The following is a 60,948-nucleotide window of genomic DNA, read 5'->3' on the forward strand; positions in this document are numbered from 1 at the left end:
AGGCCAATTTCAATGGGCTGTAAGATCTCGATCCACAAGGGGACTGGGGCGTTCTAGACACCTTGAAAATCACTGGAACAACAATGGGATCCAGAAATGCTGTTAGGCTCCTAGATCATCTAGACAACAAATGTGGAGAGAGAGAGAGGTGCGTAAGAGCGGGATCCACAAAAGCTAGGTGGCTCCTCACATAAGCTAGCCAATGCAAGATGATGACAAGAGGGGTGTGTCTTAAGCCCCACCCCTCTGACAGAGTTAGGCACCTAAATCTGTGCTACTGGAAGGAGCCTGCCTTTGCTTGCAACCCATAGCCAGATTCTCCAGAGTCAGGTGGCTTAGGTGCCTAAGCTGTTTCTGGAGAGAATGAGTTAGGCACCTGTCTTACTCCATGCGAAACCTCTAGAAGGGGCGGTGATGGAGGCCTCCCTTCTAATCTTTAGCCCAGTGGTTAGGGTTCTCACCTGGGATGTGGGAGACCCCGATCTAGTTCCCTTCTCTGCCTGATGAGAAGGGGTTTGAACAGTCCTCCTTCCCCCGCCCCCACCTGCCCACAACACCATTTGTGGGGAGTGAGGTGGTCTCTGAGCATGCCCACCAAATCAAGTGTGTCTCTCCCTGGAGGCGAGAGAGAGAGAGAGGTGTGCTGTCTTCCCCCAGTTCATGGGTCTCATGGGGGCTTAGGTAGCAGGAAATAGTCTAGATGCCTGCTTGAGACAGCAGTGCATGTTTAAAGGCAGAACCATAGGTGTCTAGGGAACTTTTACTGCAAATATTCAGGCACTGAGTGAATTTCGGATTAGGTGGCAGCCGATGCTTAATTTGCGCCAGGGCTGAGCCCCTGCGTGGTGGTGGGTTTTTTTTTTTTTTTTTTTTTATCATTTTTTTGGCTTTGTTTTTCAGTTTGGAGGAATTAATTTCTGTTGCCAATTTTGGTTGGGTTAGCTTAGTCACACTTTGAAAAATGAAGAATTGTCTGCTTAGAAAACTACTGAAACAGAATAGTTTTAAGTCTTCGTGAACTTTTTTTTTTTTTTTGACATTTTGAGATCAGTGACACTGCCTGTCTGACTAATGCTTTGTGGGTGTATGCTTTAGAAATATAATAAAAGAATATTAGAGTTGGAAGAGATCTCAGCAGGTCATCTAGTGAAACCCCCTGCTCAAAGCAGGACCAACCCCAACTAACCCTGTATCTTATTGAATGCTCCATGTGAGAGACACTTTGGAGTTACTCTAACATATTAGCTGCTCCAGCATGGAATGTCATGTTGCCACATCACTAAATCCACTGCTTGCATCTAGAAAGTCTGAAGGAAACTTGTTTTGTAGGTTCTGTTGAAGTATTCTGAGAGTGATATTGCCATGACAACACTGAATAGCCATCATACACCAATATTTGCGTCCTTCTTGGCATTTGCGCAAATAGAGCTTGCACGGGCGCGGGTTGTTTTTTTTTAAAAGTGATAGATAAAATATCATTAGTTTGTTTTTAATCATCATGATAAGAGCCGATGAGCAGATCTTGTGCCTGGGCTAGGGACGGTCCATGCTTCTTTTGTAACCTTTGGAGGAAAAACTAGTTCCCATGTTTTAAGACGTTAGCACAAAGAGAGAGAGAGAGTGGAATTCAAATAAACTTGTTCCTTTCCAGTCTGATGTATAGAAGCTGCTAATTAGAAAAAGATCTATTGGGCTATCCAGTCTGTCTTGTTGCCAAGCAAGATTGTTCCCTATTGTCAATTTCCTAATGCACTGTCTGGTCTCATTTTTAGAAAGTTCTAAGCGATGGGCCTGCTACCAGTTCTGATTGAATTTGTCCTGGAAGGGGGATCAATGTTACTGACCAGCTCCAACCTGCCTTTTTGTTTTGGCAACAAATATCTCCCTGTTCTGATCAATTTAGTTTCTTTAAATATGTAGAGTGTCTAATTTAAAAAAGAAGTCCTGGTTTTATCTGCATATGTAATTAATTTCCTCCCAAAATGGTTCTGGTATTTAGACTTAAAAAACAAACAAAAACCCAGAAAAATTCTGCTTACACACAAACATTTTCCATTAAATTAAACAGTGATCTCTCTGAAAATACAGAACCCGAGTCTGCTAGCATTTGCTTTACAGTAGTGTACATGGAGTTAATCCTGATTTACTCGAGTTCCTGAGGCTGATCAGGAACACTATCATGTATGAGGATGGGAGACCGCCTGTAGACAATACTTCCAAACATCCCTTATCCATGGATGAAATGGGAGCAAATATGTTCTTCCCAAGGCTTTCCCGTCTTCTTCCATGAGCGTCTTTTAGAATTCCCTTCCCTTCCTCTTCAGATGAAGTCCAGCTTGTCTAAGGAACAGTCCATGTTCACAAACATGAATACTGCTAGCCGTGTGTTATTGGTCCAAGAAAGCCCAGCTCATCAATCAGTGCTGCTTGGCTTGTTGAAAGCCACATTGATAATTCTTGTATGAAAGGCACTTGGGCTGCATCACATCAAGAAGCATCTGAGCTGCACAGAATGGGGAGGAAGGGCTTGTTAGAGGCAGCCAGAGGGCAATGTCTTATTAAACTAATAATGATACTATTTGTGTCTCCCCTTCATAGATCATTGCAATACTGAAAGGCCTGCTGAGAAACCATGTGCACAAGAACCCACGCCCAGATTCACCACTGGAATTCTGCAGGAGCTAGGTACCTCAGTACATACTCTTCTCCCGTGGCCAGCAATGGGGTGTCTCTTTCTGAACTCTGTTCTCTGCATAGCTGGCTAAAAACAAACGATCCTCCCAGGGGTGAAAGTAACTTAAAGGACTTACCGGTACTCCGGAGTCCTGAGCAGGGGGGCGTGGCCTCAACCGGAAGAGGCATGACCTCAACTGGAAGAGGCGGGGCCGGGCCCTTTAAATCAAGATTTTAAAGGTTCCAGGGCTCTGGCTGCAGATGGGAGCCCTGGGGCCTTTAAATTTCCCCCAGAGCTACCAGCTGCAGAGGCGGCTGGGAGCCCCGGGGCTCAGGGCCGATTTAAAGGGCCCCAGGCTCTGGCCGCCGCTACCCCAGCGGAGCTCCTGGCCCTTTAAATCACCGCCGGAGCCCTGCCGCCACTACCCCGGGGCTTTGGCAGCGGGACTCGGGGCGCACTTTAAAGGGACCGGAGCCCTGCCACCACTACCCCAGGAGCTCTGGCAGTGGGGCTCCGGCGGCACTTTAAAGGGCCAGGGGTTCCAGCCACTGCGGGGAGCCCTGGGCCCTTTAAAGTGCCCCCTGAGCCGCCCCCTGCTGGAGCCCCTGGGGTAGTGGTGGCAGGGCTCTGGCGGTACTTTAAAGAGCCCAGGGCTTCGGCTGCTGTGGGGAGCCCCGGGCCCTTTAAAGCACCAGCCTGGGGAAGCCGGTCCAGCACGGCATACTGGCTCTTGCCAGTACGCTGTACCGGACCAGCTTACTTCATCTCTGGATCCTCCCCAACCTGCAGTCAGATTAATTTGTACCTCACTAAGCAGAGTAGGGTCCCACTCATGACTGTGGGCTCAGGATGTAACCATAATACAAAGAATCGTTTGTGAAAAGTTTTACAAGTCAGAGTACTCAGATGAGTTTGCCTTGTCCTGGGGCATCCTATGTCGTCTTCACAAGGATTGGGACAAAAAGCAGGGATCTGAGAAAATGTTCTCAAATCCTCACAGTTCCATGAATGCCAACACTTTGTGGTGCATTATCTCACAGCCTGTGTTCATTACTGGTTAGCCTCTGGGGCTTAGAGTTTCCCTCTCGGTGGGGATCAGAAACAATTGTGTGTGACCTAAGTGACCAGTCACATGCTACAGCTAATGCGTCACTAAAGTGAACAGTTCGTGAACACCCCATAGGCTGAATTTCATTCATCCAATTATTAGGTGAAAATTATAATTCATGATATTTGCAGGAGTTGGGATCAGTTGATGAATGATTCATGAATAGAAAAGAGTAAAATTGGTGCATTGTTTGTAATGGATAACTCAACCAACTTTACTCCCCCAGGGCAAGGTCCTCATATTGTCCTGGTGTGATATTTACATGATGATATGTTGTGATGTATTAAAGCTGTAATGCAAACACCATCCTCTTGCTATATGAGCATCACCACAAGGCAGCTTCATTGCACCAAGACCCCACACTCCAGCAAAGGGCTCCCACCCAGGAAACTTTGACAGGCCAGATTTTCTAACATGCAGTTGCGTGCAATTGCACACTCTACACATACAAATCTGAGTTGATTTTGTATAGAAGTGCCCACTTGAATGTGCAGACACAGGGTTGGTGCATGCAAAACTAACAGTACAGGTAATAACTTGGAGCAAATGCAACCCCCTCTTCTGTGATTGTGGGGAAGGGGTGTGGTTCTGCTACTCAGCAAGGAGCACAGAGTCCTGCTCCATGCACGTTCCCTATACAGGAGAAAGGAGAGGGTATGGCATGGGCTGGCAGAGGCAGTTAGCTGAGTATCCATGGATGCACAGATCTTCCATCCACGCTAATAGGGGAGCTGGTGAGGGGTGGGGCTGGCTGGGCTCAGGAAGGTGAGAATGCTGGGCAGAAGACTTGGCCCACCATGCAACCCTTAATTCTTTGTTTAAAAGCATGGCCTTTAATATAGTGCAAGCCAAGGCTCTATTCCTGCAAGGCACTGAGTACCCTCACTTCCCATTGACTGCAATGTGAGCTGATGTTCAGTACTGTGCGGAATCTGGTCACAAGCCTGTAGGACATAGCACAACTCCACAGGGAAAAGTCAGGATGAATCCTGCACCCTGAACACAATAGGACAAGCTAAGACCCGTGTCAGCCATAGTTCCGAGTCCTCTGTGCTCAGTTGCTTTATGTACTTTCTGTGTTCGCTTCTAAGTACGCTATGTCAATAATAACAGAGAGAGGCAGGAGGAATTCCATCACAGCTTCTTTTTACACATCAGATTTTTTTTGGTTATAATTCCGTTCCCCAAGGGAAGCTCACATCAGATGCAGCTTCTGCATTTCAGCAAAGCTCCTGCTTTTTTTTTAGCTCAACTTTCCAGCTGGGTTGATAAGGAAATCACTGTACTTTGCCCAAAGTCATACAACAAGTCAGCGGCAACAAGAACTCAGGAGCCTTCTGCTTCTTCCTAGTCCCTTTTCTGTCAGCATTAGCCCAGACTGCCTCCTGTTTTATCTCTGTTACCTATGATCACAGCACACTGTCTCCCAGTGCAGGTGGGTGCGGTTGTTTGACAGTGTATTAGAGCACAGGTGTGTCACGGCAAGCTAGGAACTTTTCTCCTCTGTGTTTGTACAGGATTGAGGTGACTCCTTACCAGCAATGTAGAGCCATATCGCCGCCTTAGCAGTACATGGTAAAAATCATCCACTGGAAGAACAAACAAAATGCATTTAGATAGTTACAGTAAATCTAAGAAGCAGATGCATAATAACTTAGCACTTAAATACTGGAACATAGAAATTCTCATACTGTGGTCCATGGGGAGGACGGTGGTGACATAATGCTGGTGGATTTTCCTTGTTTCTGGCTGCTAAATTGCACTAAATATTTTCCTAATGTTACTCTTCTACATCAGTAACTGCCAAGGATGGTGGGTGACGGCAAGTGGAAGAGGAGGTGGTCTGCATGGTGATTAATCAGAGCATAGATAGCTCTAACCTGATCATCCTGTGGACCACGCAACGATGGAAGCCGTGAACCCCTGCTGAAGCACTCTTATTAGTCATTTGTACTGTGCAGGGAAGATGTAATTAACTAAGAGCCATACTACTGAGCTACCCAAATTGGGGCCAGGTGGTTTTTAGGGGACAGTCCAAATAAGATTTGGGCAACTTCATAAAAGAAAAATATTACAGCATTCTACAGTAATAGTTCCAAAGGCTCTGGAAAGATGCAGTGTTCTGGATTATTATGGTAGCATATGGCAGTATTTTTAAGATGAGATAAGTTTGGTACAGCCCACTTTAAAGCACAGCCAGAGGGGTAGCTCGCTAAAGACAGAAAGCAAAGGTGCCCATTTGTCTTCCATTTCTTTCTTTAAACCCAGTTACAGTCACACTCCTACGATGACAGATAAACACCTGAGGGTGTGCCTTGACTGCATTGGAAACTCCACTGGAGTTACGTCCATGAAAGACTGGTGTCAGTGAGAGGAGAAAACACTATATACATATATCTGCTGAGGATCTGGCCCTAAGTCTGCCTAGTTCAATGTAAATTAATGGAGCTATGTTCTTTGTACTACAGGAAGATCAGGGGTGTCAGAAAGGTGGGAGTAGCCACTTACCCTAGATTAAAGCACACAGGAGACTGTCAGCATCGCGGTCACACTTCTGACTGTAGCATATAGACCTAGCTAGCTCAGGTACCAATTGCAGCAAAGCTATGGCCACACAGACTTCAGCAGGGGCTGTACTAGCCTGCCCAGTGCCCCAAGAACGGACTTCTAGCCCATGCTGCTGTGGCTTCACTATTACTGGTACCCAAGCTAGCTGGATCAAAGCTAGCTCATGTATGTCTGCATGCTGCAGCCACACCTATGACTTCAGCGTAAGTGTAAGAGACCTCCTTAGAGTGAAATCCTGGCCCCATTGAAGTCAATGGGAGTTTTGCCATTGACTTTCAGTGGGGCGAGGATTTCACCCTTAATGCACAGTTACATAAGAAGATCTTACCACACCCCTCGTGCCAGCTTTTTCGAAAGTGATTCCGAGAAGGCGGCACTAGTAATGATTCCACTTTGGATCTGAGGAGGAGAACAAGAATCTATGAAGGCAGCAAAGGGCACAAATGCAATGAGGGCTCCTCACCTCTGCTGCAGTAAAGCAAATCTTTCCATCCTTTGATAAATTACGAAATACACCTAGGGAGAACAAAGACAGCTTGACTTCAATAGGAGGAGGTGGGAGGAACTTGTAACATATAAGATCAAAGTTGTTTCCATTCTGGAACAGCCCAGTGTCATCTAGTCCAGTATTCTGTTTCCCTCCCTGGCTGATGCCTGAAGATTCTCAGGGAGACCAGTTGTCCCAGGTTTATAGGGACGGTCCCAATATTCAGGGCTTTGTCTTATATAGGTGCCTATCACCCCCCATTCCCTGTGCTGATTTTTCACACTTGCTGTTTGGTCATGACACATACATAATACAGCTCACAATGGGGTGGGAGGGAATTCACCCCCCCCCCCCCATCCACTGGCACCTGGTGATCACGGTATTCTCTGAAGCAACTCACAGGTGATCATTAAGTCTTGCAGGCTTATCAACTAGTAACGGCAGGTGCTGTCTCAATTCACGTAGTTGTCAAAACTAAAGGTAGTCAAAAGCTTTCCAACCAAAGGTTCGGCTGTAGGAAAATGTTGATTCATCAAAATCTAATGGTTCCCATGGGAACATGGTGGTTTTGGGTGAAATTTTGTTTAGAAAAAGATCAAAGAGCAGCATTTCCATAAGGCTGAAATGTAACATTGCTTTTTTTTTTTCATTTCAAAACTTTATTTTGTATTAAAATAAAGTTGAAGTGGAACATTTCAATTGACATGACCCTTTTTTTTTTTTTAATTTTTTAAAATTTGCCACTTTGTTCAGATTCAAAATGAAAACAAACCTAAAAATCTTGGTATTTCCTATGACATGCCTAATTCCTGCCCAACTCTAATCAAAACATCTTTTGACACCCCCCCCCCCCAAAAAAAAAAAAAAGCTCAAGGCTGGTTGGAAGATCCAAAATCATAGAAATGTAGGGCTAGAAAGGACTACAAAAGGCCATCTAGTCCAGTGGCTCTCAACCTCTTTGGGCCCAGGATCCATCTGTAAACTTTGATGGCCTATTGTGACTCAGTAAATAGATTTAGTATCAAAAGAATATGGCTCACTAAATATTTCTTGCCCACAATATATAATATACATGAATGTAAAAAGTACTAAATAAGTATACTGCGTATACCAGCATGTGGGCTCCTGCCGGGGGGTGGGGGGCTGGCTGGGGTTCCTCCAAGGTTGTAGCATTGGTCACTCGAATTTTGGCCAGCCAGCCCCCTGTCATCATGACAGAGAGGCAGCTGGGCCAAACCTGAGCAGTGCTGTGACTCGGTGCATCAGGTCCCAGGTTAAGGGTACAACCATACTGTAACCTGGTTTCCTGACATGATGTATCAATGTAGATCAGGCTTAGGTGTCTTCCTAGGAACAATGTGCAGCACTAATGTTTCCTACTTTAGGAAATGAGTCACTGGTGCCTTCTCTATCTCCATTTAAGTGTGGCTTGAAAGTAGAAGTTGCTTTTGGTTTAGGTCGCATCACTCTGGTTATCTTAAGAATATGAGTAACAATTTAATGGGGACAAATTTTATCTTCCCTTCTGTATTCACATCATGAAGGTGGACTGCCTCTTATTCCCATTTGGCTCAGTTATCCTCACCTGAAAAAACCCTCTTCACAGATTTGCAATGTTTGAAAAAAATGTATTATATTAAACTTTGAGGAAAACGATAATTCAAAGACCCTAGGGCATTTTTAGGTGCTTGTTATAGACACCAGTGGAACTTCCAGCAATTCCTTTCAAAATGGATTTAAGGGTCTTTCTACCAGCACTTACTGTGCAAAGGGGCTTTTATAAAACCATTTATTTGTTAAAAAAGATGCAAAAATGGACACATTTCTAGCCGGAAGAAATTCCACCCACAGTGAAGGACGTTAATCATCTTGGAAATGTTGAGCTTCTAATGTTGTTGTTCTATTGTATACCTTTTTTTCATTGAGTTAAAATTGGAGATTCTCAAACTCTGAGCTGACTCTGCTTCCCAACCTTGAAATGATGCCTGAAAGCACCATAAGGTGTCACTGGGTTTCCAATCACTGGTCCATGTCACCAGGACCCCGATCCTCAAAGGTATATAGATGGCTAAGGCCCATTGAACTCAATAGGTATGAGGTGCCTAAATACCTTTTGAGGATTTGGACCCAGGATACCAGCTGTCCTGGGAGTCAATGAGGACTGCTCATATTCTCCAGTAGAACAGGTCTCTAGTAGCTGCAGTTGAGGCTTGTGACTGGTACTCAAGGCTCCTCCTAACCTTAATGACAAGCCTCTTTTGCTGGTCATGAGTTCCCCATCCCTTCCCATCTCTGATACTGTTGTATGTGCTCCTCTACTCAACAGAGCTTGCATGTCTCCAAATCCCTCCAACCCAAGTTCTGTTGCAGGCTAGAATGCACAACGCTGATTAAAGGTGGCAGATGCTGCCTAGGACAGTCGACGTTTTATGGCCCAATTTATTTCATGGCTTCCCCCAGTACAAGGCCCACAGCCCAGGCCATGTGCCTCCAGCAATGGAAAGTCCAGTGGGGTGGGAGAAGGGGACAACACTGTGTGTGTTGCACACCACCTCCACTCCACTAAGGGCCCAGAGTCCACTAGGGCAGCACGCACAGGGGTTGGGGCCAGATCAGCCAAGAAATACACTAAATCAGCACATCTCTTGGGCTGATGGGGCTCTGATGTAGCCATGCTTGGAAACACTGTTCTCCTCTAGCAGTGTCTCCATAGGACATCATCCACAGTGATCCTGCCAGTTGTTCTCTCCCAGCATTGAATCTCCCATGAAAGAATAGCTGCCCCCATGAGTGAATCTGGCCCTGTGTCTGGTAAATTAGTGTCAAGCCCCAAAGGCAGAGGGACACTGACCTAGCCCAGTTCCTGCATTGTAGCAGGTTCATTCTTTCTAAACTATTCCCTATAGATAGGCATCTTTCCCTGGTTCTCAGCAAGGACAATGAATTCCCTATGCTGGCAGGCAGCCAGTGCCATTAGGCTGTACTGCCTTACCCTGTAGTGCTAAGGATATTGTGATATGTGGTTGATGCAGTGTAAGCCCATATTTTCCATGTTCCAAGACCCTCACAGGACTCTAGCTAGCCAGGAGCATGACTTACTTGCCATGGTTTTGAGACGGATCATGCAGCACACAAAATCGGGGAAACAGATTCTCATGGAGGAATCGCTGTACCTCAGAGCCATCAGATGGAGGAGCTGGTCATCGACAGCCAGGCCTATGAGCAAGAGGCAGAAAGGGCAGTGAACATGATAGCAACAGGAAGAAGCAAGGTCCAGCCATCCTCTGAAATGGCAGGGAACGGAGGCTGCTACGTATGTCCAGTTTGTACACCTACCAGGTGACCCATCCCTGCTTAATGCCTCCTTGAGGGACCTCACAAATAAAATCCCGTCAAAATTCCTTCCCAGCCTCAAGTCTGGAGATCACTTTCACTTCATACGTGTGAGCAAGAATCACAGTAGTAAAGCAACTAATCCCATTCCCCTTTGTTAATCCATCGCGGGCCGTGGACATGTAAAGAGAGCGCTGACTATAGCCTTAAACGCGTAGAACCTGGCTACACTCAGGATCTCCTTGAGTCCAGACTTGTTGAAATCTGCCCTCAAGACTTCCAGGCACTGTCTAAGGATCCCACCATCCCATCTTAAACTTGTAATTAGTCAGGAGTTTGGTGTGGGCAGTTCTGGGGTATGGCATGTACTTGCCCCTGAAATCCATCTCTGTCAACATCTCCCCATTCTTCAAAAATACCCCTACCATTTTAATTGCAAAGGCATGCATGAGTGTATTCACTTGTTGGCCCTAGAAGGGTTGCCCTACCCCCTGCCCTTTCTTTGCCCTTGTGCTCAGATCCCTTTGGCTGGGTTTGTTAAAGCTTTAAGAGGGTGGCTTTTCATTTTAAGTGGTTGGAAATTATTCCGTTATATCACTGAGCATCCCAAGCACATCATCAGGTTGATGCTTATGAACAGATGGGGCCAGTTCCTCATCTGGTGTAGAACAGCACTGAAGCCAATGGAGCTGTGCGGATTTACACCAGCTGAGGATCTGGCTTATTATCCTTCTTAACTGAGGCCTTAATGTTTAGGATAAGCTCCTGCTTTGCCGACTACTGATGGACTCCAGCAAAATGTTTCAACACATGCTTAATTGGGGCCTATATTTAGCAGCATTCTTAGGGTTAATTAGGCATTGATATGCTAATACTGGGTCTGATTATTCTCCTCCTCCTCCTCCCCATCCCCTGCTAAGAAAAACCCATGCATGGGGCAAGGGAGGCAGGCTCTTGGGGGGAAGAATCTGGCCTGTGCAGTATGGTGTGGGAGGAAGCAAGGTGCTGGGGAACCAGAGTGTGTCTCCCCTTCAAAAACTGCTTAGAGGGCACAATATGCTGAATTTGCCATTTTTTTAATATTCCTTGTTTATCCCTTCAGTATCTGCATGTGTGCAATCTTACTCCGTATTTTATACTGTAGTGCCTTTATTACAACAGTGATACATTTCAGATCCCTGAACTCAGAGCTTCTTGCTACACCCTGATGACACATCAGGAATTTCAGTCTCTAGAGGCCATGTTATATCTTCCGCTTGAAAAAAAATCCACCAATTTTGTGGCTTCCGTTGATTACGTTTTGACTAGAGTTCCCCATAGGGGAAAAAATTATATTCTATTGGCTAATGCAACTTAAATGGCCATTTAGCTAAATGGAAGAATCTCTAATGCAGATTTGTTGGACAGGAGCTTCCTCTGGGATATCCTATCGCATATACAAAATGTAACCAGATAGAACTAGACAAATTCAATCATGCAACAGAAACCGGCTTGCTTGCTTAAAATTGCAGCACTAGTCTAGCCAACAGAGGTCAGTGCAAACTAAATAAAAGGTCTTTCAATGCAGCTTTCTCCTATATAATCAGTCAGAGCCCTGAAGAGAGACTGAATGAACTAGCAGGACAGTGGCTGTTCAAACTGCCTTGCTCCTTTCCCCTACCAGGTGCTTCATCCCTGATCAAGAGAGAGCACCTCCAGGGGTGAGATGGAAATTCATGCTTTCTTTGGCCTCTTTGCTGAGCCTTATTGGCCTTTCTGCCACTTGGCAAATATTCATCATCAGCACCATCTCAACAATGCTCCAATCTATTCCTGTGCTGCAGGACCACTCAGCAGGGGAAATGGCTTCTTCCTGAAACATTCTCTTTGGATTGGTTACACGGGGAATGGACAGTGATAGTTTTGTCTTTGTGAGATGCATTACTCGCAGATTATGCCAGGAGCAGGATCTCACTAGATCTTCCATACAATCCCTCCACCCTCATCTTTCCACCCCTCTCTTCACAGCACAGCTGACCATACCTGCTCTCTGTACTGCATTCCTCATATCTGAGACGTCCAGGAATCCAGAACCGGTTCCCTCTTCCCTCCTGAAAATATCCTGGAAACCGTTTTGACAGAATTCAGCTTCTTTCTTTTAAGCCAATGTCAGTGGCCCAAACTTGTGCTATGACCTAGCACATTGGCCACTTGCCAATGCATTTCACTTTCTCCTTAATGAATTAGCTTAGTGGAAACTCAGTGCAACATCTGATAGGGGCACTAGAATAAAAAAGACAACTTTCCAGAAATTTGGAAAGCGGGGTGATCCTTGCTCCTGGACGAGGGGGCTTACTGATGGGGGCAGCGAGGGATTGATGTTAATGCTCCTTCAGAGCATTGGCCTGGCCTAGTGCACTGAGACAAGGGGAGAAAGAAGACAGAGGGGAGGAGTGATCACCTTGGGCTATCTCCCTGCCAACAAAAGCATTGATGTGGAACTGCAGGGTAAACATGTCTGAATGTTTATATAGGTGTGGCCTTTCGTGTATATCCCCTGCACTGTTTTACTTGTTCAAACCAAAGCTTGCATCTCCATGACTCTGTCAACAACACAAAGAGCCCATCAATAATGACTCATCTAAAAGAATAGTTGCAGACCTCATTTCTATGGCACTAGGTGGGGTGACATCCTTCTGTACACTCCATATTCTAAATACAATAGGCTATGTACTCAGCTCCATCGACTTGAATAGGGCTACGCCCACTTATACAACAGATGAGGATCTGGCCTAGTATGTTTAACTTGGCCAAAAACCATCTTGTGAGATACTAACCATCACCAAACGTTGGTAGGATGTAAAAACCAAGCACGGAGAACAGTTGTTCAGGATAGCCCAAACAAATTTAATGGGGCGTAATAGGGGAAATTTAAACCAAGGAACATTGACTGTACCAGAATGTCTTTCCTAATTCTGGGGTCCCTTACTCTGTCCTAGAGTCTCTTAAAGAAGGTGAGGCCGGGGGGGCGGGTGAGAAAGGAGCCCTGTTACAGTATTGGCATTGTTTAGAGATGATAGTGGAAAACCAAAGTCTGTATTGGCCAGGGAGCATGGACTTTCCATTGATTGCATTATCCTGTGCAATGTGACTGGCTGCCATGAAATATGGCAATAGCCTTTTACAGAAACATATGGTGGATAATAGGTAATCCAGTCTAAGTGCTTGTACTCTTCAGGGATACTCACCATCTTGCCACTGCATATGAACCACCACAGTCCCACTGACCTGTAGAATTACTCCTGTGTATGTCAGTGCAGGACTGGGAACCCAACACCTTCTCTAACCTATTCCTCAGGATCTGCCATACAGGCAGAGCACTTAGTCCTTGGCAGACCTGTTCTTACCCTTCAGAATGTTTGACGGGGGCCTCTCAATCCAATATCTGAGCTCCCTACTTTTGAATTATAAGGCAGATGCTTTATCTATTAAGCTTCAAAGCCTTTGTTGCGGTCTTTCCCCCACACTATTTTAATTTCATAGTGTCTGCATCCCCTTGATTAGAAATGCAGCACTAGGTGAGCAAACGGGTTACTGACAGCTCACATGTACCTTGTACTTAGCAAGGTATTTCCAGAGGTGCTTAAATTCTTGCAGGGAGAGTCTTCCATTAGACTTGAGCTGCATCTGTGGTTAAGGCTTAAACGTTTAGTGGCAGCTAATCTTGGGTTTCCTAGGATCAGGATACAGGAAGCCCCCCCCCCCCCCCCCGGCCCCATGTGAAAAGAGCCCTGCTAAAGGAATCCTGCTGCCACGAAGGTTGGAATGTCAGACTTTAAGCTGGGGAAGGCTAAGGTATTCCTTGCTCCGAGCAGCAGTGTGAGAAGCTATAGAAGGCACAAAATAAACGTGACAAATTGTAAATGTAGCTGAGGGCCATTAAGCAGCAAAGTTATATAGTGCCTTTCACAGCAATGGATCATGAGGCTATAAATCCAATGTATGCATGGCCCCATGGAAATGCAGCCACCTTTGGGGAGGAGTAAAAGGTGCTGTGGTCTAACCCCCCCCACCTCCTCACTGCTGGTTGGGGCCCACTGGGCATTACCTGTAGCTAGATTCTGGGTATGTCTACACTGCTACTGAACTTGATTGTTGCACAGATAACTGCAAATGTAGGTACTTAGGTTGCTAGCCCATGCTGCCACAGCTGCACTGTTAGCATAGGTAACAATAGCTAGATTAAAGCTAACCCAGGTACGCCTCCCTTTGTCTTCTCTGAACATATTGGGGTGGGGAGCAGCCTTGTAGTCATTCGCAGGCTTGAGGTGGGAGGGGAGGATAGAGCCTCCTCAGCATAAGGTGTAGACTAGTCATAGCCCCATTCATGGTATTAGCCCCCAAGAGCCACACGGATCTACCCTATGTTGCACCTGCTCCTACATGGCACAAGGCATTTACATGCAACGCTGACAGTGCCCCCCTCCACCCCTGGTCGGCGGCAGGCAGGCACGCTCAAACCTGGGGCTGCTGGAGCTTAGTGCATAAGCCTCTACCACATGCCAACTGGCTCTTAGCAAAGGCTGTAGAGCAGACTCATCAATCAATCTCCCTCTCTCTGTGCCACTAGATGGGACAGAACACCACACCCACAAGGTGTGTGGGTTCCACACACTCTGTCGTTCCATGAAGGAGGTGCACTATCTGACCCTGCGTGTCCTCCTACACTGCTCTGTTCCCTGCAGCGAGACTGCCTCTGGCCCCTGCCTCTTTCAGGGCTGCCGAAGCCGTGAGAAAGCAAAGCCCCCTTAAAGAGTAAGTGGGCGGTGCTGCCCTCAAACTTGGCTGAAAGAGGCTGCTCCAGTCTTTAAGGGCCCGTATAGGTCACACTGTATAGGGAGTGGGTAGCAATGTAGTGAATGAAAAAAATCCATCTTGAATAAACATGGAATGGGGGGTGGGGGAGTAAGTGGGTGGGAAAAGTGGCTGTGTCAGCACCCTCCATGGGTCCTGCATTCCGTGCCTGTTGAGATGGCAAGAGGGTGCAGTAACAGGAATGCTGGAAAGAAAGCAACTGGCTGCAGGTCATTTTTATTCATTTGCTGCAATCTGTAATGGTCTGGCACTGTCTCAGAGTTATTTGAGGGCCCGGAACAAAAAGACAGCATGAGAGCATACAGCGGGGAGAATTTATGTTTTCATCAAGGAGCTCTCTTGTTTTACAATGGCCAGCAATGCATTTCCAGTGTTGTCTTGTTAACAGTTGGAAGACTATGCCATCCATCTAACTAGAAGAGGTATACCAAAGGATGAATAGTTTGCCAGGCGTTCGCCTGTGATTCAGCAGTGACACATTGCTGCTGGCCACTCCAGCCCTGGCTGATGTCAGGGGAAAGGCAATCATAGCTTCATTGGTCTTGACATAAACTTAGAGCAACAGGCTTGGCGTTCCAGTTCACAGGCAAGCCAAGCTTGGCAGCCTTAGAGGAAGGGTGGGAAGAAGTAGTGTTAGGTTGAGCTATACAGTGGATCTTAGTGAATCCCAACCTAGTCCTTTAGAAGCTGTGACGTGTCCAGGACTGGGGCCAAGGCTTGTTAACCACAGTGCCTGGAGAGTTCGGAAGATGAGGACTATGTAATTAATAGAATAGGTTTTAAAGTAACTAGGGAAGGGCCTACAGCACCCAGCGAGCTCCTGACAGCAGATCCCAAGCCCCAGAGAGAGGGTGCATAGTAAAGCCCTGCATACATTGCGGGAAAATTATTTGGTGCTTGTGGCCAATATTTATTTGCAGGTTGTTCCAGGGGGAAGTACAGCTGAGCCATAACTGAAGGAAAGGATGGGCTGCACTGCGGGGAAGTTTTTTGCCTTTGCTGAAAGGATACATCCATCAGAGCTAAAATGCCTCTGCATGACTCAAAGCAGAATCCTCCGCCCAGGCTGGCCCTTTGATCTATAAGAATTGACAAAACAAAAGTGATCAGACAAAGAACAAAAGACACCCTGGGTTAAGTCTCTACCTCCAGAGAGTGGGGCTCCAACCTGGTCACTGTTAGGACGGGTAGGTCGATCTTAGTCTTGCCCCGAGTGGTTCATATCACTAAAGGACCCCCAGGACTGGGCACGGGATGCTGCCAGTTGGGCCTGAGGGGGGGGGTGGGTGGGTGTGTGTGTGTGTGTGTGTGTGTGTGTGTGAGAGAGAGAGAGAGAGAGAGAGAGAGAGAGACATGTCTCAAATGAACCCCTTCTGAGGGATGTCATTCAGCAGCGACTGAAAGGTAACTAGGTCCCATAGAAATTTGGTGATCTCTCTCCTCTACTGTTGTTTTACCCCTCCTTTTCGGTCTCTGTCACATGCTGTATCCCATATCTGAGAGGTAGGGGGAGTGGTGCAGGCCAGGACTAGACTTCCACCAGGGACTGTGGCAGGTGGGCATGGAGCTGACATGGCAGAGCTGTGTGAGAGGTAAGGAGTGGGAGCAGTGTGAGGACCTGTGACTGGATCCCATAAAAAAGCAGGTATGCTGCAGATCATGGAGGGGGCCTAAGCAGAGCTGTGTGGTGATCTAGGCCTGGATCGGCAGGGCACTCCGCAGGTCAGGAGGAAGGGCTGTGTGGGGACCCAGGACTGGAAAAAGAGAGGTGCTGCTGGTCCCACTAGAGAGCACTCAGAGGCGCAGGGGCATGCCAAAGCTCAGCAGCTTGAGCTGCAGCAGCCGCTCTGAGCATGCGGACAGCAATGTGCTAGGAAAGACTAAGTGCCGAGCTGGATTGGAGCTGTGCAAACATTTTTTTAATAAAAATTGAGCATAAAGGGAACCCCAGAGAGGTTTTTCAGTTCATCAGAGGCCTACCAATCCTACTGAGCATTTTCCTGGGACCATCAGGGTTACATCTATGGCTCCATCTAGATCACACTAGATCCAGGGTAGGAAAACACCATTAACTGGATCATAAAGAGCTTTACCTTCCAGGAACACTTCATTGAGGAGCCTTTGCAGCTGCGAGGCATTGATGTCTGAACCCTAATGCAGAACAAAGCACACGAGTTTATAAGCACCAGGCTTCCTTACCCTCCCCCACCCTTTCCTTATTCTTCACTTGCTTACACCATTGTGAATCAGGAGTAACTTCACTCATGGCAGTCGAGTCACACAGCTGCAAATCTGGTGTGAGCTCAGAATCAGACCACCTGATTCTCTGAACCACCCTTTCTTTTTAGGGTAATAATTTGTGCTGTCCATGAAAGGGTCTTGAAGTGCTTTACAAGCATTACCATCAGTGCTATGAGGCAGAGCAGTAATATTATCCCCAGTATTGTACAGATGGACAACTCTCTTAGGGAAACCAAGACTGAGATAAGGTCACACAGGAAGTCAGTGCTTGAGCTAGGAATGGAACTCAGGTCACCTGACTCCCTATCCTATGGTTTAGCTACATGACCATCCTTCCTGCTTTAGTATTTTAATTGGTAGTGGATTATTTGCTGTGGAGAAGCTGGGCCATCTAAAGGAGTAGCTGATTCCTAGAGCCAAAGGGTCAGTGTCTCTGTATTGCCTGACCTGAGCTCAGCGTAAGTCTGAAGGCCTGGAGGAGAGTGGGAGGAAACGCATTGTTTAGCCACCTGTGTGTCCTCCAATCCTGGGGCACCTGGGCACCAGAAAGGTTCCTGGACTAAGTTGTGCCTGCTGTCAGCAATCATCTCCAGGGGTTGTTGCCAGGAATAAGCTGATGCAGGAGAACACTACTGCCCCCCGCCCGCCCTTTCTGGCCAAAGAGCGGATACGTTGCTTTACACTACATTTTTGCACTGGTGCAAGCTATTGAGAACCAGGATCCTTGTCTCCTGCTCTACATTGATGCTGTAGCTCTCAGCTGCCTGAGTCATGTAAAATCTTACTGCCCTTCCCCTAGCGCTCCCTAAGGCCCATCTAGGGCATTCTGTGTGACAGACTGTGTCATTTTTCACCTTTATGCATTGATATAACTATTAACTGTGAGAGGTCTATTGTGTAAAGGCTTTTGGCAGTGATTTTTCTCTTGACTAAGTCAAGGAGTTCTTTTACAACAGTTTATTAAACCATTAAGAGCATCTCCTGTGAACACACACAGCTTGGCTCAGAGAGAGCTGGAATCAATTACTCAAACACTGACTGATATCTGCTTTCCAAATGCAGCAAGTGCAAGCTGGAAACCGTTCTGATCAGAGGGAAAAAATATCCAAGGATTATTTCTAATTGCTTGTTTAAATAAACCCCAAACAATCATCCCCTAATATGGTGAGCCGTCCATTCTATTCCAGCTCTCTCTCCTACTTTTCTGTGGATTCTGGCAGCCAGATCAATGCTGTTTTGAAGGTATCCACTTAAGGAATGCTAAGCCCACATTTCCAAAGGCATTTTTCTACCTGGATTGATAGCAAGATGAGAGGTTTTTCTTTTTCAACTCCAACTGTCTTTTTATTTTTTCAGTAATCGGCTGTATTCAGGGTACCTGTTTAGCATATCTGAGGAAGATGTTTTCAGAGGAGTTGTCTTGACTCTGGTTGGGTATGTCCTGGATCACAGCAAAACATGTACATACGCAAATTAGTGACAAAAGCCATGGGAGCCAGAACCAGAACCCTATTATCCACATAGCTCTGTAGCTGCTTGCAGCACTTTAGAATGGACAAGGTATGTACAACAAAGCACACAGGGCTGCCTCAGAGACCCTGCAGTCTAAAGACAAGAAGAGAGACAATAGTGATCAGGCAGGAAGTGGTGTGTGGATGTTTTATAACTTTGTAGAATGAGGGATTTTTTATTTTTTTGGGGGGGGGGAATTCAGAAAGGATTTGAAGAAGAGGGGGTGAGCTTGGCCTCTCTTAAGCAGGAGGATGTTCTCAGCATAGGGAACCGCGTGAAGCTAAAAAGTAAGTAAATGGAGGAGTCAGGAGGAGAGAATTTTAGGTGGCGTACAGGAAATGGGAGGTAATCAGGGCCAGTTTGTCACCTGGTGCAAACTGATGTCACTATACTGAAGTCAATGGCTTGCCGCCATTTTAGACCATGTTAACAGCTGGCCCATAGGCAGGGATAGAGTTGTGGAGAGCTTTGGAAGTGGAAGAAAGGGGGAAGCCAGTGCAGAAATTCAAGAAGAGGAGCGGAGAAGTGATGGGAGCTGCTTGAGAGGAAGATTGCCTAGACAGCAGTGAATTAATACTTTAGGGCCTAATCCTAACACACATGTAGCCTCTGACTCCAACGGAATTACTAAGGACCACCCACCTGTGTGAAGTTTGCAGGATTGGGTACTGTACTTGCATATGGCAAAATACAGGTTGTTGGTTAGTGACATTATTTAAGGAAAGTGAAAGGTTGTTAGTGTAACTGGATAATAGCATAAACAATAGGTTTCTCTCTCCATAACTGGGCTTAATAGCTGACTGGAAAATTAATGACTAGAAAGGGCTTGAGTCTCTCGCTTACACCATTAACTTCAAAGGAGTCACTCCTGGTTTACGCTACTGTGAGAGAGCAGAATCAGGTGGAGCCCAAGCTCCAAAGTAGAAGAGGACTGTACTGTAGAATGCACCATAGTGCAGAGAGTCATAGTGCAGAGAGAGAGAATTCTGCAGCTGGAATGACAATTGTACTGTACTTGGCTGTAATTATCTGGGCCTGATTCTGAGCTCCTGCTAGTTTAAGAAGTGTAATTCCATTGACTTCTATGGGGTTACACTGGTACAAACCAGATAATTCAGAATCAGGTCTAGACTCTTGCAAAGACCAATTGGATCACCCAGTCTGACAATCAGCTTTCTGCAGATCCCTGCCTTATATTAGATGGACAAATCCCTGTGTGGAAAGGGGAGAGAATGCCATGCTGGGGGATTTGATAGTGCTACTGTCTAGAGTGGAGCGAGTGAGTGATTATTGAGTTTGGTGGCCCAACTAAAATGAATCAGACGAAAAATTGTTGTGGAAATATTTTATTTTTTCTCACTGAAATGAAAACACAGAAATTTTGTTTCTTGTCGAATGACGGGTTACATTTACTTTTCATGTGATTTTTACAAAAATTAAATCTAGCTACATTTCAAAATGAATCCAATTCAAAATGGAAAGCTGCACCGTTTCAACTTTTTCAATCTTCCCTCCCCTTTGTTGTCCAAAACTAGTTATTGAATTTGATTGGAATTCACAAATAGTTTCAGGAGACCCTAAAATTTAACTCAGCTCTACTGCTGACAGCGATTTACTTGATGAAAATGCATCTGAAAAACGCAAATTAAAGATTAAGGACCTGATTCTGAAACTGCCCCTCACATGGATAGATTACTTATTCTGTGAGTACTCCCTCTCATAGCTCAGTACAAAGGTGGCAGAGCTGTGCCCAGAGACATAAGAACGGCCATACTGGGTCAGACCAACGGTCCATCTAGCCCAATATCCTGTCTTCCGACAGTGGCCAATGCCAGGTGTCCCAGAGGGAATGAACAGAACAGGTAATAATCAGGTCGCCCATTCCCAGCTTCTGGCAAACAGAGGTTGGGAAATCATCCCTGTCCATCCTGGCTAATAGCCATTGATGGACCTATCCTCCATGAACTTATCTAGTTCCTTTTTGAACCGTGTTATAGTCTTGGCCTTCATAACATCCTATGGCAAGGAGTTCCACAGGTTGACTGTGCATTGTGTGAAAAAAAATACTTCCTTTTGTTTGTTTTAAGTCTGCTGCCTATTAATTTCATTTGGTGACCCCTAGTTCTTGTGTTATGAGAAGGAGTAAATAACACTTCCTTATTTACCTTCTCCACATCAGTCAATGATTTTATAGACCTCTATCATATCCCCCCATAGTTGTCTCTTTTCCAAGCTGAAAAGACCTAGTCTTATTAATCTCTCCTCATATGAAAGTCGTTCCATACCCCTAATCATTTTTGTTGCCCTTTACTGAACCTTTTCCAATTCCAATATATCTTTTTTGAGATGGGGTCACCACATCTGCATGCAGTATTCAAGATGTGGGTGTACCATGGATTTATATAGAGGCCATATGATATTTTCTGAGGTGAGGCAGTCGGCAGAAGAGAAGGTAACAGGCAGGGTGGGGTGGGCAGAGGAGAGTAGGGTTGCAGCAAAGAGACTGGTTAGTGGCTGGTGCCAGGACATCCATAATGTTGATTCACACACCTCCAGCATCTAAGTCATTTTGCACATGTTCCTACCTTTGGTATCACTGGGCTGAGCCTGCTTTTCAGGTCCCTAAAAAACACCACAAGAGTCACATCAGAAAAAGACAGCCTTCTAGCATTTATTTGCAGAGAGAGAGAGAGAGCTCTAAGAATGCTTGTGAATCCCAAACACACTGTGATTGTGCTGACACTTTTCAGGTGTTTTGGTTCAGAATCAAGCCTTTGAACTTTTCTAATCGTCCCTGCTGCATTAGTAAGCACAGTGGGCCTGATTCTCTGCTCACACTGGTTTCAAACTGTTTCAAAGTCCACTGACTTCTCTGCAATCACTCTTGATTTATACCACTGTAGGGGAGAGGAGAATCCAGGGCTGTGTGTGCAACAGCAGGACTAGTTTGGCAGCACTTTCACCACCGGGAGGCATGAGGGGGTCCATCTCCACAGTCAGCTCTTACATGAGCAAAAGCTCCTGGTTACCTTAACTTGAGCTGTAACATTATGAAATGTCTCTAATTTTCCTATAGCACATGAACACAAGATGAACATTAATAAAAAGGCAAGAGGATACCTAAGGACATTTAAAGGCAAATTTAAACCAGAGCACACATTTATAGCCAACATAAAATTAACCTGTGGACCTCACTGCTACAGGATGTTACTGAGGCAAATACAGTTGCAACTCCTAACATTCCAGTTTTGCCTTAGATGAAGAAACAAGCTCACCTCAGGCTTTGCAGCATTCCCTATGAAACTGTATGCTTGTTATAGGGCAGCAGTTCCCAGACTGGGGTTCCAGTGGCCCCTAGGGTGAGCTACCTGGTCAAATGATGATAGCTGCTCCTCCACTTTTCCAGCTGCTACCCTTACTGTCCATGAGTACTAACTTACTACTCAGACAGAGGAAGAATGGCCCAGGGGTTAGGGCACTAGCCAAGGACACAGAAGACCAGGGTGCAACCCCCTGCTCTGCCACAAAGTTCCTGTGAGCAAGTGACTCAGCCTCCCTGTGCCTTAGTTTCCCATGTAACATGGGGATAATAGCACGGGGATAATAGCCCTACCTTGCAGGGGCGTTGCGAGGATAAAGATTGTGAAGCACTTTGAGAACTCCTGCTGGAAAGTGCTATATAAGAGCTAGGTATTATTACTACTGTACTCCCAGGATTTGAATGAGACTGTGTGTGGAAGACGTTACTACGGAATGTGAGTAAGAGTGGCAGAATCCTGCTCACTGGAAGAAGTTCAAAACACATTGGTCCAGACTGTGATTCCCTTACTCACAGGGATGGGCAGTTACTCACATGAACAGTCCCAGTGAAGTCCAGGTAGCCCAGTGATAGCTTCCCTCATGTTTCTGTTCCAGAAAGAAGCAATTGCTGTAGCTGGCTTGGGGATGTTTTGCAAATCACAAATGAGAGAGGATGTGTCCACAAGACAATCTCATTAATTAAGCCATGGGCCATGCTGTGTAAAAGCTGTGGAACCCCACTATAGGGTAGATTGCAAATACCAAGGCAATGCCACTGTCCAATATTACCTAAGGCAACTTTGTCAAGGGTGAATGCTGTGGCTTAGATTTTTTTTTTTATGAAAACTAGCCATTTCTATGAAAACATCTGCATTTATGCTGACTAGGATAAAACTTCCACCCGGTGTCCCCAAACCTACAATATTATCCTTGTGGGTGGATCCGTACATCTGTGTGGAGTCCCATTGAAATTAATGGATCTATGCAGTGAGTCCGCCCACATGGATCAGACATCAGGCACTTGGCTTGTAAACTCCTTGGGCGAGGCACTGTGTCTTTGCATACACTTCATGCAATGGGGACCTGACCCTGACTGGGGCCCGTTGGTGTGACAGCAGTATAAATATTAAAGAACTACTAATACAAGTCATCAGCCCTCCTTTCTTAGAGCAGGTGTCCATCCCAAGCTGGAGGGAAGTCTCCCACCAGCGTACAGTATGGTCCTCTATAGGGGATACTCTGTTCTGGAGTCATTACTGAGATGCTCCTAAATAAACCCTTCCTCTGTTCAGCTATGGCAATTCCTGTGTACCCATCTGTGTGCCCAGCCTAAACTCCTAGCATTCCTGCCAATACACTCCTGTCACTAACCTCTCTCTTTGCAACAAGCTTCTACAAAACATTCAAATAAAACACCACATTAATGACCTATGTCTTAGATATTCAGAGACAACCCTGGAAGCTGGAAATAAGGTATAATAAGTATAATGATCTTACTCATGGTTGTCTTGGATCCTCAGGAAGATTCGTAGGAGGAATTCAGCCTCTTGGCCTTCTTCTGACGTGGCTGGAACAACAACATAGGTCCCGGGGCTCAAGAAAAAGTAATTGGTGACATCACGGGTCGACACATTGAAACCGTACTTCAGAACTTTGGATTTATACTGAGAGAAAAATGCAACTGGCAATCTGTCCTTCAGGCCCTGGAACTGAAGGAAATTATTAATTGTACCATGGCAGTCCTCTATTCCCACAGCCCCTTTCATCCACAAACGTCTGAAATAGCTTTTCATATTCAATCCTGCATATATGGGAATCACTTCACTCACCACTGCAATGCAATCATCTCTGGGGTGGAACACGGCAGTTAATAGTGCACAGCAGCACTACACAACAGTTAGGGAAGTGAAAAAGAACTGGGGGGATTTTAGGTGGGTGGAGTGTAGTTAGTTGATCTGGAATGTGCCAAGAGAGTGGGGTGAATACCCTAATTCCGGTGAAAATTTCCTTGGGGTATGTCATGTACATGAGTGCTCAGAGCCCCAGTTAAACATTTCATCCAGAAGACAGTGTCTTTAGCAGCAGTGCCATCCTGGCATCAATTCTCATAAGGAAATAATGTATCCTGATCTTTCTTTGGTTATTCCAATACTTTTGCGGAGATGAAACAATAAATATAATGTAACAGCTGTTACTGTGATGACATGTAAAGATAGCGTAATAAAAATCCTTACTAAACAAATTCCCTCAAATACATTGGAGTGTATAAATTCCATTTAGAATGGCTATGCAGTGTGACACAGTTATTTATGAGCCATGCCTTTGGGAGAAAATAGTATAAATCTGCTATCTTGGGGGAGGGGGAAAGACTGTGGGCTTGTCTAGACAAGCCGTTAGAGCACAACAAGCTGGTGTGTAAATCTGCACAGCACTGGCTTGCTGTGCACTAACAATCTGCCTGGACTCTGCTACCATACACTAAAAGTTCCCTGGTGCACTTTGATCTACCCCGCTTTGAAATGGGAGTAGGTGAATGTGCACTAGGAAATGTCCAGTGTGTGATTCCATGGTCCGCATGGACAGTTAGTTACGGTGCAGGCTAGTGAGAGGTAGATTTACACCCCAGCTTGCTGCGAAATGAGTGCTTGTCCAAGCCATGTTATAGAGGACATGGAAGCTGTCTGGACTGCAAGGCAGATCCACTATTGGCGTAAGCTGAAATCAATGGAGGTGTCATTTGGCATCTGGGTCTTATTCTGAACTCCTGCTAGTGGAAAGTGGAAGTAACTCCCATTGACGTCACTGAAGGTAAAACTGGTGTGACATCAGAATCCGACCCTAAATATTTACCCAACTCTATCACATAACATGAACCCTCCGTGTCTGTCTATATGTACCCTGCACAGCACTTCCGTTATCCTGCCAACACATAACATCCATTCTGCTTCAGAGTGATGGTATGATGCGTCTCGATACACTGTGAGAGATTAATAATGATATTACTGTTCTGGGAGTGAACTTGGTGAACTTTAGTACATGCTATAGTCAGACCTAGTGCCAGCAGCTCCAATGTAAACTTCTTAGGCCCGGTCTATGTGGGAAAGTTTTTTCAGGATAACCTAAGGAGTGAATCTAAACCAATATAGTTACAGCAGTATAAACCCCAATGTAGACACACTTATTCTGGTATAAGAGTGTTCAGATGGGAGATTATATTCCAGTGTAACTAGTAAAATCTTCCTGTGTAGACAAACAGACTTACACAGTTCTGTTACTTCCCCTTGCTTATGACTTGTAGCAACCTCACGTCAGTTCTTGAGCTTCCCATTATAAGGGCCTACATTGTATCAGAATTCCGAGGTGTACCAGTATTCATGCTTGAGCTAGATTTCTGGTAAGATCTGAGCCATAGGCAAATGTCCACTGGAGACTATACTGAGACCACCAAACTCATTTCACTTGTGATTTAAGTCAAATCTGAACACAGGAGTTCCAGAAATGAATTGTGAGTGATGTAATGGAATAATGCACTGACTGGCCTCCTGATTTAAGGTTAATTTGAGGGATAGCTCAAACACCTAATATCCAGATCCTCCATGGGTATAAATTGGCACAGCTCTACTGAAAACAATGCAGCTTTGGCAATATGCACAACTGAGGGTCTCGTCCCCTGATAGGAACATTAGAAGACTTTTCAGCATTTGTGCATATGTTTGACATCTTCAGACTTAGGCCACTAAACCATCTCTTTGGACTAGGTTTCATGTTTGAAATGTCTAGATTCCCTTGACACTTGTGTTCAGATCTTGGCAGGATTAATTCCATCTTTCAGTCATCTCAGGCAGATAAATTGTGTCCTGCTCTGCGTACTGGGCCTAGTGCTCTTTTAGCTCATGCTGCTTTATTCAGTAGAACCCCCACTGAAGTCAATAGAAAAATAACAGTTTACAGGAGAATCAGGCCCACTGCAAGTAGGTCATTAAAATAAGACCTCAAAAGCCAAGGCCTTTTCTGCTCCTTCTGGATATTAAAGGTCCTCTGACACTTTTTAAAAGAGCAGAGGTTTACCCAGAAGGTCTTGGCCAAAATTCTCTGTCTCCACACCAGGATACTGTGTGGTTGTTAACTGCTCTCTCTCCCAGAGAAGGCTGCATTCAGTGATGCGTGTATATATATGTTTCTATATTTTATGCTCCTGGAATCAAAAGTGCTATATGAAAGTAAAATAAAGTTTGTTAAAGTCTGGACTTGTGACATAGCAGACAGGGAGATCTACTGTCAGTGCAGCAGGGGGAAGGAAACATTGAAAAATGTTAGTATGAGAAAAGGAAGTGTTTGCTAAAATATCAGAGTAAATGTAAAGAAAACAATACAGCAAAAGCCTGAATGTTAATGCTCATGTTGTCTGTGATAGTCATGGAGAATGCAATACAAATATATGACTATATGTACATGAGAATATATATGTGATATAGCGAAAACAATATATAAACATACACAATTATTAGAACTGATCAAATTTTTCTGATTTTTTTTTATGAAAACTTCAATTGAAAATCCAATTTCTGATGATTCCCCTCCTCTCTACCCCTATCCAGCTCTGGTAATTATTGATCAATCAAAGAAAAAGAAAAGAAAATGAACATACCTTGGGTTCAACCTGGGAGGAAGAAAGGGGAAATGCAGGTTTTAAATATAAAATAAGCATGTAGCTGATCTAAAGCTCTGTTCTCTATTCGAACACCCCTGATTAGACAAACATTTCCTTGGTACTGTTATCTAATGTCAAAGCTGACAGTTCATGCAAATCCCCCCATTTTTCATCACTCCCTCTTCCCTTATCCACACTCACACCAGCTCTGCTTTATGGCAGCTGATCATGTGTCTCTGAGGCTAGAGTTCAGCCCTTAATCTCTGTGCAGACGCAAAATACCCTCCCTCCCCCTTACAGTGTTAGTCTTTCCGCAGTGGATGCTGCTTACCCTGAAGATCAAAAATCCAGTGAACAATTTTTGTGCATCTGGCATATTATTGGCAGGTTTTCGCATCAGTGACACCACCACATTATACTTTTTCAGGTCAGGCTCCTCCACTTGGATAAAGTACTGGGGGTTCCTTGAAAATGCACCTGCTGTGAAATGATTATTAGTAGTAGTAGTAGCTGTACATAGCATTTAAAGGCCCCTGCCAAGATCAGGACCTGATTGTGCTAGCTGCTATACATACACATAGTAAGAGATGGCCTCTGCTCCAAAGAGCTTACAACTGAACCAGACAAAGACCAAGTGCAGGAGGAAGGAAGTGTTACTATCCCCAGTTTAGAGATGGTGAGCTGAGGCACAGAGAGATTAAGTAACTGGCCAGTGGTCACCCAACAAAGCCATGGCAGAGTCAGAAATTTAACCTAGATCACCTCAGTCTCAAACCCAGGGCCTTAACTACAATCCCATCCATTCTCAAGCCAGTAAGGGCGGTTTCTATTAAAACCCACGCAGACAAGGATACTCTAATGGAGAAGAGGATTGTGGCTTAGAGGTTATAGCTGCACAACCATGAAAAGGAGGAGTTCCAAATAAATTCTCCCCTTTTCCCAGAGGGCAATTGTTCACCATGAAAAATATAGGGTGTCAGTAACAATGATGCAGCTCTAAAGATAAAGGCCTTGTGGGAGACCAGTCAGACAATGGAGCCAAGGTTTTGGTTAGTGGTAAGTAGTGGCCTCAAGGAAAGAGAGCTGGGCTGATGTGCATTTTCAAGATGGACACACAAGACTGAGAAGAGAGCTCCCTCTTAATATAGAATAGACTTTAAGTATTAATAAATCACAGGGGCAAACACTTGATTGTGTTGGTTTGGGCTTCAGAGATGACAGTTTGCTGACGAGTGGCTGTATTTTGCATTATGGCATGTTCAGTCATGAACTATACTAGAAGGTTGATGGCAAAATATACGCCCATGGAAACTGGCCTCCTTCTACCCACTGCCAATAGAGTACATCCAGCCATCCGACAGCCACGCGCACTGACGTGTTCATGGACTCTTAACATAGCCCTGCCTATCAGTCCCTCATTCTGTTTTTACAGTACATTGACAAATTGTAATCAGTGTTACTAGGAGACTGAAGCCTGTCTATTGCTGAATAATGAAACAACGTTGAAGATAAAAGCAACCCTTTATTGATCACAAGCTTCTCTCATAGATTAAAATAACAACAACGAATAAGATGTGCAACAGCAAAAAAACCCCTGAAGCTCAGCACAACTGAACGATCAGGGAACAGGCAGCAAAGCTGATGGCCTCATCTACCCAACAGAGTGTCCTACTACAAGAGAGCTTTGGGATTCTAGTCAATTCATTCCACAGGTATATGTGTTCTGTAATATTATTACTTTGCAAAGCAGGCTGGCTATCTCACCACCTCAGACTCTTCAGCCCCATCCTCGCCCTGGGTCAGGCAGGCCTGATATAAGGGACAGTGAGTTTCGATCTAAGAGAGTACAGGGTTTTTAAATCTTCAGTTTTGACTCAGAGGCCAGTGATGCCTCCTCAGTTCTGCCTGTTTTGTTTGGAGTTAAGTGCGAGGGTGGAAAACATCAAGCTCAACAATTTTGAATCAATACTTTTGCAATCCAGTCATCAGAGTGGCTTCGTGTGTGTGTGTGTGTGTGTGTGTGTGTGTGTTGGTGAGAGGGAGGGGAGATAATGGGGATGGGGTAGGAGATCAGACTGGGACATTCAGTACCATTATGATAGTTGCTTCCACCTGCGGTGAGTCCTCGAGCCCATTGGTTTACATACATGGCCAGGGACCACCTTGTACCACGCTGATCTCCAAAGTCCAGAAACGATGGGGTGTTATTGCAAATACACAGCAAGGAGAATTGCTCTGTGAAAGCTTGACGTGACATCCTGGAAAAAAATGAGAAGTATGATGTTTCCGTTTAATACATCAGTTGGATACTAACGCTTACACTCGCGGAGTGGGAAAGTGGATCTGTAGCCAAGGCAGGAATGCGGTGTTGCAGGTTTCAGCTGATCGTGACAATGCCTTGTGGAAGATGTGGAGTCTCCGAGTGATCACACTTGTACTACCTAAAGCCCTGATCCTACAACTGAATCCTTGGGGGCAGAGCTCTGTGCCTATGTGGAACCCCATTAAAGTCAATAGGATCCACCTGTACACATCCTGCTCCAGGATCAGGGCCTACCATGGTGAGAAAAGCAAGCCGGGGCTATGAAGTGGTCGGTCTCCAGAAAGGAAGATGCTGGACAACCCTCCACTCTCCAGTACCCCAGGCCAGCCGCCACCCATACTGCATTCCAGCCCATGTCCACACTGCACTCTCCAGTGCCCCAGCACAGGCCCCACATTGCACGCTCCAGCACCATCCTGGTCCACATCCAAATTACATCCCAATCTGCACTCTCTCTATATATCCATGCTGCTCCCTCTGCTCTGCTACCCTCTGAGCCTGGCCACACAAGTCTGCAATGAGGGAGACTTCCCAGTGGCTAAAGAGTCTGTAAAAACTGCAGCAAAGCTATATCTGAGCCTGACCAGACACATGAAATGCTACCACCCTAGACCATTCAGGAAAATCCAAACTCTGATGACTGGAGTCCTTGCTACTGTACCCAGCTCCTCTCTGCATCCCTTTGGGTGCTAATCCTTAAGATTTTGTATTTCTTGTTTAACAGGCCACCTACCTTGTGGTGGCCAGCCTGGTCTTGTGGCGAGGGCACTGCCACAGGGAATCAGGAAACCGCAGTTCTGCTCCTGAATCTGCCACTGACCTGGTGTGTGATGTTGGGCACATCCCTTCCCCACTGTGAGCCTGTTTCCCTTCCCAGCCTTGGTCTGTCAGATTGCAAGCAGGGGCAAGGACTGTCTCTAACAATGTGTTTTTAGAGCTTTCAGTACAATGGGGCTCCAAACTGTGACTCAGAGCAGACAACAAGTTGACGCCTAAGCAAAGTGAATGAGCCATAGGCCCCTGGGTTCGAAAAGGAAAACTTGGAATATCCAAACATTAATGTGAACGTACCAGAATTCTCCATCGTCCTTATCTTCATAGAGATCTTTCTTATATTCCGCTGGAACTCGATCCCACTGGGGAGAGCTGTGAAAGGCAACAGAACAGCAATCAGCAATGAGGGGTCTGCCTTGGCCTTCATTCAGGGATTCTCAACCTTTTCCATCCCACCGTCGCGCTCCCATCTAGCTCCAGGATCTGGCCCAAGAGTGCACATGAAAAGTGATGGATTGAGAGCCTGACTGGTACCCTACATTCAGCCCCAACACAATGGTAGCATTGGCAGCACAGTGTATGTTTCCACCCGCAGCCATTGGGAAGTGGTGAAGTTCCCTCCCCCTCCTATTGACAAATTCTGTGAATTTTTTCTGTGAATTTTTCCCAGGTTTTTGTTGAAAAAAACTGAAAAATGTTCAGTTGCCAAAATACTGAAAGAAGTGGGGTGGGTTGTTTTGGTTTTTTGACAAAAATCTGAAAGATTGCTACCAAAAATAGAAAATTTTTGGTGAAAGTTTCCATTTTCCTGAAAAACCTTTTTCCATCAAAAAAACCTTCTTTTGACCAGCTCTACTTCCACCTGTAGGTTTGCCACCTGCTTCACCCCTGCCAGGGGTGGGGGACAGCTGCAGTGAGTGGAATGGTACTTCTGTCTCCATGGACTTAGCCAGTCCTTGGGCTGACTTTTAAACCAGAGAAGTAGCGGCGATGGTTCTGACTATGTGGACAGCGGTCTGCTGGGAACCAGATTGGGACTGCTACCCATTTCTCACAGGCCCACAACCAGCTATTATGTGGCAATGATTTGCAGCTACTACATTTGAATGGCCATCTAGAAGTGGAAAGTTCTGCATCCCATTTCCAGTTCCCTGCACGTACCCTTTGGTATCCGAATGTTTAGTGAACTACTGAGGCTTTACAGTGATATAACTTCGCAGTGCCCCTGCCACACAGAGACCACGTAAGCCTGTCAGTTGTGTTATTTCCAAACAGCAGTTTTATAATTAAGTGATAATTGTATTTTCTGCAGAGCATAAGATAAATAAACAGAGCATGAATCAATAATTTATTGATTTATGCAGTTTACCTTTAAGCATGCTCCACTGAAATTTCAATTATAGCAAGGATTATAGTTCACCCTTCCAAAAAGTGGGAAATAGTGTCTGAGCAGATAGCTGTTATTCCAGCCTCAAACATGTCTGCATCACCTACTACACTCCCACCGGCCCATCCAGACGTTAAGTGCCAGACTTATTTTCTCAGCGGAGAAGTTATTAGTGTTATCATTCACAGAGGGAAGAAGAATTGTTGTTATTAAACCATAATGTTGTCATGGCACCTGTACAACTCTCTAGCTAGGAGAACACCAGCTTCAGTCAGCCAAACTGGATTCCCCACTTGATACCTATGTGCAACAAAGTCATCACAGTGTTTCCTCTGGATCATTCTCTTGCATTTGGAGGGGAGGGTGAATCCCCAGTGGAGCAACCAGGATGTCTGGCCTGCAAAACCCATTAATCCCTTGAGATCCACACTGGTCCTAGAAGATCCATTCAAGACAAGGGCTATGTGAATGGAAGCTCCATGCCTCTGCACTACCTCCAGGCCCCACCCCCGGTTTGGCTTGCAAGCATCCATCCATCCATCAGATCAGTGCTATCATGGCCACTCCCCCTGCAGGCTACTCTCCCTCCAGATTTGACATCCTGGACGCGGAAAGCAGCCCATTTAAAACTGCAGCAGGAGCATTCTGCACTGACATCCTTAGAAAGTTCAGCAGCACACAAGCTGCACAGTATATTGGATGCCTATGGAGCATTAAACAGCAGAAAATTGCATAAGGGCATGTCCAGAACCTGTATTAGGTGAAAACAGCAGCTATCCAATCTGAGATTTACCTGTAGTTATCCACTGTGCAAACTGTTAGCTGAGAGAAAGAGGGATGTCTGAACTAGACCCAGTCAGGAGTAAGTATAAAAATAACATTGCATGTATGTTTTCAATCCCAAATTGGGCTCTTTTGGGAGGTATTTGCAGATGGAAAAAGGGCTTAAAGCAGATTAATTTAGAGTTGCCTACTCCATTGTAGTCAGCCCTGGATATAGCCTCCTTGCAGTAAACCCACAAAAGCTTCACCCTTCTTATGAGATCAAATATTTAAAACCGTACCCATCACTCCAAGGCCCTCTCCATTCCCCATGACCCCAAGGATTCCAAACTCTGATTATATCTTCCCAGCCATTCTTGTATGGTATCTGTAAAGGAAAAGAATAAAAAGCCAACTGTAGTCACAGCCTTCTGTGATCAGGATATACAGTAATACAAATGCATCTTTCTTAATATACCTTTGAGGACTCATTTAACTCCTGCCCTCATTTGGCTGCAGCTAAAAATCAACGTCTCTTTGCTACATGGTATTAGAAACAAAGCATCAGAGAACACTGCACCCATTTTTCCTTTGCATCGTGAGCAGAGGGCTGACCCAGTCAGAAGCACTGACTGCCTTGCCACATCACATGACTGTCATATGCCCAGGAAAGTGCGACTGTCAGCAAAGCCAATGACTTCGTAGTACAAGGCCACGCACGACTAAAATGTATCTATATGGAGTGGAGAAGATGCACTGCAGCATAATCCTAAGAACAAGGGACTGGTTTCCCAGTCGGTCAGGCTATTTATGGTATTTCTAAGATGCCTGTCATCCGGGAATCCAATCCCTGACTCCTGGCTTCTGTTCCCAGCTTGGTGTTTCCCGTTAAGGCGGTGAGCTTCTGTGTTCTGCACAAGTTGGAGCATCTGGACTTGAGTCTCTTCTTGCTTTCTCTAGTGTAACTGAGGAGTAACTCCACCAAAGTTGGCAGGGGGTGGGGTAAACTGGTGTAACTGACAGGAGAACCAGACCTTCTGTGTGGCTTCCAATTCTTGTTCAAATACAGAGAGTCTTGGAAGTAATGAAGGCCTGGCTCACTGTGACTAGAACCCCTTCCAAGGCAAAGAGGCATCATTTTCTGGTAGGCGTCAAAGTGCTTTCCAAACACAAAACCTCCCAAACCCCACCCTCCCCCATGAGGTAAGCAAGTATTATTTTCCACCTTGCATAAAAGGGAAACAGAGGCAACAGGAAGTTAAATGACTTGTCTGTGCTCACACAGGAAGTCAGGGATAGAGCTGAGACTAAAAGCCCAAGTTTCCTGACTCTCAGGCCTGTGCTCTAGTCAGCAGCCATGCCGGGACAGCTCCTCCATCGGTGTAAATCTTCACAGCTCCATTTACTTCAGTGGAGCTAGACCAACTGAGACTCTCACCCTCTCTCTCTCTCTCTCTCTCCATCAAGTGGTCATCAGCAGCACGCTCTCATGCTTCCCCAGCTTCACCTCTACCCGCTCCTCTCCCCCACAGGGCCCGGGGTCATAGCAATCCACCTTTACCCTGGGGCTCACCCTGGAGCCCAGCAACCCCTTGCCTAGATCAGCCCAAGGGATCACTGCGGAGGGAGTCACAAGGGAGGGAGTGACTGGAGCTAGGAATCAAAGCTAGGGCTTTGGCAGTTCAAAGCTGTTAGGACAGCAGGACCAAACGCCCTTCCTGAAGCATGCAGACTCTACTGTGTGTGTTTAAAGGGGTCAAACTTGAAAAAATTTAGACCAAAAGAAAAAAGAAGGCAAATATAGGACACAATCCCTTTTGCCAAGTGCTTTGAGATCCTGGGATAAAAGCTCTTGTATCATGTAACTTGTGTCCCTCTGTGAATGAGACTTTTCAGTCACTGCTGACGGCCACGCCCCAAGAATTAGTCCAGGTCACTGTCTGGCTGTAGTAAGTAATTTGCTTTTCTGGATTATTTTGTTGTGCCAGATTGGTCCATATCCCTTCTAAGTCAATATTAATATTTGGTCAGGGGCGGTTGTGTGTAGGAAGGATAAGCCTAAAAAGATGGAGAAAGTAATTTCTTTATCCAGCATGAAACTCTTGACTTTAGGCCACAGTTTGATGCCAGAAGAAGTTTGCTCTTGGATCTGTGAAGTGCAAGCTACATCCCTTGATTACAGAAGATGAAGATGCTACAGCCTCACCCTTGATGGGATTTTATAACCCTTTGTCCCAATTCTTAAAAAAAAAAAAAAATCAACATTTCAAAAAAAACTTAATGGAACAGAAATTGTGAGAAATGTTGATTCACAAGTGTTGAAATCTTTAATTTTGACATTTCAGATTGAAACAAAACATTTTGACATTCCCCAAATCTATATTTTGTTTCAGTTTGTTGAACTGACCCGAAATGCTTCATTTCAAGCCAGTTCAATATTAAACTACATTTTCCCATTATGGCACATTGCCTCCAAGGAGCTGTACTTTGGGTTACCGTATGTATCAGGCTCCCTGGCTAGACTACATCTCCCATGATGTACTCTGAGACATGTGACTCCCATGATGCACCACACAGAGTTTGGTCAGCGAGAAATCTGTATTGCATTATGGGAGATGTAGTCCTGCAGGGAGTTCAGCCCATAAAGAAGAATGTGGGGCCCAAACTACAACTCCCATAAGACAATGCGCTGACAGGAAAATACAGCTTTGTTTTATTAAACTGATTCTAAACATTTTAGATCAGTTCAACAAAATGAAGTATTCTGATTCAGGTAAAACTCAGAGAGAAAAAAATCAAGATTTCTGTAGCAAAATTGAGATTTTTCCCACAGAAAATTTTGGTGGTGCAGAAACTGCATTTTCCATCTGGAAATTCCTAACCAGCTCTACTACCAGGCCCCCTAACAAACAGAGAGGAACTTTTGCCCCTTCAACAGCTGAATTTCCTCCAAAGTCCCCGACAGTGGCAGCCTTGCCATTCTGTCATATCCTAATCACAGGCATTCCCTTTCCTGAAAGCCATGCATACATCTCACATGTCCCACCCATTATCACATTTTCATTCTCCACCTATCCACTCCCACTCCTCACCCCTACAATTTAGCAGAGTGGAATGGACAAACCATCAGTATAAAGTAGGCTTCTTTTCAAACCTTTCATGTTGTGGCAGCTATCACCAAGATCACATAGGTCTTGACCATAAAAGCCCCTGTCTGCTGCACAGCAAGGAGCTTAAGCTCTTTTGCACCTTAGTGCAAATGCACATGGCGGCAACATGTGACTGCTAAAAGGCTTAATTATGAGGTGCAGTCCACTGACTGGTAGCAGCCCTCTGCACATGTGCTTCCTTACTGAGGCTGGGTGTAGGTGTAGAATGGGCATGGCTGAGGAGACATGGGCTTAAGTTCCATCCTTACCATGCCAATCTGTTTTTGAGCTACATGCTCCCCTCCTAGGCCTGACTCCTGCAACTCATGAGGAGTAACTTGATAGTCTTACAGCGGTGCTCTCTTTAATGAAGATCAGGTCCCCTGTGTTCTAACCTGGTCATCACTTTTTACCTTGTAACAGTCTGCACCTGCTCTGGGTTCCAGCCCTTAGGGCCAGATTTTCAAAGGTATACAGGTGTCTACAGATGCAAGTAGGCACCTAATAGGATTTTCAAAAGTGCCCAGGGACCAAACTCCCAAAGGTATTTTAAATACCTTTAAAAATCTAGCCCTTAGTGCCTCTCCCTCCTGACCTTCCTCTAACCTCTGATTGAGTGGAACCTTACAACATAATGCACCATAATTTCCCTTAATTTGATTACCTCTGCTATCCCATCAATAGTTTATAGCCAGGAATTACATTAACTCATGGACTGAACATACAAGAGTCTCCATGCATTTAATTTGGTTTTGTCTCTTGAAAACCCTGAAGGTTTGCTTAAGGTCTTGCATTTTTGGAACCAGTTACCCTTGGCAGTGTCACTGGCTGTGGGCAACTGAAGCCAGGAATGTTAACACTGGTCTCTACTCTCCATCACTTTGGTACGTTGCTTGAAAACAGAGAGCTAGCCACATTCCCTTTATTCCACACACAATCCTAAAAGGCAGAAATTTGGGGCTCGGTGCAGGAATTACAGGTGAAATTCAATTGCCTCTGTTATGCAGGTGGTCAGACTAGATGATTGTAAGGATCCCTTCTGATCTTAACATCTCTGAAAGCAACTGTGAGTGGAGCAGCAGTCAGTATGCTAATCAGGAGACAGCCATGGAATACTACAGAAAGAATGATAAGTAGGGAAAAGGTCTCAGTTCTTACTTCTGTAGCCCCAGTCACAGTATAGGCATGGCCTTTTATGAGTCCATTCTTCAACTCCACGTTACCAACTGATTGCTGAGGAGAGAAAGCACAGCCATGAGCTCCCTGAAAGACTTGCAAACATACGTTTGTTTGCCCCCCAAACTGCTATTTGGTTAGTTTGAGAAAAGAGAAAAACGGCGCTGACTTCACTTAAAACACTACAGCTGAGCTGCGAAGTGCCTGGTGTTTGTTTCCCCTGGTGGCCTGACGCAAATCCAACCAAGTTAATGGAGCTACAAAGGCATCACACTTCTGAAAAGCCCATAAGGATCCAGTGTTGGAGTAGCTTCCACAGCAGGTGCAGTTGTGACAACACCTGGGGTGGGTCATTGGTAGGAACTGACCTAAGCACCAGTCTCTAGTGTAACGCTGACAGACCCCGGTCGTCAGTGGGCAGGATTGAATCTGGGGCCTCTGGAGCTTAGTGCATGAGTCTCTACCACATAAACCAAAAGCCAACTGGCTGTTAGCTAAGGCTGTAGAGCAAATTCAATAATCTCTCTCTCTTTTTAGGTTTCAGAGTAGCAGCCGTGTTAGTCTGTATCCGCAAAAAGAAAAGGAGTACTTGTGGCACCTTAGAGACTAACAAATTTATTTGAGCATAAGCTTTCGCCACAAGAACTCCTTTTCTCTCTTTTTAAGTGGTCTCGGTGCCCCTAGATGGGACAGAACACCACAGACAGAAGGTGTGTGGGTGACATACTTCCCTTAGCTGAGGAAGTGCGTCCCGAGCTTCGGAGACTTCCCAGTTGAAATCCTGGACGAGCCCCCACTTGTAACGCCAACAGACCCCAGTTGCCTGCGGGCGGGATTGAACCGCGGACCTCTGGAGCTTAGAGCATGAGCCTGTACCACATAAGCTAAAAGCCAGCTGGCTGTTAGCTCAGGCTGTAGAGCAAACTCATCTCTCTTCCTCTCCCTCTCTCCCACTAGATGGGACAGAACACCACACCCAGAAGGTGTGTGGGTTACACTAGCACCTGAACTAAAGGGGTAATTCAGTTAGTGGGTAGCAGCAGTTGGCAGCTATCATTTAGCGAACCAAACACTAGAGGTGGCATGACACACATTTTGCCAGTGCACTGCACAGTCTATATAAATCCATGGAAGTCTCTTTGCAGCACACCAGCGGACAACATGAGTGTTTTTATGATGGCCCCTATCAACCCAGCAGCGTCCCATAAAGCAGTGTTATATCTTTCCCTGTATTCAGAAGTGTGTTTTCAGCCTACAAGGAGCCTGCCTTATTCAAATGCAAACCTGTAATTCTACCAACTGAACTAGCAGCCAATACCCAATAGCTGTCAGCAGCAAACATAGTGGGTGTCTTCTCCAAAGACCTCCTTTTGGTCTTCCTGCCCTAGAAACTGATCATCTCAAATTCTGGTCCTGAAGTCATAAGGCCAGGTTCCATGCTGGTGCCAGGGAGTACAGTTCCATTCCAGCGCACTAGGCCCATTACATCTGAGGCTCCGATCAGGAGCTATCAAAAAACAGTTATGGAACCAAGCACCTTTGAGTCAGAAAACTTCCTTTGGGCTTCGTCATCCGCTTTCTATCCAAGTAGCTCAGCCCTTGATTTCTGGCATCATTGCTGATTAGCCCTGTCAAGAGGTCATCCCTTCCACAATGGTGGAGTCCAGGCCAGGATTTAGTGAGAGACTCTTTGGTGATGCTGGGTAGCATAGTCAGTCTGAGAGCTAGGGAAACTTCTGGCCAGCAACCCCAATAATAAAAAAAAAACCCTCTTTATATTCAATACAGCTAAGCTTTATTTCTTCTCTACCACTAGGGACACTACAAGGCCCCTCAGCGAGTATCTGTTGTACAGCGGTAGATATGGATTCCTGGTTTCTTCAAAAAAAAAAAAGTAATATAAATATGGTAAAAGCAAGAAGACCTGTCCCTCCTGCTTACCCCTCCTGGTGTGGTACATCCCATCAGGCATTGTGATTTGGCAGCTGCTTTTGCTATCTCCTGCAGATCAGAAGGAGGTTTCTGTAAAAGAAACTGCACTTGGACTCCACCTGTCAAGTCTACTAGCGCATCGGAAATGTAACCCCAATGCAAATTCTGATAGGAGCCTCGCAACCTGGGAAAAAAAAGAAAAGAAAAAAGAAAAAGGGAAATGGATTTGTTTCTATGATCCACCCAAGTAAGCAATGCATAGAGGAAATTAACTCAATGGATGCACATTTAATACTCTCTGTCGTGCATAAACATATTATGAATGTACTACGTGTCATGAGCTGGGGTTGAAATGCACATGCAGACACAGTGGTAACCCCTAGACTGAATCTGGTCCCTTCAGCACCGGAAGTAGAAACCTCTATCACTTGAGCTAAAGAGGGGTCCCTCTAGCTTTCAGAATCTATGAGGTTGTCTAGACATTGGGATCAGTCAGTGGAGGGAGGCATGATCAAATGTGTGTGCGCGCATGCACATAGACACACACTTGGCTGGTGTGTAACACACAAACAAAGAAGGAAACACACAGAGTGCCAGCATGCACCATTTCAATCCCACTTACGCTCTAAGAAGTGGACTGAGACCATCACTGGTTATGCATCAGCAAGTGACGAGCCATCTGATAGTAACAATGTTTGAGCACTAGGGTTCTCACAAGGCCATGTTGCAAGCAGGATCTATGTTTTCTTATCTTGTGCTTTCATTGCAACGGCAAAAAATCTCAAGTTAGACTGTACTGTAGTTAGAGCATGAATATACACATCATTATAAACCACAGTGTACAGTCAATTTCATAAACTGGAGAATCAGAAAATGAAATCCAAGGCTAATTGTATTTTGGACCAATGTCCTTGATGAAAGGAATTTGCCATGTGCGCTGGGGAAAACGTCTCAATAGGAATTGCATAAACAGCAACTCTTGCAATTTCAATTGAACAGAGGTTCAGTTTGCTCTGTAATTAAAATCTCACACTGTGAAGTAGTACCTACTTTGGAGTCAACTTTTATCAAATACATCGTGGCAAAATTCTCCACTTCTGTGTCTCCCAGTTATCATTTTACCATTTGCTTATTCCTTGCTGAATTCATTAAACCACCCAGTATGTGCTTAATGCACTCCCTGTATTATATAGGTAATACACTGACTTAATTTATGTCATAACTCCTACTTGCAGGTCGCAGTGAGTATAACAACCTGCTACTTACTCACAGCTGAGGTGTTCTTCTTTAACTTAAGTAATACAGGACTTTGCTTTTGATGCTGAGAGTCCAAGGTTCAATCCCCACTGATGACTGTAGTTTTATTCATTATTAGTATTAAGGTAGCAGCTAGAAGCCTCAATTGAGACGGGGGGGCCCTTTCTGTGCAAACACTGAATGAGAGACAATCCATGTCCTAAGTAGCTTACAGTCTAAATAGACAAAATGTGGGAGGGAAAACAGAGGTGAAGTGACTTCTCCAAGGCTAAACAGCAGATTGGTAGCTGGCCCAGAAATAGAACTCAGGTCTTCTGAGTCCCATACCAATGTCCTATCCACCGGACCACACTGCCTCTCAGAAAGAAAAGTGTGTAAGAGAACCAGGGAACTTTAAATCTTCAGTTTAAAATCTACAGTCTTTAGCCTGTAGTATCTGCAAGTATGTCCAGCCACAGTTCATTACATATCCAGTGCTCAGAATATTGTCCATGGTCCTGAACAACACTACACAGGGTACTTTGTCCAAAGCAGCTGGCACAACGTATAGCCACACAAGCATAAGACTCAGCAATGGCAGGAAAGACAGACTTGGCGGGTATATTTACTTGGCATATGCTTTTTCTAGCAGGGATGGCCAGAATTCATTTCTGCTGCGAGGTTGAACAGACAGGTATCTCTCATTGAGAAAAGGCAGCCGGTCGTCTATCACCACATCCACCCAGTCTCCAAAATGCCAGAACTGGAAAAACAAAAGAAAAAAAAAACTATTGTAAGAATAAATAGTGCTGCCAAATGACAGTCTCCAGAAATAGCCCAAGAGTGAATGTAAACCATGAATATAAGTAACTTCTTTGCTCTCTCTCATAGGCTATTTTGTACTTTTGCTGTGTACTGTTAAATAGGTGCTGACTTTCATTTCAGAGGTGGCTACATTTCTGGACACAAAGTGCTCTGGAATTACATGGGATGAAAAGTACATGTAGATGAGTAAGTATTACCATGACTGGACTAAGGCAGATGTTTCAAAAAGGGCAGAAAACTAAGTGTCCAAACAAAGTGGTATGCCTCGCTACTCAGCTCAACATGGAGCTTCTCTTGGTACATCTCGGGGCCAGAGACGCCCTTCACCAAGAGCTAGTCTTTGGATAGTCCATTCCCTCTCTTTCCTGTGTCTGAAACCTCTCTAGATCTAGATCTTTCTAAACTGTGACATGGGTTGTATTGGACAGGCAGAACACAGTTGGGGCTATTATCCATCAGCTTGACAAATGAAAAGGAGGCAATTGGCCACTTCAACAGCTGGACAGACAGGTGTTCTTCTGACTGATCCAGCTGGCGAGTGATCAATGGGGGATGAACTAACGGAACTGTTGCTAGAGTCATTAGCAAACTAATGTAGTGCAGCAGGGCTTTGATATCATAACTGGACAAATCCATACCTGTTGTAATGCTAAGGACTTCCGTGCTGTTATGCCAGGGATAAATTTGTCCCAGTATGGCTATATTTCCATGGCTCAGTGAGCAAAAATTACAGGGATGCATTGTTCCGTTTAAACAGTATTGCTATTTGCCGTGGGTACCCTCAGTGGCAAACTAGTTTGGGGTTCTAAATGCAAAGCAGGTTTGATCTTTCTCCCTAGTCTTTCTCCACGCAAATCTTTCATTTAGTTTAGGTTGAAGATAGATGAGGAGTAGTGTTTTAGATTTTGCAAAAGTAAAACCAGGCTTGGTATTACTCGGCGCAATGGAACATAAGGAATAGCAAGAACATTCTAGTACGAAGATCTGTTACTCTGTGGGAATAGTCTCGCAAGAGAAACGGTGTACGCTCCTTTGCTAGCACCATCTTTTTTGAAGCTAGACAAAGTAAAAGAGAATGCACTTGAAAACAGTTTTGCATTGGGTATGGGGAAAGGACAAGATGATCTAATGGTTCTTTCCATCTTTAGTTTCTGGGACTTTGTGATACTCCGGTGATACCCTCTTATGCTAACTCCTCTAAGGACAGATCATACGATATTTGCCCTTCACCAGTGGTGAGCTGGAGCCAGTTCGCACCGGTTTGCTAGAACCGGTTGTTAAATTTAGAAGCCCTTTTGGAACCGGTTGTTCCACGAGGGACATCCGGTTCTAAAAGGGCTTCTAAATTTAACCGGCCAAAAGTGATGCCTTAGGCACCGACTCCACGGGTGCTCCGCAAAATTCAGGGGTGCTTGGATCTGGGGTTGTAGTTCAGAACCATCCGAACTCTCCACCCAAACAAGGTGGAGCAAAATCACTACAGCACATAGTACATACCCGGAAATGAAAAATCCCAGCATAATTCTCTTTGAATCCTTGGTCCTTTGGCATAACATTTTCCAGAAATTGCCTCTGTAATGTCAAAGATCCCAGGGCAGCCAGAACCCAGCAATCACCTTCAGGGAGACAAGTAACAAACCAGATGCAATTACACGTATTGCCTCATGATCTCCTTCTGCTTTGCCAGGGTCTGTATCTTTCTTACACTTTTCTTTAGGAAACAGGGTTACTGCAGAAGGACTGGGAGAACCAGTTTGGATAAAATAAAAATGTGGGCAGACTGTCGAGACTCAGACACACTTGGCCTCAGGGCCTCCATCCACCCATTCAGGTCGGTTTCTATACTGCACCCATCTCTATCATATCTGACTGCCATGAAGGAAGAGGGAGCCAAAGGCCCTGTGCGGAGGCACTTAGGCATCATACAGAAGCTCCTTCCCTTTGTGGGTATTCTAGTTCTACAGGATAGGAAGTGGTGCAGGCAACTGCCAGACCCTGAGTTGGATGAGCCATTTGATGACAGTGCAGTTTCTTCAAGAGGAAGACTCTTGTTACTCTCAAAAGGAAACATGATTGGGGGGTGGCCGGGAAGGGATGGAGCTACAGCAGGACAGAGACAGGTACCTGGATCAGAAAAGCTGGTCAGTCGTGACAATAAAAAGAGAAGAGTGTGGAAAAGAAAAGCTGAGAGTCACCAGAAAAGGACTTCAGGGTCACGAGGCCAAATCCAACTCTGATAAAAGATGGCACACAATGGGAGTTGTACCCACTTTACATAAGGGTTGAATTTGACCCATAGAACTTCATTTTCTATCTGGTCTGGGTCTACCCTTCTGCACCCATTCTTCTGCAGGATGATGGGAGCCAGTGAGACATCAAAGTGCCTTGGCCCAAAGGCGCTGTAAAAGACAATGGTATTTAATATCTGGGATGGATTCTCTGTGGATTTGTGAGTGTGTGCACTAAACCAAACCAAGCTCTCAGACAGCAGCAAAGGAAAGGACTACGGTCTACAGCTCAGGCTGGCTACCCCCTGAAACAGAACTTTGATCTTACCTATTTCTCCTTGAACGATATCAAATCTGCTAACATCATCCACAATTAAATGGGGATTTTTCTCGATCATCTGAAAAAGAGGGAAAGCAAAGTCCATTGTGAGTATCCAACACTTACCAGCAGTGCATCCTACACAGCTATAGAGCCTCTCTTACGTCACTTTCAACTGATTCCCTATGAGGTCATTATGTGCTACCTCACCATAGTGGTGTTTTATGTATTTGAAATTCATGACTGTTTAAAAGCAGTGATGGGAGAACTGCAAAACCTGTGCTGCTTCACACAGGCATCCAAAAGTTCAGATGCTTCTCAGAGGTATAGTCCAGATGAACGATGTAGTGCTAGTATAGTACTTTGCAAAGAGAAAGCACTATACAAATGCTAAGTATTGTTATTTTTATTATCATCCTCCAAGCCTCCTGGCCAGAAATCAGCTCGCTGCACCCACAGTGCCCCCTGGAGACTGAGAAAAGGACCTTGAAGCTCTCCACATGCAGACGGAAATGAGAGACTCAGGCTTTTCTTCCCTAAACCATGCTGCCTCTCACAAGGGAGGAAGAATTATGGTCTCCCTGGTCTGACATCCACAGCCATTCTGCCTTCTACTGGAAGTGGGGGAAGACTTTCTATTTAAATCACGACTTGAGGACTCCAGTAACTCAGGCAGTGGTTAGGGGTCTATTACAGAAGTGGGTGGGTGAGGTTCTGTGGCCTGCGATGTGCAGGAGTTCAGACTAGATGATCATGATGGTCCCTTCTGGCCTTAGAGTCTGCGAGGTTCTTTAACGCCTTCATCACCATGACATCTGGACACTGAGCAGCTCCAACAAATCATGCTGTTTCCTTGAGTTGGGGAGTGGATGCCCATCCTTTGGAGAAGGAGAACTTTACATCTTCCAATCTAGTAATCAAAAGGTAGGGGGGACTTGGGATCAGTCCAAGGGAAAAGGGACTTGGGCCTGGGGGTGTCTTTCTGTAGATAGGGCCTCAGAAAGCTCAGATCATTGGCTAGGCATCCAGATTTCTATAGGCTTTTCCAGACTAAACCTCTGAGCCTTTTGTTATTCACACATCTCTAATTTAGATCTGGCTGGGCTGTTTTGCATCATTTCTGTTAATGAAGCTATGGACACAGGGCTTATTTTCTGTGGACCAAATTCCAAAGTCCTTACTGTTGATTTTTCACTCAAGCCTTACTCAGGCAGAAGCTTCCCTGAATTCAATAAGAGTTCTGTCTGGATGATTAAAGAGCAAAAGCCTCTAAATTCAACCCTGCATGCCTAATTTTTTAAAAATGTTGTATAAGTCCAAAATCAAAGCTTGGTGCAAGACAAGGGGGCATGGAATCACCATTGCTTTTCATCATGTTTTTAAACTAGACATTAAGAATGTTAGACAAATAGACACTGGATAAGCTAGAGTTAAGATTCTTAGCTTATGCAGATAACATCGTACAACTGTCAGCCACATTTGAATTAATGAGGATACTCTTTGCTACCTTGGAAGACTGAAATGCAGTCGACTTGCACTGACAGTAAATGCTAAGAAGACAAAGTGGTTACAAGTTGAAAAAGGGACAATCCATAAAGTGTTGAAATGAAGCAATGGTGAAGTCGTAGAACAAGTAAAATCTTATGTGTACCTAGGAAGTTCAATCAGTGGGGACGGTCCATCAAGGATGAGGTTAAGAGGAGATGTCCCTTAACTACAAGGGCTGCACAGAAACTGACAAAATCATGGACTGATAAAAACATTCCATTTGGTACCAAAGTGAAAATTTATCAAACCCAGTGTACTAACAGTATTACTCTATGAATTGGAACCAGCTGCATTAAATGAAAGAGACATCAGACAGCTGGAGGCTGTAGAGATGAGAGGCCGTTTTTGAACTACTGAAGGTATAAAGGGGAATGATTTTAAGACAAAGTTATAAGGCGAGTTGGATGTGAAACGAGGGTACAGAATTGGCTACAATCGAAAAGATTATGATAGTGGGGCCCTGCAGAAGACAAGCAGATGACAGGATGCCTAGGAAAATAATGCAAACACAATTGAAGTCAGTCTGACCATGAGACTGACCATTGATTAGATGACGGGATATCATATGCAGGGACATGACCAGGCTGGGCTTACTGGAGGAACAAACCATGGACAGCAGTGAATGGCAATGCTGTACCACTCCCTGTGTCTGTAAAAATACTTTGGGATTAAAGAGCTAATTGCATGGGATTTAGTATTTATAGTAGGAAAATGCTCATTTAAATATCTCTCTGGGTCTTCAGTACGAGTGACCCTTGTAATATCTGCCGGCTGAGTCAAATATTTTACACCTCTTGTGACCTGTTGTTTGCTTAGGCATGTTCATTTGCCTCTGCATTTAGGACTGAACACCATTTCAGAACAGACTGTCTGTTTTGAAATGGTGTTTAATCCTAAATGCAGAAGCAAATGAACATGCCTAAGCAAACAAGACACAAGAGGTGTAAAATATTTGACAGCTGGGGTAAGAAAAATAGTTTAGCAGCTCTTCTTTAAGCTGGGGCGGGTGCTCCCTCCCACCCACTTGATTTGACAACCCTCTGCACAAACCGGAGACTAGCAGCTGATGTGACTCATGTGGCTGGGTGAGTTGAACTCCAGGAGATGTGTCAGCTTCCTGAAACGTTTTCATGGTGACTGAAACCACCCAGTAGCCCACTAAAAGTTTATCAAACTTGTGGTACAAAGCAGCTCTTCCCAAGCAATGAATGGTGCATGGCACCAGTACTGGTGATTCAAGCTCTTGTGGATAATCCCCCAGGCTCTCCTAATAGCGAGACTCTCTGCAGAGTCACAGAACACTGTGGGGGCCCTCCCCGCATTCAAGAGCATGTGCATTAGTCCGCTGGCTGGGTGTCACAAGACCTGGGCTCTATTCCCAGCTCTGCTATTAGCCTGCTGTGTGACCTTGGGCAAATCTCATTTCTTTCCCCCTCCATCTCCCCTCCCGCTCTTTGTCTATCTGCATTGTAAGCTGTTCACGGAAGGGACTGTCTCTCTGAGTACGTGTTTGCATAGCGCCTAGCACAATGGGGCCCCAGTGCTCTACTGGGAGACCAAGAACCATAATTAAAAATAACCATAAGTTATAACCATTGTATTGTTTCCCCCTTCCCCATTTTTGCCATGAGGGGCCGTGGCGTGGCGGCATAATCCTAATTGTGGAGTCTAGGCAGCTTTGGGATTTGTTACAGATCATTGCTTGTACACCACATACAAGCAAGTGAAATAAACAGGTATAGATATGGGTATGAAACTGCTGGAAAGCCTTTTCTTTGGTTCCAATGAAATGGACTGAGTGTTGTTCGAGAGTACAGTAGCAGAGCTTACACTAACACTGGAGCCAGAAAGCCCACGAGAAGACTAGAGATGATATGGGCACGTTATGGAGATTCACTCTGAAACTGACCCACTGGATTTAGCAGCAGATTTCAGTGCAGCCCACTGAGATGTCAGAATACTTGGTTCTCAAGTGAGAATTCAGCTGACTTATTAGGGATGCTTCTCGCTCAGAGACAACCAGTAATTCTCTATCCAAACAAAGACACTGTACGAAAACAGCCCAACCTACATGCCTTAGTCATGTTTGTAAATGGGTTAGTAAATGTCGCACAAAATAAACAAAAGCAAAAAAAATACTCTAAAAATAAAACCCACCCAACACTGATTCAGCTTTAACTCCAATTTGGTGTGCTCTCTAGGAATCTAACTTAGAATATTGCATAAACAGAAGGGATCACTTCTTCCAGGGTGCTTGAGTTACAGTATATGTCCTCACCTCCCTTCACAGTTATGGTGTTACACCTACCGGTGCATGGTGTAGGAGAGGGAGGATGGTCTAGTGGTTAGGGTACGACCCAGGGACTCAGAAACCTGGATTCAATTCTCTGTTCTGCCACAGACTTCCTTGGACAGGTCTCCTTGTTCAAGTCACTTAGTCTCTTTGTGCATGAGTACCCCATCTGTAAAGTGGGGAATCAGCACTCCCCAGAGGGAGTCAGGAAAATAAATGCATGAACGATTGTGAGGCTCTCAAACAATATGTTAATAAAGGGCTTATAAGTACCATAGATGGGTGGGGTACGGATTTTGTGCTGTTCTCATAGGTGTTTTAGAAAAGCTACATGCAGGAGGAAGGGAAGACTGAATAGAGAAGTAGAGAGGCCTCTGGTGCATTAGCTTTGCAAGCTCAGGTTAGTGAGAATCTATCACAGCAGCAAAGCAGGTGCTCATAATGGACCTCGGAGAGGAAACTGATGCTTCCCTTTGGAATAATAGCAGCCTCTTTCAGCTCGCATCTGTGTCCCCAGAGGTCAAAACCTGAGAGTGAGGTTGTGATGACAGAGTTAGCAATTCCGAGTAAAGCCAGAGTGGAGCTTTCTTGGGGGCTAAAGTGAAACTGACAGTATCAGAAAGATTATTGCAAAATGTGGCAAGGCACACAATCATTTCCAAGCAAACCACACAGACGTCACAATCCACCAGCACAAGAAATGCTGAAGCTACACAGATATTTTTAAAGACAGTGATGATGAGTGTATGTAACTAGGATGAGTGGTTGGTTGACTGTTGAAATAGGGATGTAGGGAGGTTTGGATCCACTCATCAACAGTAACTCCATTCATACTTCTTGTGGTACTTGCACTCATAGTGTTCACCCTCTGCTCCTTATCTTTGCACTCCACCTGAGTTTTATATTGACTCCCAAAGTCCTCAGTCCAGATAAATTCAGGGTCTGCAGAGCAGCTGCTCCTCCTATCTGGATTTTAGAGGCTAAACTGGGTATCTCCTTCCATCTCCTCATGTGCAGCTGTAACTACATTATTATGATGCTAAGCCAGATGGGAACAAGAAAATAACTCCAGAGACAAACACCATGCAAATGATCACTAGTGGTGCAAAGAGAGGAACACAGATCTATCTCCTATGCAAATACATCCAAAGGATGCTGTGGAAGAGTTGTGAAAAGGGTCATTCCTCAACTCTTCCAGAATACTTTAGACTCCCCTAAGACCAGTATGCCCTTTCCTTTGTTTACTGTTACATCTTTCCCTTCTATTTCCAACTCAACTTCCCATCAACCTGCACTTAGGACTGAAGAATCCCATGCACTGCTACAGGCTGGGGACCAACTGGCTATGCGGCAGTTCTGCAGAAAAGGACCTGGGGATTATAGTGGATGAGAAGCTGGATATGAGTCAACACTGTGCCCTTGTTGCCAAGAAGGTGAACGGCATATTGGGCTGCTTTAGTAGGAGCATTGCCAGCAGATTGAGGGAAGTGATTATTCCCCTCTATTCAACACTGGTGAGGCCACATCTGGAGTATTGCATCCAGTTTTGGGCCCCCCACTACAGAAAGGATATGGACAAATTGGAGAGAGTCCAGTGGAGGGCAATGAAAATTATTAGGGGGCTGGGGCACATGATTTATGAGGAGAGGCTCAGGGAACTGGTCTTGTTTAGTCTGCAGCAGAGAAGAGTGAGGGGGGATATGATAGCAGCCTTCAACTACCTGAAAGGGGGTTCCAAAGAGGATGGAGCTAGGCTGTTCTCAATGGTGGCAGATGACAGAACAAGGACCAATGGTCTCAAATTGTAGTGGGGGAGGTCTAGGTTGGACATTAGGAAAAACTATTTCACTAGGAGGGTGGTGAAGCACTGGAATCGGTTACCTAGGGAGGTGGTGGAATCTCCATCCTTACAGGTTTTTAAGGCCCGGCTTGACAATGCCCTGGCTGGGATGATTTATTTGGGGTTGATCCTGCTTTGAGCAAGGGATTGGACTAGATGACTTCCTGAGGTCTCTTCCATCCCTAATCTTCTATGGTTCTATGAACCTCTGTTGTTGTTCTTCATTGCGCTGCTGGGTCAAGGGCTTGAGCCAAAGTCCTTTGGAGTCATTGTATTGATGGAAGGCCAAATTCTCCTCTTAGCTACAAGGATGTTAATCCAGAGTAAGATCATTGCCTTTAATAGAGTTACTCTGGATTTAGACCATTGTAAATGGCTCTGAGATCGTAAACTCCTTGGGGCAGGGTCCTTGTCTATCACTATGTTTATAAAGTGCCATGCACACCAATGCTGCAATATATAATAAATTACTACTACTAATCGCTCTCTTGGAATAAGCCTAGAGAGCAGCCACTTAGGCGGGGAAGAATTATTTGGTAGTTCGTGTGCTAGCCTGGGACTTGGGAGACCCTGCTCATTGCAGGCTCTGTGTAAACTCAGGCAAGTCACTTAATATTCAGATCGAGAGTGAGTCAGTTTCCCAAAAAAGAATGGCAAGAGGGGAATAATAGTACTTCCCTAGCTCACAGGACAAAGATTGGGAGGTGCTCAGATATTAAAGTAAGTACCAGAGAGCGGGTATGTTGTAGAAAGAATTACTGCCAAATAACCACAGAAACAAAATAAGACTCTGCCCACCCCCCTCCTCCACATAGATATTTACCTGGCTGTTTGGATTGCTCAGTTCAAGGTCCAAAAAGATTGAAAACAGCAAACAGAGTGAGTAAATATAGTGTTGTTATTAATCAAAGTCTAATGACAACACATCAACTACACATGTAAGCTTGTGTCAGAACATAGCTTCAGCGCTTAGAAGAGGTCTTAAATCCTGTACTTGTGTTAGCTGTGGGAGTTCACTACATAGATTACACTCCTATTTAGTAAGCAGAGAGGTCAGTGAGATATGCAACCCACTAATACAGAGGTATTTAAATACATCAACTCTTCACTTTTGTTTTGTTCCAAATCTAGAGGCTCCAATGTGATTTTTTTGGCTGTACCCCATTTTTCTTTATGGACAGGCAGCCGAGGCTAGAGGAATAAGCTATACCCACAAAACACTTATACCAGTATAACCGCATCTATGCTAGGATAGTTTTGCCAGTATAGCTATTCTGGCAAAAATTTTGAGCATAGACAAATCCATCATGTGGCTTCCTCAGTCCAGAGATCAACTGAGTCCGAAATCTCAGTCTGATTCAATCAGCTTGAATAGGCAAAGATGCCTCTTGTGTGAAAAAATCACAGGGTGGACATGCTGTTTCCACATCATCAAGCTGTTATTTCAGGCACATGAAAATACTGAGTAGGATCTTAAGGCTCCATACCCTTGTGACCCTCCAAAAAAATACCCAAGCTTGGAACAGTCCAGCAGCCTCTGCTCATACCAGAAGGCAGCCCTGTAGGGTGACTGAATGACAGGTAGCACCCAGCAGCTGCAGTCCTTGTCACTGTTTATTTCCCAGGAGCTTAGGGCATCTCAAATTAGACTCAGAATTCCTGAATTCTTCTTTTGTGCATGGCGGTGGGGAGGACGTGGTGGGTATTTTATTTCTTCGGGTTATCGTGCAGCAGTATTAGGGCCACATTTTTAAGGTGGCTTCAAACCAGTCTTTGATTTTGTGCCTGGATAAATGCCCCCCAAAAGCTAGAGGCACACTGCTAGATGGTCGTAGGGATTGTGAACATTAATATTGCCGGCTTCATTATTTGTAGCCCCAATCTGACTTTACAGGAACTAGAACTGTGGCCATGGTAGAAGTGGTCTCTGGGTGTGAATATAGCTAGCCGCTGAGGCCTCCACCTGGAAATTCCAGGAAATAAATTATATCTGTGCCCAGTGCAGAATGCTGATAATAGTAATAATAATAATAATAATAATAACAATAATAATAAAAAAATTAACGGGCAGAGTGTTTCTTAACGAAGGTGGCACTTTATTTAGGAAGAGGTTGGGAAAGCTAATGCTGTGGTAAGCCCTGTATACACAACGAGCGAAACAAGTCATCAGTAACTTAAACCAAGAGGCTACATGGTTCAGGCAGCAGGGCTGGGCCCAACCCCCAGAGTGCTCACAATGCAGCACCTCTGCCCCGGTTCTCAGTCAGCAGTCTTTGTCCAGGTCAGCCTCCAGCCTGGGGGTTTGCTCTGTGTTACATGCCAAGGAGTGACTCGTTCCCACTTGGACCTACCTCCCCCCTTGCAAGAGTCCTCTGGCACAGGGAGGCAGGCTACGGGAGAGAAGTCCCACAGGCGTCTTTGTTCCCAGAGGGCCACAGGCACCATCTGGAGGCTGGGCTGGTGTGACCAGAGAAAACCTGAGTCACCCATTTTAAATGATCCTTTTAACCTGAAACCTACTTATCACCACAGAGCTAGTACTGATAACCACATACGTCTCTCGCTACCACCCTGAGCCACCAAGACAACCCTTCCACCCACTTGCTGGGTCTTATCTCACAGTAGGGCCAAACTCCAAAGCCCTAACTAATGCTGCCTGGCGCCTTTCTTCGTGAACGTGGGACTGCATGTGGAGTAAGGTGCTACTCACCCTGAGTTAATCTGACCAGGGCCGGCCCACAACATTTTGGCACCTGAGGCAGGGAGCTCAAACGACGCCCCCATGCCCCCTCGCTTGGGCCAAAACTTTGAAGGCTCACCGTGAATATTTGTGTCTATGTATCTCAGGAGAGTTCCTTCCTGCTTAGATAGAAAAGCTTCCTTTGCTTTCTTTCTTTTTCTGAATGCTGCCCCAGAGGGGTGTTTTCTTCTTTCACTCAGGACTGCTGTTCTGTGCCAGCTATAGTGGCTCTCAACACTCAGTGGAAAGGGACAAATAAGCAGGCTGGTAGCAGGGCCTGAGTGAGGGAAGATATCAGCGTCTTAAGGGCCTAACTGGCTCCTACTACTTCAGTTGACTGCCTGTTCTCCGCAAGTGGGTTCAGGGAAGCAGCAGGAAACAGGAAGCTCCCTGAGAAGCTGGTGTTAATCAGTCCAGGCTCCTGGGGGTGCCAGAGAGGTACATAAGAGGCTCCTCCTCTCTCTCCCTGCAGCTCCTGCTGCTTTCTGTTATTCCCTCTCACCTTTTCTCCTGCCTGCCTGTTATGTCTCTTGTGCCCTGCTTCCTCCAGCACAGCACTCCACCATCTCTGTGCATCTAGAGCAGAGAGAATACATATGCACCAGCAGCAGACACAATTTTCTACACTCTGGGTCCTAGTGGCGCCCCCCCGCCCCCCGTCTGGCACCTGAGGCAGCTGCCTCAGTTCACTTCATGGTAAGGCCAGCCCTGAATCTGACCATTAGATTGCTCTTTCGGGGCAAGGATTGTCTTTAAATGTGTTTGCACAATGCCTAGCACAGGAGGGCCCTGACTCTGAATGCGGCCTCAAGAGTTGGCTACAATACAAGTGATACAAACTAATAGAGAGGCAGCATGCTTCAGTGAATAGAAGATCAGCCTGAGAGTCAGGAGACATGGGTTCTTTTCTGGCTCTGCAACTGACTCACTGTGTGTCCTTGGGCAAGTCAGTTCACCTCGCTGTGCTTCAGTTTCTCTACCCACCCTTGTCTGGCTTCTCCATTCAGATTGCATACTCTTCCGGGCAAGGATGGACTTGAGTGAGATGTTTGTGCAGTGCCTAGCACAGTGCGATCTTGATCTCTATTGCAGCATCCTGGCACTACTGCAGTATAATGATTACACACACACACACACACACACTCACTCACTCACTCTCTCTCCATCAGGGATCGGCAACCTTTGGCACGCAGCCCACCAGGGTAAGCCCCCTGGTGGCCAGGCCAGTTTGTTTACCTGCTGCATCCACAGGTTCGGCCGATCGCGGCTCCCACTGGTTGCAGTTCGCCGCTCCAGGCAGCGGCGCGGCCCGAGGGATGTGCTGGCTGCCCTTCCCACAGCCCCCATTGGCCTGGGACGGTGAACCGTGGACAGTGGTAGCCGCGATTGTCTGAACCTGTGGACACAGCAGGTAAACAAACCGGCCTGGCCCACCAGAGGGTTTACCCTGGCAGGCCATGTGCCAAAGATTGCCGATCCCTGCTCTACAGTAAAAGAATGTTTTTAAGATTGCAAAGTCAAACACTCAGAAATCAGAAAATGCCAGAATTAAGGTTGCCTGTGCAATCTTGATTTAGCCTCTGTCATAAATATAAAGGGAAGGGTAATCACCTTTAAAATCCCTCCTGGCCAGAGGAAAAATCCTTTCACCTGTAAAGGGTTAAGAAGTTAAAGGTAACCTCACTGGCACCTGACCAAAATGACCAATGAGGAGACAAGGTACTTTCAAAAGCTGGGAGGAGGGAGAAAAACAAAGGGTCTGTGTCTGTCTGTGTGATGCTTTTGCCAGGGACAGAACAGGAATGGAGTCTTAGAATTTAGTAAATAATCTAGCTAGGTATGTGTTAGATTATGATTTCTTTAAATGGCTGAGAAAATAGCTGTGCTGAATAGAATGAATATTCCTGTCTGTGTCTTTTTTGTAACTTAAGGTTTTGCCTAGAGGGATTCTCTATGTTTTGAATCTAATTACCCTGTAAGGTATTTACCATCCTGATTTTACAGAGGTGATTCTTTTTTACTTCTATTAAAAGTCTTCTTGTAAGAAAACTGAATGCTTTTTCATTGTTCTAGGATCTAAGGGTTTGGGTCTGTGGTCACCTATGCAAATCGGTGAGGATTTTTACCAAACCTTCCCCAGGAAGTGGGGTGCAAGGGTTGGGAGGATTTTGGGGGGAAAGATGTTTCCAAACAACGTTTTCTCAGGAACCCAGATAAAGTTTGGTGGTGGCAGTGGAAGTCCAAGGGCAAAGGGTAAAATAGTTTGTACCTTGGGGAAGTTTTAACCTAAGCTGGTAAAAGTAAGCTTAGGAGGTTTTCATGCAGGTCCCCACATCTGTACCCTAGAGTTCAGAGTGGGGAAGGAAACTTGACAGCCTCTTTGTGCATGTGAATTATACTTAGGGCTGTGCAAATAACTGAATATTCATTTTGTTGCCTGAACCAAAACAAAAATTGTTTTGGATTAACCTAAAATAACTTCTTCTCCTTCTTTTTTTTTTTTTTTTCAAAATGAACCCTCCCCCAACATTAATTTGGTGTTGAACAACATTCTTTTGTTTTACCGAAATGATTTTGTGGGAGGGATCCCATTTCTTTTCAATTACATTTAGGCAAATTTCAAAATGAAACATTGTCTGAAAATGAAAAAACAAAATGTTTCATTTAAAAATGAAATATTTCAACTTTTTTAAATTTATTTTTTATTTTTTCAGCCAAACGTATTTGCCAAATTCAACATGAATTGGTTCATAATTTTGGTTAATCTGAAACAACGTTTTTGGTGAATAAAATATTTATCCAATTTTTTTCGTCCAGCTGTAATTATGAGAGAGTCTGTAATGAGATAATCACATACTATTTTTCCCACAAGATCCCTGCCTACTTCAGTATTAATCACCCCTAGCTATAATAACAGTGCTTGAAATTGCACATGCAGAACATGTGAACACACAGTTTTGCAGGTGCAAATAACAGCACACACCTCTCTGTGGGCACAAAACCAGAGGCTCGGTCTGAAAACATGGCCCTTAATCTTCACAGCTACTGTTCAAGTGCAGCTACTACACAATCAAGAAAAGCAACAATAAAAATGCCATCGTGGTGCTCCCAATCTATTCCCCCTCAAGGACTCCTATATCAAACTGGCTCACTTTACAAGTCAAAACAAGTTTTCTCTAACTGTCACCACTGCCTGGTGTCTGAAAATCAAGCTGTTTTCTTTCTGCTTTGCACATTAGCACCAGATATAAAGATCCCAGACTCTGAATGTAATTGGCAATTCTCTTGATGATGCACAGGGTAAAATAGAAGGCAGCTTGCTCCTCAGCTCCTACATTGGACCTGGAACACTGACAGCAGTAAAAACGATCTGTCACTTAAATAACTAGATACTATGTGACTCAGAAGATGCAGAATGAGGAGAGAAGAATAGGACCAAGGTGCTATTTTTCTTTGCTGTCAGATTTCTAACCAGAAATTAAATGTCAGGGGGAGCTAAGAAAAGTGGTTGAGAAAATACAGCAGGGGTGGACAAACTTTTTGGCCCGAGGGCCACATCGGGGTGCGAAACTGTATGGAGGGCTGGGTAGGGAAGGCTGTGCCTCCCCAAACAGCCTGACTCCCACCCCCTATTCACCCCCTCCCACTTCACACTCCCTGACTGCCCCCGTCAGAACCCCTGACCCATTCAACCCCCCCCGCTCCTTGTCCCCTTACTTCCCCCTCCTGGGACCCCCCACCCCAAACCGCCCCCCCGGGACCCCACCCCCTATCCAACCCCCCCTGCTCCCTGTCTCCTGACTGCCCCAAACCCTATCCACACCCCCACCCCCTGACAGGCCCCCCGGGACTCCCACACCCTATCCAACCCCCCCCCCCCGTTCCCCGACCTCTGACCACCCCAGAACCTCCGCCCCATCCAACCGCCCCCTGCTCCCTGTCCCCTGACTGCCCCCAGGACCCCCGCCCCTAACCGCTCCCTGTCCCCTGACTGCCCCCAGGACCCCCCGCCCCTAACCGTCCCCTGCTCCCTGTCTGCCCCCTGGGACCCCCTACCCAACCCCCCCACCGCCGCACATGCACGCTGCCACCGCCCCCTTACCATGCAGCTCAGAGTGGCAGGAACTCGTAGCCCCGCTGCCCGTGCAGCATCATAACTACATGGGAGGGGGAACGGGGGGGGGGGGATGGGGGGGCAAGCCTCCTGGGCCAGGAGCTCAGGGGCTGGGCAGGACAGTCCCATGGGCCGGATGTGGCCCGCGGGCCGTAGTTTGCCCACCTCTGAAATACAGTCATGGGACAAATTTGCTGCAAAAGGTGCAGCTCTACTGGGTGACAGAAAGATGTGTTCAGTTGTACACTAGTCCTGCCTGGGGAAGTGGTAAAGGTCCCATTGCTTGGGACTTTTTAAAAAGCAGGCTGGACAAACCACTAGAAAATGGGTGCTAGGGGCAATCCTGCAATTGGCTTGGGGATGGGAATGGAGAACAGGCTGTTTCCATTTCTACAGTCTGTGATGCTCGGGACCAAATCCTAAAAAGTGTTGTCAGTGTCAGACCCCGGTACAACCCCGGTGACTCCCTTACCCATCTGTAGGAGAAGCAGAAGTAGGCTTGAAGAGAGCCTGAGCGCATAGATATCTAGGTTAGAGGAAAAGGGGAGGGTCTAATTTACACCATTCCCTACATCTGGCCCTATGACTTCAGTGGAGTTGTAACCAGAATTTGGCCCCGTGGCTTTGCAGAACTAGGGCTGATTGCAAAGCTTTCCTTCAAGATTTTAGGGAATGACAGTGCAAGCTGACCAATGATCTGAATCTGTGCCTTAAAAGTGAGAGAATGGGCCAGATCTCAGCTGATGTAATCAAGGGTCACTCAGCGGAAGTCAGTGGAGCCACATCACTTTGCATCAGCTGAGGATCTGATCTGATACACTTAAAAAAACCCTAAATAAATGAAAACTTCAGCCTAAATGATTTCTATTGACGTCTACTAATTTAAAAGCAGGCAGGAAGGTTTTCGGGGCCGAGAGAAGGTTGTGGTATAAATTGAAAGGATGGCAGGTCACCATCCCATGGAGCTTTGGGACAAATACTTGTAATTAAGTGGTTCAAACTAAGGGCAGGATTGTGGCTGATCCCCGCACAGGTGTAATGTGAGTGGACACATACCAGGAACACCGTCCCTTAGTGCCCTTTCACAAGGGCTGGCTGTGATCTCAGTCCCTGTGCTCGCCTGCTCATTGCCCCCATGCGCTGGCCAGTGGAGAAGCACACGTTTCACCCCCTCACCCTCTAATGGAGACGTAACACCAGGCGCCCTCCCACACAGGTCTGGGAGCTTTGGTCTGTCCGTAAGACGCAATGCTTCCCAGTGCTTCCCTCGAGTCAGCATAGCTGGGCACAGCCCTCCACAGAGGGATGTAGCAAACAGCCATGAGATAAATCAAAGCTGTTGTCTTTTTACACCCAGGAAATCAGCTTCGCAATTGAAAGCCATCAGGAGGAACTCACCGTTGGTCTTTTCCACTGTAGGTGGCTCAGCTTGTCTGCTGAGAGCAGATTGGGACCAATGGAACTGACATGTGCTGGGAAGGTGTCATCTTCAAACAGCAGGCCTCGGCTCAGGCAGTACTCTCTCAGGAGGGTGAAATCCTGATTGTTAAATTTCTGCAGGCTCTGAAGGCTTCCAATCCTCCCCTTGGTTTGCCAGCCTCGTTCTAGCTTCTGATACGGGCCAGGGGCAGGCATCATCATGCCTCTATCCTGTGAAGGAGAAAGAGTGTCAGCCATTGTTAATGGCCACTTCTGAAACACTGCCTTCCAAGCACACAAGGAATGCCCCGACAGGATTCTGGAGCAGCTACTCACAGAAGGAGGTAGTCGTGACAAAATCCTTCCTAGCTGGAAATGCCGGGGGAAAGAGAAGTGGTAAAAATGCCACCAGGTTTATCTTAAACCAGCACTGCCATTGCTTCAGATTCAATTCTAAGTCTTCCTGAGCAAACTGTCTGGGAAACACTGCACTACTATATAGGTAATATAATAGAGCATGGGGTGGGGTGGACGGACAACAAGGGAGGGAAGGGAATATTGCTGTTGGGAGGGTGTTACAGAAGAAGCTATGGTAACCTAAGACATTTGTAGTGGGCCCAAAAAACAGTCTCAGCTGTTGATTACTTTTGTGCATTGTGTATTTTTGTGGGAGTTTACTTTTATTTTCTGAGCTCCTTGGACTCATTTTTGAATGCTTGGTGGCATAGTCCACATTCAGATGCATACGGCTCCACCACTCACTGAGCTGCTGAGAGCACTAACCAAAACAAACACCCACTCCAGCCATTGCCCTGTCTCGGAGTCTGGTGCAAAGTCCGTTGGTGTTAATGGAAAGACTTTCAGGGATGGCTTTGTCTTAGGATCAATTTCTCAAATAACTAGGAGGCAAAAATCCCGCCCTAAATTGAAATCTGCATTTCATCCACACCTTCCAAAGTTGGAGGGATTTAGATCCATTGATTCAATTGGAGAGCTGAGTTAGGGCTTAGCTGAGAAGTTTAGAGTCATATCCAGATTTGGAAACCCACTGCCCTGCCCAGATTTGGGGGTGTTCTCAAGTTGTTTGGGTCTATCTCAACTAGGAATGCCTTTCCTTCTGCACAAGAGCAGCTGTCAGTTGGGAAAAGTGCTTCCTCACACAGCTGGGTGAGACTCCTCATTGGTTGCAGTCATGTGCCAGATGCATGCAAAGGACTAGTCCTGACGCTAGATGGAGGGATTCTGTCTACTTCTGGCCTGACACAGTACCCAGCACTGCTGCTGGTGAAGAATTCAAGTTGACGTGACTCTTGCTGTGGCCCCCTTCCCCCTTAGGGTTGTCAAAGAGCACAGCAGTAGAACAGCTCGTGAAAGCATCACCCACAGTCAGGAATGATAGAGAAGAAGGGTTGAGGGCCACCTCAGAAGAACAGCCCTGAATCCACAGATATGGGAGCTCAGACAAACAAGTGTCCTCCCGGGCCTTCTGTGTCATTTTCCAGCCCCATTCCTGATCTGGCCATGAGATGAGGAGGGAGAGGGGCAGAGATTTCAAAGACTCCCAGGCTTTGCCAGAGCCCCAGAGTTTTAAAGAGCAACTGGTTCCTGACTTAGTTATTCTGCACAAAAGGGGAGTGTGAGGATTTTTGTTTGTACTGGTCTCATGGCCTTCCCAAAGCCACATGTGGACACACACATGCATTCACACATGGATATATGTGCTCTCTCACCTGGGGCCTTCTGTTACTGAAAAAACACTCATTCAGAAGAATAAAACCTTCTGAGAGCCCTCTTGCTTCACAAAGGCTCTCAAGAGCTTTGTTATCCCAAGCCACACATTTCTGAGTCACATTTTAACCCCAGTGTAGTTCTGGTTTTAACCTAAGCCATATCACCCTTCTCTAAAAGTACCGAATGTTCCTTTGAGTCCTATTCCTTCCAACAAACACAACCCACCTTCCCTCGAATTCCATTCCAGCCATCTTCATTCACAGCATTTTGTTTTTTAAGCCCACTGGCCACTTTGGGCAGATGATTCATCGATTTTGAGGTAAAAAAAGGACCACTGTGATTATCTAGTCTAGTGTCCTGCATAACAGGCCAAACAGTCTCCCCCTAGTGATTCCTGCACAATGCCTGGCATTTCTGTTAGAGCTATAGAATATATTTTAGAAAGGCATCCAGGGTTGATTTAAAGACTTCAGGTGACAGAGAATCTACCATCTCCCTTGGTAAATTGTTCCAGTGGTTAATTACCCACACTGTGAAAAAGCTGCACCTTACTTCTAATCTGAATTTGTCTGGCTTTGGCTTCCAACTCCTGGATCTTGTTATGCCTTTTCTGCTAGATAAAAGATACTTCTGTTATCAGATGATCATCTCTATTGGTCAATATGCCTCTAACATTGGGTAAGGAGAGCAGAAGCACTAATATTCAGATGAGAGCCTGGCTTCTGGTTTTGTTGTGAACATTTCACACAGGATTATTAAAAACTTCATTTAGATTCACTGAAACGGCTAATATAGCTTCCCCATGTTTTATAGCAGTGGTTCTTAACCTGGGGTGCACGCACTCCTTGGGGTCTGAGATGCCCTTTCTGGAGGTGCCAGACATGCCAGATTTTTTAGAAGGTAAATCATCGAAAACACAAATTAAGCACAGACACGTAAGTACAACTACTTTGTTTCATCAAATCTATGTATTTATTAACATTATACATTTAACGATTACTGTAATATACAAACAAAAATATATCTAGGTTTAAAGAACTGACCTACTTCAACAGTTTTTGACAAGGGGTGCAAGAACATATTTTGAGAACCAAAGGGATGCAGGCTGCAGTAAAGGTTAAGAACCACTGTTTTATAGAGTATTATTGCCCTTCTGTGTAGTTAAAGTCCTTTCCTCTTAGGACCTTTAACAATCCCCTGGAAAGACCAGGAGTGTCTTGTCTTGTTATTTAATTTAAAAAAGCAATTTCATTTCAAAGAAATCAGATGAAATTCAGAAATAGCTCTCAGCTGACAGAGAAAGAACATTCCTTTTTGACTTGTATTTTTCAATACAATGGAAATAAATCTCATGTAATGTACCATAACACGACAGGGAATGGTTTCTCCTTAACAAATACTCATTTGAAACGGTACCTAGGCCTTGTGCATGCTAAGATCTATTTCCCGCAACAGTGTTCCAGCAAAACTGATTACTAATTCCACAACTCAAATTAAAACTAACAGAGCTTGAAGGCTGGGACTGACGCACGCTCTCTCTCTCTCTTCTGACTGATAACAAGGGTTTTTAGTGTGTGTGTATGTGTTTAATTACATTGTTTAACACACTGGGAATAATTTAGCAACTGGCAGTAGAAGATAAGGCAGATAAACTACCTTCCTCCTGCAGAATAACTTCATCAGCTTTTCAGGAATCATGCTTGGATATGCACATGCGCAGACATACAAGATATTGCTCTGTCTGGCTGAAATTCACCCCTGAAAGAGAGCCTACACAAGGCCCGTGAACAACGTGAGTTCCACTTAAACTGGCAGGACTCAATCCTGCACCCACTGAAGTCAATGGTGCAGCTCCCCTTAACTTCAATGCATAGGATCAGACACTCAGACCCTGATATTTTATTGCCTTGCACTGTGCATAGTTATTTACACATGTGCAGAGGGGGCACAAAAATATACCATTTTGATCTGGCAGCTTCTTACAATTGCTTTCCACTAATGTGAAAGACTATGCAAGGTGCAGGGCAAGGGTGAATCAGGCTCTTGGGGTCTAAATGCGACTTGAGTGTGTTGCGTTCCCCTTATGCTGGACCCCTCCACAACGAGGAATTTCACTCAGTGAGCGTTAGAAGGTTTCTTCAAACCAACGTCTGTGTTTGGAGGGAGCAAAGCATGGCACTGTGAAGATCCTGAAACACCCTCTATCATGGACAACCACAGATTGTCTCCCCTTTCATCACAGGGGAAGACAATGCTATCTAGAAGAGGTAAGTCAGATAGGCAGGGGTGCTACGAAAATGTAAGAAGTGATTATGTAATTAAAGATCAGAGGGGTAGCCATGTTAGCCTGTATCCACAAAAACATTGAGGAGTCCAGTGGCACCTTGAAGAGTAACAGATTTATTTGGGCATAAGCTTTCATGG

The 60,948-nt window shown here is 45.4% G+C and overlaps 1 protein-coding gene across 1 annotated transcript; it reads right to left on the bottom strand.

Annotated features, from left to right (window-relative positions):
• Positions 1-2,324: 2,324 nt before the first annotated feature.
• Positions 2,325-57,012, bottom strand: CAPN13 (calpain 13). The gene is made up of 22 exons (XM_074949143.1): positions 56,773-57,012; positions 42,849-42,918; positions 41,790-41,908; positions 40,097-40,230; positions 38,241-38,415; positions 36,282-36,356; positions 32,277-32,362; positions 30,123-30,197; positions 28,820-28,986; positions 27,060-27,205; positions 26,726-26,737; positions 23,575-23,786; positions 21,363-21,399; positions 18,644-18,706; positions 17,118-17,175; positions 16,036-16,103; positions 13,762-13,830; positions 12,193-12,271; positions 9,937-10,053; positions 6,814-6,866; positions 5,319-5,371; positions 2,325-2,503 (listed from the first exon to the last, which is right to left on the bottom strand). The coding sequence occupies exons 1-21, from the start codon at positions 57,010-57,012 to the stop codon at positions 5,345-5,347; spliced, it is 2,082 nt and encodes a 693-aa protein (XP_074805244.1). The 3' UTR covers positions 2,325-2,503; positions 5,319-5,344.
• Between the last annotated feature and the right edge of the window lie 3,936 nt (positions 57,013-60,948).

Source organism: Natator depressus, chromosome 3 (assembly GCF_965152275.1).
Source record: "Natator depressus isolate rNatDep1 chromosome 3, rNatDep2.hap1, whole genome shotgun sequence".
NCBI classification, from domain to species: Eukaryota; Metazoa; Chordata; order Testudines; family Cheloniidae; genus Natator; species Natator depressus.

Bases quoted from the DNA above. Each gene is read 5' to 3' on its own strand.
- CAPN13 (XM_074949143.1), bottom strand. From the start codon at position 57,012: ATGATGCCTGCCCCTGGCCCGTATCAGAAGCTAGAACGAGGCTGGCAA. The intron at 28,987-30,122 runs GTACGTTCACAT...ATTTTTTTCCAG, and splicing joins AAGGACGATGGAGAATTCTG to GATGTCACGTCAAGCTTTCA. The intron at 18,707-21,362 runs GTAGGAACATGT...GCTGTGATCCAG, and splicing joins TCAGCCCAGTGATACCAAAG to GACATACCCAACCAGAGTCA.